The 70,759-nt window shown below is 46.7% G+C and overlaps 2 protein-coding genes and 1 pseudogene across 2 annotated transcripts; all 3 read right to left on the reverse strand.

Annotated features, from left to right (window-relative positions):
* Positions 1-9,237: 9,237 nt before the first annotated feature.
* Positions 9,238-31,456, reverse strand: Fuca1 (alpha-L-fucosidase 1). The gene is made up of 8 exons (XM_012948525.2): positions 31,068-31,456; positions 28,163-28,297; positions 25,778-25,915; positions 21,562-21,667; positions 18,539-18,739; positions 14,621-14,811; positions 10,575-10,674; positions 9,238-9,471 (listed from the first exon to the last, which is right to left on the reverse strand). The coding sequence occupies exons 1-8, from the start codon at positions 31,454-31,456 to the stop codon at positions 9,331-9,333; spliced, it is 1,401 nt and encodes a 466-aa protein (XP_012803979.2). The 3' UTR covers positions 9,238-9,330.
* A 14,725-nt stretch (positions 31,457-46,181) lies between these two features.
* On the reverse strand, positions 46,182-56,372 carry Cnr2 (cannabinoid receptor 2). The gene is made up of 2 exons (XM_004657324.2): positions 56,279-56,372; positions 46,182-48,468 (listed from the first exon to the last, which is right to left on the reverse strand). The coding sequence occupies exon 2, from the start codon at positions 48,420-48,422 to the stop codon at positions 47,349-47,351; it is 1,074 nt and encodes a 357-aa protein (XP_004657381.1). The 5' UTR covers positions 48,423-48,468; positions 56,279-56,372; the 3' UTR covers positions 46,182-47,348.
* LOC123461161 lies at positions 52,990-53,103 on the reverse strand (annotated as a pseudogene).
* Positions 56,373-70,759: the final 14,387 nt, after the last annotated feature.

The raw sequence follows: 70,759 nt of genomic DNA on the forward strand, positions 1-70,759 counted from the left end.
AGCAGAAGTAGGAGCATCACCATGAGTTCAAAGGCACCCTGAGACTACATAGTGAATTCCAGGTCAGCCTGGGCTACAGTGAGAACCTATCTCAAAACACCAAAAAGGAAAAAAAAAAAAAAACAAAAAAAACAAAAACAAACTCTCTCTCTCTCTCTCTCTATATATATATATAAATAATAATATAAATAATATAAATTATATATATATATATATATATAATTTATTTGAGAGAGAGAGAGAGAGAGAGAGAGACAGAATGATGAGTGCACCAGGCCTCCAGCCAGACACATGCGCCTCCTTGTGCATCTGTCTTATGTGGGTCCTGGGAATCGAAACCTCAAATCCAGGGTCCTTTGGTTTTGTAAACAAATGCCTTAACCACTAAGCGATCCTCTCCAGCCCCACACCTAGCTTTTAAAAAATATGTATTTATTTATTTAGTTTGGTTTTTTGAGGTAAGGTCTCACTCTAGTCCAGGCTGACCTGGAATTGACTATGTAGTTTCAGGGTGGCCTCAAACTCATGGTGATCCTCCTTCCTCTGACCTCTGAGTGCTAGGATTAAAGGTGTGTGCCACCGTACCTGGCACTACTTTTTGTGTCTGGCTTTAAGTGGATACTGGGGAATAGAACCCTGGCCAGAAGAAATTGCTTGCAAGTGTCTTTAATTTGCTGAGCCATAGCCCCTGTCCAGGAATTCCTTCTTCTACTTCTTTTTGTTTCCCCAAGGTAGGGTCTCACTCTAGCCCAAGCTGACCTGAAATTTACTATGTAGTCTCAGGGTAGCCTTGAACTTACGGTGTTCCTCCTACCTTTGCCTCCCAAGTGCTGGGATAGCAGGCATGTGCCACCACACCTGGCAATTTTATTTCTTCTTGTGGCTAAATAATATCCCATACATATGGGCATGCAACATCTGATTTGTTCATCAGCTGATGAACATTTGAATTTCTTGCATGTTTTGGCTATCATGAATACTGCTATTGTAACCTAACACAAAGAGTTCTTGGTGAATTCAAAGCCAAAATAAAGCACCATAAAGACATAAAAGAGTGGAGAAAGATTTATTACCTGCAGTAGGGAAGGAGAGCACAGGGGATGGCTTGTTTTTCAGAATGTTCAGTTAAGAAGTAATTCCTTGAGGGATGTGGTAGCGCATGCCTTTAATGCCAGCAGTTGGGGGTCCAAGGTAGGAGGATTTCTGTAAATTGGAGGCCACTTTAAGACTACAGAGTGAATTCCAGGTCAGCCTGGGCTAGAATGAGACCCTACCTTGAAAGACCAGGCATGGCATACATTTAATCCCAGCATTCTGGAGGTGGAAGTAGGAGGATTTGTAAATTCAAGGACAGCCTAGAACTACAGAGTAAGCTCCAGGTCATCCTGACCTAAAGTGAGACCCTACTTCAAAAATAAAAGCCCGGCGTGGTGGCGCACACTTTTAATCCCAGCACTCAGGAGGCAGAGGTAGGAGGATCAGGTTAAGTTTCAGGCCATCCTGAGACTACATAGTGAATTCCAAGTCAGCCTGGCATACAGCGAGACCCTACCTTGACAAACCAAAAAGAAAGAAAGAAAGAAAGAAAGAAAGAAAGAAAGAAAGAAAGAAAGAAAGAAAGAAAGAAAGGAAGGAAGGAAGGAAGGAAGGAAGGAAGGAAGGAAGAGAGAGAGAGAGAGAGAAAGAAAGAAGGGAAGGAGGGAGGGAGGGAGGGCGGGCTGGAGAGATGGTTTAGCAGTTTGCAAGTGTTTGCTTGCAAAGCCAAAGGATCCTGGTTCAACTCTCCAGGACCCAAGAAAGCCAGATGCACAAAGCGGTGCATGCATCTAGAGTTTGATTGTAGTGGCTGGATGCCCTGGTGTGGCCATTCTCTCTCTCTCTCTCTCAAGCAAATAAATAAATAAAAATATTTACAAAAAAAAAAAAGAGAAAGGAAAAACACAAAAATAGAAAGGAAGAAACACACCTGCCCCTCATGCCCAGCCATGTGATTTCATTCATATGACATGTCTAGAACAGGCATATTATAGATACAGTAGTAGGTCATAGGTTTCCAGAAGCTGGAGGGGGTGGAGGGGAGGAATGGTAAACCATTGCTTAATGACTTGAGTTTCGGTTTGAAGTAATAAAAAATTTACATTCACATAATGGGATAGTATTTGGCCGTAAAAAGAAATAAAGTACTGGCATATGTTACAACCTGGATGAAATTTAAGAAACATATGCACTTTATCTTGTATGATTCTGATGCAGGGCTGTTGGAGTCCAGGGAGGAATATCTGCAAAGATGCAGAAGACCCCCAGGCCCATGGACCCCTAACTTTGGATCCTTGTCCAATTATCAAAGAAGTAAAGCTGGCTGTGTGCACGCCTTTAATCCCACCCAGCACTTAGGAGGGAGAGGTAGGAGAATCACCTTGAGTACACAGTCAGCCTGAGACTACATAGAGAAATCCAGGTCAGCCTGGGCCAGAGTGAGACCCTACCTCCAAAAACCAAAAAAAAAAAAAAAAAAAAAAAAAGCAGATGAATTATGAGGGTTGGAGAGATGGCTTAGCAGTTAAGCGCTTGCCTATGAATCCTAAGTACGCTGGTTTGAGGCTCAATTTCCCAGAACCCAGGTAAGGCAGATGCACAAGGGGGCGCATGCATCTGGAGTTCGTTTGCAGTGGCTGAAGGCCCCGGTGTGCTCGCGTTCTCTCTCTCTCTCTCTCTCTCTCTCTCTCTCTCTCTCTCTCCATGACCCCCTCCCGTCTGTCTCTCTCAAATAAATAAATAAAAATAAATAAATAATTTTTTTAAAGTTTAAAAAATAATGAATTATGAGATTCATTTTAGGGAAAGTTAGGATCCAAAGGGAAAGCAAGCAGGAAAGCCCAAGCCAACAGAGGTGTCCCCTTTCCCAGCATGGCTGCTAAGTGGGAGGGGATGTAGAGAGAACCTGCCTCGCTGCGCTGAGGAAGGAGCCTGGGGCTAGGGGAGGGGGCTTTAGGTAAGCCGAGCAAAACAAAAACCGCCCTGGCAGAAAGAAAAGGAGGGGAGACTGGAGGAGAGCCCCCTCCCACAGAGAAAGAGCCAAGAGCACAGCAAAGGGCCTAAGAGAGGGACAAGAACTGAAAGGGCCAAAGGCCAAGGCTAAAGCGGCAGAAAGGGGCTTGCACAGGTGTGCGAGGCCGATCGCTATGGCTCAGACATCCAATCAGGATGAGCCTTCAGACGCAGGTGTGTAAGGGAGAGACATGATTGGTTAGTGGACTCTAGCGGCTCACCCAGGAAAAGCCGGCTCCCATCTCCCTCGCTCTGATTTGTACATTAAAAACAAAAATTAGGGCTCGAGAGATTGCTTAGTGGTTAAGGCACTTGCCTGAATAGCCAAAGGACACCGGTTTGATTCCCCAGGACACACATAAACCAGCTGTACAAAGTGGCTCTTATGTTTGGAGTTTGTAGGGTAAGAGGCCCTGGCATGCCCATTCTCTATCTGCTTCCTTCTCTCTCCTTCCCTTTCAAATAAATAAATAAGTAAAATATTTAAAAAACTTATTTATTAGGCCGGGCATGGTGGTGCATTCCCAAAACCCGGGAGGCCAAGGTAGGAAGATCTCTGTGAGTACAAGGCTGCCCTGACACAACATAGTGAATTCCAGGTCAGCCTGGGCTAGAGCAAGACCCTACTCAAAAAAACAAAGAAACAAAAAATTATTTCTTTGCAAGGAGAGAGAGTGAGAGAGAGAAATGAAGGAGAATGGGCCTCCTGCCATCAGAAATTAACTCCAGAAGCGGGCGTGGTGGCGCACTCCTTTTGAATTAGGTCAGCCTGGGCTAGAGCGAGATCCTACCTCAAAGAAACAAAAAAAAGAAAAGAAAAGGAATAAAGAAATTAACTCCAGATACATATACCACTAACTGGGGAATCACTCAGGCCTTTAGGCTTTGAAAGTAAATGCCTTAACCACTGAGCCCTCTCTCCAGCCCTGATCTCCTGATCTGTACATTTTCTTTTGTTTTTATTTTTTTATTTTATTTTTGTTTTTTAGAGGTAGGGTTCCACTCTAGTCCAGGCTGACCTGGAATTCACTATGTATTATCAGAGTGGCCTTGAACCCACACGATCCTCTTACCTCTGCCTCCCAAGTGCTGGGATTAAAGGCGTGTGCTACCAGGCTAAGCTTAAAATTGATTTTTTAAAAATTATTTATTTATTTATTTATTTGACAGACACAGAGAGAAAGACAGGTAGAGGGAGAGAGAGAGAACGGGCGCACCAGGGCTTCCAGCCTCTGCAAACGAACTCCAGATGCGTGCGCCCCCTTGTACATCTGGCTAACGTGGGACCTGGGGAACCAAGCCTCGAACCGGGATCCTTAGGCTTCATAGGCAAGCGCTTAACCGCTAAGCCATCTCTCCAGCCCTTAAAATTGATTTTTAATAAATGCAAAAACAAAAACAAAGCAAAACATAAAGGGCTGGGGATATTGCTCAGTGGTTAAAGGTGCTTGCTTGCAAAGCTTAATAGATTTGATTCCCCAGTACTCACCTGCAGAACACCATATACACAAAGTGATATATCTGGAGTTTTGTTTTTTTTTTTTCAAGGTAGGGTCTTACTTTAGGCCCAGGCTGACCTGGACTTCACTATGTAGTCTCAGAGTGGCCTTGAACTCATGGCGATCCTACCTCTGCTTCCCAAGTACTGGGAATAAAAATATGTGCCATGCCTGGCTGGAGTTCTTTTTTTTTTGAGGTAGGGTCTCACTGTAGCCCAGGCTGACCTGGAATTCACTATAGAGTCTCAGGGTGGCCTTGGACTCACGGCAATCCTCCTGCCTCTGCCTCCCAAGTGCTGGGATTAAGGGCATGCGCCACCACACCAGGCTTGGAGTTCTTTTTAACAGTGGCAGGGAGTCCCATCATGCCCATACTCTCTATCAAATAACTTTTTAAACTTTATTTTTATTTATTTATCTGAAAGAGAGAGATAGAAAGAGGCAGAGAGAGGGAGAGAGAGAATGGGCATGCCAGGGCCTCCAGCCACTGCAAATGAACTCCAGACGCATGCACCCCCTTGTGCATCTGGTTTACGTGGGTCCTGGGGAATTGAGCCGAGATCCTTTGGCTTTGCAGGCAAACGCCTTAACTGCTAAGCCATCCCTCTAGCCCTAACAAATAATTTAATTTATTTTATTCTTTTAGGGCTGGAGGGATGGCTTTGCGGTTAAGGCGCTTTCCTGAGAAGCCTAAGAACCCAGGTTCTATTCTCCAGGTTCCATGAAAGCCAGATGCACATTGTGATGCATGTGTCTGGAGTTCATTTGCAATGGCTGGAGGCCCTAGCACGCACATTTTCTTTCTTTCTCTGTCTCTAATAAATAAATAAAAATAAGTTTCAAAATATGAAACTGTTTCTTTAAAAACAATTTTTTACATAAAAAAGAAACACAAGTGCTGGAGAGATGGCTTAGCGGTTAAGGGGCCTGCCTGAAAAGCCTAAGGACCCATGTTTGACTCTCCAGATCCCATGTAAGCCAGATGCACAAAGGTGAGGTAAATGCAAGGTTGCACACGCCCACTAGGTGGCACAAGTGTCTGGAGTTTGATTGTAGTGGTTGAGGCCCTAGCATTCAGTGCTCTCTCTCCTGCTCTTTCTCTTGCTCTTTCTAAAAAAGAGAGAAAGGAAGAAAGACAGAAAGGCAGACAGACAGACAAGCCAGGTGTGGTGGTGCACACCTTTAATCCCAGCACTTGGGAGGCAGAGGTAGGAGGATTGCTGTGAGTTAACAACAACAACAAAAACCCCCACAAAAACACATTTAAGGGGCTGGAGAGATGGCTTAGCGGTTAAGGGGCTTGCCTGCAAAGCCTAAGGACCCAGGTTCAATTTCCCAGTCCCCATGTAAGTCAGACACACATGCGTCTGAAGTTCATTTTCAGTGGCTGGAGGCCCTGGTGTGCCAGTTCTCTCTCTCTCCCCCCCCCGTTACTACCTCGTTCTGTCTCTATAGATAGATAAAATGAAATTAAATTTAAAACACATCTAAATAAAGGAAGCGACAGTCCCAGAGATGACCAACAATGGAGTCTCTTGAGTTTGAAAGGCTGATTCATCTTTGAGTCTGCCTGAGGTCACCCATTTAGGTCTAGACCTCTGGGGAATTGTCCCCAAGTATAGGGTCTGGTGCTTGGACAATCTCCTTAGCTACATCAAATGAACCCAGGAGCCACACAGAGAAAATTTCAAGTCCATTAACGGACCTCAGAGTCACTTTGTTTCACACTAATCACAGGGCAAATAGTGGCCTTCCAGAGTCTCCAGCTGAAGAGTCAAGCAAGACAGGCCACAGCCCTTAATTCTGAAAGGAGCTCAATTCCTAACTCACTGCAAACCATCCTGACTGTCCTGGTAATCTATCTCTCTTGGTTTTTTCAAAGTAAGGTTTCACTTTAGTCCAGGCTGACCTGGAATTCACTATGTAGTCTCAGTGTGGCCTCGAACTCACAGCAATTCCACCTCTGCCTCCCTAGTACATGCTAGGATTAAAGGCGTGTGCCACCACGCCCAGCTTTATCACCCCCCCTTTTTTTTTGAGACAGATTTTTCTCACTGAACCTGGAGCTCACTAACAAAGCCAGCCGAAAGACCAGCAAGCCCTGAGATCCCGTCTCCCCCTCCCCAGAAGAATGCTGGGATTATAGGCAGGCACCATTGTGCCCAGAATTTTCTGTAAGTGATGGAAATCCAAATTCAGGTGCTCATTCAGGGCAAGCACTTTACCTATAATGACATCTCCCCTGCCCTGAGAGTCTTTTTGGTTTGTTTTGAGACATGGTCTCCTATATCCGTTGACTGTCCTTTAACTGGCTCCATCCCTGAAGATGACCTTGAGCTTCTTGATCCTCCTATCTGCACTTCCCAAATGCTAGAATTACAAGCATGTGCCACTACACTAGGCTTATGTAGTGCTAGGAATGGAATTCAGGACTCATGAGCCAGCTTTTTTTTTCTTTCCCCTAAGACAGGTACCCTAGGCTGGCCTCAGACTCACACACGTAGCCAGGATGACCTTTAACTCCTGATCCTCTGCCTCCACCTCTGAAGTGCTGGGATCATGGGTGTGCACCAGTACACCCAGCTTCATGTATTTTTTTTTATTTCTTTTGTTCATTTTATTTATTTGAGAGTGACAGAGAGAGAAAGAGGCAGATAGAGAGAGAGCGAGAGAGAGTGAGAATGGGCGCACCAGGGCTTCCAGCCACTGCAAATGAACTCCAGACGATTGCGCACCCTTGTGCATCTGGCTAACGTGGGTCCTGGAGAATCGATCCTCGAACCGGGGTCCTTAGGCTTCACAGGCAAGCGCTTAACTGCTAAGCCATCTCTCCAGCCCAGCTTCATGTATTTTTACATTTTTTTTATTTTTGAGGTAGGGTCTCACTGTAGCTCAGGATAACATGGAATTTAGTATGTATAGTATGTAGTCTCAGGGTAGCCTTGAACTCACAGCGATCCTCCTACCTCTGCCTCCCAAGTGCTGGGATTAAAGGTGTGTGTCACCACAGCCAGCGAGGTTTTGTGACTATTGTCTGGATTCAGTTTGCCAGTATTTTGCTTAGAACTTTTTTACATCATTGTTCATGAATGGCCAGGGCTATCATTTCACTTGTCTAATTGTGGTATTGAAATTATATTATGAATGAGTTGTTTGTTGCCTTTTCTTATTGCCTGAAAAACTAGCCAGGAGAATCCTGAAACTCCCAAGCAGCAGCAAGACTCCTTGTTTCAAAAGAAGGTAGGAGAGTGGCCAGGTGTGGTGCGCACGCCTCTAGTCCCAACACTTGGAAGGCAGAGAAGGATCACCAATGAGTTTGAGGCCAGCCTGAGATTACAGAGTGAATTCAGTGATCATCCTGGGCTAGAGTGAGACCCTACCTTGAGACCCCCCTCAAGAAAAAAAAAGAAGGGAGGAAAGGAGAAACACACAAAGATTGTTCTCTGACCTCCACATGCATGCCAAGGCACATGCACGCCCATATACACATACAACATACACAATCATACAAATAAATAATTAAAAGATAGGAAAAAAAACCCAAGTAAACAAAAAACTGATTAAAGTCAGAAGCAGTCCAAACTTAAACCAGGAAAAGAAAGCTACAACATGCTTTGGTGGTAGGAATCATTTGACTTACAAATTTAATTATTTAATCATATTTAAAAAGGTAAGGGCTGTAGAGATGGCTTAGCGGTTAAGCACTTGCCTGTGAAGCCTAAGGACCCCGGTTCGAGGCTCGGTTCCCCAGGTTCCACGTTAGCCAGATGCACAAGGGGGCGCACGCGTCTGGAGTTCGTTTGCAGAGGCTGGAAGCCCTGGCGCACCCATTCTCTCTCTCTCCCTCTATCTGTCTTTCTCTCTGTGTCTGTCGCTCTCAAATAAATAAATAAAAAATATTAAAAAAAAAAAAAGGTAAGGCCGAAGCTGGGCGTGGTGGCGCATGCCTTTAATCCCAGCACTCGGGAGGCAGAGGTAGGAGGATCGCTGTGAGTTCGAGGCCACCCTGAGACTCCATAGTGAATTCCAGGTCAGCCTGGGCCAGAAGTGAGACCCTACTTCAAAAAACTAAAAACAAAATAAAAATAAAAAGGTAAGGCCAAATCACATTTTTTTTTATTAGTATAGTGGAAAGCATTTACCATTAGAGCTCTTGGTTTGCTGTGAAACCTCCCAAAAGTTGACAATGTCAAGCCGTCCCTTGTGAGATGGGTTTGGTGACAACGGATGCTATGTAAGGAGCATGTGTGAGTTTACCAAACCTCTTCAACCTCCCTCCTCCCACAGGCAACAGAATGACCTGCCTCTTTCTTTCTCTCTCTTTCTCTTTCTTTCTTTTTCAGAGATAGGGTCTCACTCTAGCCCAGGCTGACCTGGAATTAGTCTCAAGCTGGCCCTGAACTCACAATGATCCTCCTACCTCAGCCTCCCAAGTGCTGGGATCAAAGGCATGCGCCACTGGCTCATTCTTCATCTAAAGTCACTAAGCAGGTAGGCTATTAAACAGAATGGTGTGGTGTGTCCATTGTAGACAATCCAATCTAAGAGTGTATAAACCCAGTTGAGCTGCTCACGGATTGTTGCTGACCACGGAAAAGATGCTAGCAACAGACCTCGGATCTTTCATCTGGTCACAGTGTCATGAATTCAGTCCCTTTGATTAAGGTATGTTGGGAAAGGTGTCACTGGGTAGGAAAGAGAAGTTACTTTATTGTCATAATGGTGCTGAGAGAAAAATCAATGCAGCACGCAGCAACAGGGTCCCTCTCTGGAAGCCTGGCCGTCACTTCACGTCGGTCAGCTTTACAGTCCAGGCGAACTTCACCGGGAGAGCAGAGGGCGGCAGCTGGGGCAGAGAGATGAGGAGCCCTACAGAGTACTCCGTGGTCCACTTCAACTCTCCTTCTATTCCCAGCATCGTTACCTGCAGAGAGCGAAAGGAAATGGAAAAACCAGGAATGTATTACTGAGTAAGGCTGAATATGGTGGGAAATGACCCTTGGTCCAGGGCAGGGCATACCACCAGGGGCATTGATAAGAGAGGTGCCTGGGGAAGGAAGGAGAGAAGGCCTGCCATTTGAAATTTTATTTATTTTACTTACTTGTTTTCCAGGTAGGGTCTTACTTGAGCCCAGGCTGACCTGGAACTTACTCTGTAGATCCAAACTGGCCTTGAATTTATGGTGATCCTCCTACGTCAGTCAGTCTCCTTAGTGTGGGGACTAAAGGCATGTACCACCATTCTATGCTCCTCCCGCTTAAAAAAAAAAGTTCATCTAGCCAGGTGTGGTGGTGCATGCCATTAATCCCAGCACTTGGGATGCAGAGGTAGGGGGATCACCATGAGTTTGAGGCCACCCTGAGACTACACAGTGAATTCAGGTTGCATGCATTTATCTAGACCTGGTGGAACAAACCTTCAGCCCCAGCACTAGGGAGTTAGAAGCAGGAGGGTCATGAGTCTGAGGCCAGTGGGCTATGCAGATGCAGCCTGAGCTATATCAGGAGACCCTGCCTCAAAAAAAAAAAAAAAAAAAAAAAAGCCGGGCGTGGTGGCACACACCTTTAATCCCAGCATTTGGGAGGCAGAGGTAGGAGGATCGCCGAGAGTTCGAGGCCACCCTGAGACTTCCCAGAGTGAATTTCAGGTCAGCCTGAGCCAGAGTGAGAACCTACCTTGAAAAACCAAAAAAAAAAAAAAAAAAAAAAAAAAAAAAAGTAAGAAAGAAAGAATAAAGGAAAGAAGAGAAAAAAGAAAAATAGCCAGGTATGGTAGCACACGCCTTTAATTCCAGCAGTCAGGAGGCAGAGTTAGGAGGATCACCATGAGTTCAAGGCCACCCTGAGACTATATAGTGAATTCCAGGTCAGCCTGGACTAGAGGGAAACCTACCTCGAAAAACAAAAACAAAAGCAAACAAAGGCTGGGTGTACAGCTATTTGTTAGAACACTTGTCTAAGCATGTACAGATCCTTAGCAAGAAAGGAAGGAAAGTTTTATTTTAGAAAGGTCTGACCAGACCTTACCTTTGTGGTTGAGGAAGTTATGGGGTATGTAAGGACTAAGACTCCATTGTCTGGCCAATGCAGAAAGATGGCATAAACAGCTGATTCTTTTGAGGTATACCTGGGAAAAGAAGAAATATAATTGTCCAAGATTCATCCCTTATTACCTTATAAATCACCTTAGGTATTTCCTTTTGAATTACCCACCAAACTGAAGACCTTGCTCCTTTTTCGTTTGTTTGTTTTGAGGTGGAGTCTCACTCTAGCCCGGGATGACCTGAAATTCACTATGTAGTTGCAGAGTGGCCTGAGCTCATGGCGATCCTCCTACCTCTGCATCCCCAGTGCTGGGATTAAAGGCATGCACCACCACGCCAAACTCATTCTTTTTTTGTTTGCTTGTTTTTCGAGGTAGGGTCTCACTCTGGTCCAGGCTGACCTGGAATTCACTATGTAGTCTCAGGGTGGCCTCGAACTCACGGCGATCCTCCTATCTCTGCCTCTTGTGTGCTGGGATTAAAGGTGTGTGCCACCATACCCGGCAAACAAACAAACAAAAAAACCACATTTATTTATTTGAGAGAGAAAAAGAGGCAGATAGAGAGATAATGGGCACACCAGGGCCTCCAGACACATGTGCCACCATGTGCATTTGCTTATGTGGGTGCGGGGGAACTGAACTTGTGTCCTTAGGCTTCCTAGGCAAGCACTTTTACAGCTAAGCCATCTCTACAGCCAACCCTCTTTTAAAAATATTTTTATTGCCGGGCATGGTAGCACATACCTTAATCCTAGCACTTGGGAGGCAGAGATAGGACTGCTGAATATTTCACTGTCATCTCTTCTCAGCAAAAAGGTGACTTCTGAGTCACCCCAGTGGTCATTGCCTCTGCTGGCCTCTATTATCCCCTTCACTGCAGTGTTTTCTTTAAAAAATATTTTGGGAGCTGGAGGGATGGCTTAGCAGTTATGGTGTTTGCCTGCAAAGTCAAAGGATCCAGGTTCATTTCCCCAGGACCCATGTTAGCCAGATGTACAAGGGGGCACAAACATCTAGAGTTCACTTGCTGTGGCTGGAGGTCCTGGTGCACCCCTTCCTTCCTTCCTTCCTTCCTTCCTTCCTTCCTTCCTTCCTTCCTTCCTTCCTTCCTTCCTTTCTCTATCAAATAAATAAAAGTAACTGGGCGGGGGGCTGGAAATATGTCTTAGCAGTTAATGTGTTTGCCTGCAAAGCCAAAAGACCTTGGTTCAATTCTCCAGGACCCACACAAGCCAGATGGACAAGGTGGCACATGTGTCTGGAGTTAGTTTGTAGTGGCTGAAGGCCCTGGCATGCTCATTCTCTCTCTCCTCTCTCTGTCTCTCCCTCTGTCTTTCTCTCTCATAAATAAATAAAGAATAAGATATTTTTAAAAAAGTAATCTGGGGCTGGAGAGATTACTCAGCAGGTAAGGTTCTTGCCTACAAAGCCTAAGGACCCAAGTTTTATCCCCTAGTATACACATAATGCTAGATGTATAAGGTAGTGCATACATGTGGCGTTTGTTTGCAGTGTGTCCGTTCTCTCTCTTTCTATCTGCCTTTTTCTCTTTCTCTAGCTCTCTCTCAAATAAATAAACAAATACTAATAAAAAGTAATTTGCTGAGCTGGGCATGGTGGCACACAACTTTAATCCCAGCACTCAGGAGGCAGAGGTAGGAGGATCACCATGAGTTCGAGGCCACCCTGAAACTCCATAGTGAATTCCAGGTCATCCTGAGCCAGAGTGAGACCCTACCTCGAAAAAACAAACAACAACAACAAAACCCCCCCCAAAAAAGCCAAAAGTAATTTGGCTGGGTGTGGTACCACATGCCTTTAATCCCAGAACTTGGGAGACAGAGGTAAGGCGATCACATGAGTTCGAGGCCACCCTGAGACTACATAGTGAATTCCTGGTCAGCCTGTGCTAGAGTGAGACCCTACCTCAGAAAACAAAAGCAACAATAAAAGGTAATTTGTGGTGATGGAGAGATGACTCAGTGGTTAAAGGTACTTGTTTGCAAAGCTGGATAGCTAGGGTTGAATTCTTCAGTACCCACATAAAGCCAGAGGCACAAGCTGGCACGTGTCTGGAGTTTGTTTGCAGTGGCAAGAGGCCCTGGTGTTCCCATTCACATTGTCTTTCTCTCAATCCTTACTTCTCTCTCGAATACTTTAAAAAATGGCTTAGTGGGCTGGAGAGATGGCTTAGGAGTTAAGGCATTTGCCTGCAAAAGCCTAAGGATCCGTATTTGACTCTCCAAGTCCCATGTAAGCCAGACGCACAAAAGGTAGAGCAAGTGTGCAAGGTCGCACGTGCACACCAGGTGGCACAGGTGTCTGGAGTTTGATGACAGTGGCTGAGTCCCTGGCCTGCCAATTCTTATTCTCTCTCTCTCATAAAAAAGAAAAGAAAAGGAAAGAAAAAGCTTAGTGGTTAAGGTGCTTGCCTGCAAGGCCAAGACTCAGCTAGCCAGGGCCCATGTAAGCCAGATGCACAAGGTGGCACATGTGTCTGGAGTTTGTTTGCAGTGGCTAGGGGCCCTGGCATACCCATTCTCTCTCTGTTTATTCCTCTATATCTCTCTCTCAAGTAAATTAATAAATATTAAAAAAATTAATAACTCATATAATCCCAGCTGAAGCAGGACTGCTTGAGCCCAAGAGTTCAGAGACAGCCTGGGCAACATGGCAAAGCCATGATTAGAACAACAGAAAACATTAACTGGGCTGGGGAGATGGTTCAGTGGTTAAAGGTGCTTGTTCCACAAGCCTGCTGACTAGAGTTCAAATCACCAGCACCCACGTAAAACCAGATGCAAAACTGGCCCGGTCTGTAATTCCAGTGTGCCTACAGTAAAGGGAGGCGAAGTCAGGAGAACCCCGCAGCTCGGAGGACAGCTCATGTGGCTTTCCTAGCGCGCACGGCAGAAGGAAATAAAACATCCCAAACACGGTGGAAGGCGAGGACGGACTAACAGCCCCAGGCTGCCCTCTGATCTCCAGTGGACTCATGGCATGCGCATTCACGCCTGCATCATCATTCAGCAGCAGCGGCAAAATACATACACTGGGGCTGGCGAGGGGGTTCTCCAGTTAAAGGCACTTGCTTCCAAAATGTACAAAATACATACATAAATAATAGATTTAAGAGAATTATTTTTAAAATTAACACGGCCTAGAGATATGGCTCAGTGGTGAAAGGTATTTTCTTGCAAAGCCTGACGGCCCTGGTTTGAGTCCTCAGTACCCACATAAGCCACATGCACAAGGTGGCACATGCCTCTAGAGTTCATTTGCAGTGGCGAGAGGCCCTAGTGCACCCGTTATCTCTCTACCTGCCTCTCTGTCTCTCTCAAATAAATAAATAAATAAATATTTTAAATTGAATCATGAGGATACGGATGAAAATCACTGCACAGATGGTTAACTACGGGGTCAGCGTGTCTCCCTAATTCAAGGACACGAGTTCTTTGGTACGACGCCACTAACTACCTTTTACTGAGCACTTGGCTCATGCCTGGCACTCAAGCAGATGCTGGCAAACGTTATGTCACTGGTCTTCAACTCTGTGAAGTTAAGTACCATCACCTCATTTTGTAGTTGGAAAAAAAAACAAAACAAAACAAGGCCCATAATCAAATAACTAGATTCCAAAATCCAGCAATTGACTGAAAGAATTTAGAATGGAATCCTGCACATGGTGGTATAAGACATAATCCACGTGGGATATAAATTTTACAGCAAGAGCAGTTTTTTTTTTTTTTGGTTTTTTTTTTCGAGGTAGGGTCTCACTCTGGCTCAGGCTGACCTGGAATTCACCATGGAGTCTCAGGGTGGCCTCGAACTCTCGGTGATCCTCCTACCTCTGCCTCCTGAGTGCTGGGATTAAAGGTGTGCAACACCACGCCCGGCAAGAGCAGTTTTTATATATTCCTTCAAAACGACTTTCAGAATGACTTATAACAGGCTGCAAGGACTCAAGAATGTTCCGGTAAGTAGGAACCGCAGTCCTGGGCCCACCCCCATCAATGGCAAGGCTCACCATACAGACGTCGTGTTCTTTTCGTACTGCTCCCTCCACGGTCTGGAGGCATAGATGGCCTCCCCATTGACTTGCAGCCAGCTGCCAACAGCAAGAAGCCTTTCTTGGAAGATAGGAACAATCAGTCCATCTTTAGTTGGTCCAATGTTGAGAAGATAGTTGCCTCCCAGACTTACTGTTTGAACCAGTTCCTAAAGAGGGCGAAAACAATGAAAGCCAAACTGTGAATGCCCAGCCTGGTGCTGTGCATAGACTACACAGAGAGTAAGAGAAGTGGAGCCAGGTGTGGTGGTGCACGCTGCAGAGTGAGTAAATTCCCGGTCAGCCTGAGCTAGAGAGAGACCCTACTTAAAAAAACAAACAAACAAACAAACAAAAAAACAAAAAAACAGGGCTGGAGCGATGGCTCAGCAGTTAAGGCACTTGCCTGCAAAGCCAAAGGACCCAAATTTAATTCCCCAGGACCCACGTAAGCCAGATGCACAAAGGGGAGCATGTGTCCCATGTGTCTGGAGTTCATTTGCAGTGGCTGGAGGCCTTGGCATACCCATTATCTCTCTCTTTCTCTGTCTCTCTCTCCCCCATCTCAAATAATTAAATAAATAAAAATATATTTTAAAAAGGTGTGCACCACCACACTCGGCTATTTTAAAAACAAAAACAAAATTATTTATTTGCAAGCAGAGGGGGAGGGGAGAGAATGTGTGTAATGGGGACTCCACCTGCTACAAAACAAACTCCAGATACATGTGCCACTTTGTGCATCTGGCTCTATGTGCGTACTGGGGAATTGAAGCCTGGTTGTTAGGCTTTGTAGGTAAGTGCCTTCACTGCTGAGCCAACCTTCCGGCCCTTCACTGGCATTTCTGTTAAACCAAAAAGCAGTAATACATGAATGAATCAACCACTGCATGGACAAAGGGCAAGACATTTTGGACTCCGGATAATTCTTAAGCAGTCGTTAAAGGGCTGTAGGGATCTGACCTGTTGGACTCTGCTGATCCAGAACATGCACACACTTCCCTCACAAATGAAATCAAAGCGAGCCACCTGCTGTCTTCAACAGAGCTGGGGCAGTACTGAGGTCAAGTCACTACAGACTGCACTGTCTCTGACGCCATGTCAGTATACATATGCATGCTTTTCTGGGTCAAGAGTCCAGCGAGGCCTCTGAGGAAGTATGGCAAAGAGCACAGCTTAAGATCAGTCAGCATCTCTCATCATTCCTGTCACTATTGGTGGTCATCTGTGCTCTTCAGGCCCAAGGTACACCAAGGCTGAGGAAACCTAGTCACAATGGTTTAAGAGGGTGGATTATAAAGTTGTAAGATCAGTTTTAGAGCTGGGTGTGGTGGTGCATTCCTTTAACCCCAGCACTTGGGAGGCAGAGGTAGGAGGAGTGTCATGAGTTCAAGGCCACCCTGAGACTACAGAGTGAATTCCAGGTCAGCCTGGGCTAGAGTAAAACCCTACCTCAAAATAAATAAATAAATAAATAAATAAATAAATAACTTCAGGACAATTTAAAAGTTAAGAACTTAGTAGAAAAAGCATCTCACAATCTCACAGCAATATCCTCCGAAAAGTTATTTGTAAGGTTCATAAGAAAAACTCCTATAGTTCTTTTCCATAGTTCATTTTTTTTTTAAATTTTTTATTTATTTATTTGAGAGCGACAGACACAGAGAGAAAGACAGATAGAGGGAGAGAGAAAGAATGGGCGCGCCAGGGCTTCCAGCCTCTGCAAACGAGCTCCAGACGCGTGCGCCCCCTTGTGCATCTGGCTAACGTGGGACCTGGGGAACCGAGCCTCGAACCAGGGTCCTTAGGCTTCACAGGCAAGCGCTTAACCGCTAAGCCATCTCTCCAGCCCCCATAGTTCATTTTTAAGTTTCTTTTCCCCTCACTTCCTCCCTCCCTCTCTTTCTTCCTTTCTTTCTTTTGGTGTTTCGAGGTAGGGTCTTACTCTGGCCCAGGCTGCCCTGGAATTCACTATGGAGTCTCAGGGTGGCATCAGACTCACAGCAATCCTCCTACCTCTGCCTCCTAAGTGCTGTGAATAAAGGTGTGCGCCACCATGCCCAGCTAAAGTTCATGTGTATACGTACGTACGTATGTATGTATGTATGTATGTGTATATATATATATATATATAATATATATATCACACACACACACACACACACACACATATATTTTTTATTTGTGAGAGAGAGATAGAAGGGGGAGGAGGGAGTGTGTGGGCCTGCCAGAGCCTCTAGCCACTGCAAACAAATTCCAGGCATATGTTGTGCCACCTTGTGCATCCGGCTTACGTGGGTTCTGGGGAGTCAAGCCTGGGTCCTTAGGCTTCGCAGGCAAGCACCTTAACCACTAAGCCATTACTCCATCCCCCATAGTTCATTCTTAAAGTTTATTTCCAGTTTGCTCTAATAGTTCATTCTGGCAGTAGAGCACTTGGTGAGCATGCCTGAGGCCCTGAGTTCAGTCCCCAGTGCTGCAAAGGAAAAAAATGGATGAGTTTTACTTCACAGCTGGGCATGGTGGCACCTGAAATCCCAACACTCAGGAGGCAGAGCAGGAGGATTGCAGTTTGAGACCAGGCTAGGAAACATTGTGAAACCCTGTCTCAAAATACAAGACGTCATCAAAGACGGACAATGAATACATATCTAAGACACATTCTTCCTTCAATGTGAGTACCTTTGCCATTTAAAGAAACACCATCTTTCCCTGGGCGGGGTGGTGCTTGAGGAGGGAGGCCGCAGCCTCCTGAGGGCTGGGGTTACAGGTGTGCGCTACCAAGCCCGCCTCACGCCATGAACTGTTTTTTTTTTTTTTTTTTAAGAGGTAGAGTGTCACTCTGGTCCAGGCTGACCTGGAATTAACTATAATTAACTATGTAATCTCAGGGTGGCCTCGAACTCACGGTGATCCTCCTATGTCTGCCTCCTGAGTGCTGGGATTAAAGGTGTGTGTCATCGCGCCCGGCTTTTTACCATTAACTTCTGATACTTCCTTCTAGTCTTTTCCCTACGTGTTAATTTTACATAGCTTTGACTATATCTAATGCTTTTTATTTTCTTTTTATTTATTTATTTTTAATATTTTATTTATTTGTCTATTTGACAGAGAAAGAGAGAGAGAGAAAGAGAGAGAATGGGCATGCCAGGGCCTCCAGCCACTGCAAACGAACTCCAGATGCATGTGCCCCCTTGTGCATCTGGCTAACGTTGGTCCTGGGGAATTAAACCTGGGTCCTTTGGCTTTGCAGTGAAATGCCTCAACGGCTAAGCCATCCCTCCAGCCCACCTAGTGCTTTTTCATTCAGTCCTCTAAGCATTAACCCCTACTGAATCATCCACATAATGGTTAAGGAAAATCCTCCAATCCACTCAATTATCCCTTTATGGTTGCAAGAAGTTGAAAACACTGAGAACATTCCTGGGAAGAACATCTCTGTGAATAAAACTTTCCCTGAATGGTGACAATGTCCTTAGGACAGTTTGGTGGTTTACAGTGTCAACTGACTGGAATGAGCATCACCTGTGAGGGAGAACCCTGATTAGGTTAACTGAGGTGGGAGGAGCCATCATCCCCCAGGCTTGGGTCCTGGACTGTTTCCTCACTGTGCTGACTGAGCAGCTCGGCATCAAGCTCCTGGCACCATGCCCTTTCTGCCGTGGACGGTAGCCATGACCCATATAGCTGAAATAAAGCCTTCTTCCCTCAATCTGATTTCTGTAAGGTACTTTGGGTCAGCAACGAGGTGACGGATACAGACAGGTTTCTATTTGTTCCTCAGGAGCCCTGGAGGGGTCTATCAACCACACTTTCATTTGGATGCTCTGGCCCTGGGGTTAGAAGGCTAGTTTGGGGTGGGTGGTTAAAAAACAACTAACACAGAGGTGCTCTTACTGAAATGATTTCAAACTCGCTTGCGATGGCAGACATGGTCATGTCGCGCCGATAGCCCCAGGACATCCTGTCGACGCTGGTGCACATCTCCCACTTGTGATCAGGCAAGCTGTGCGGTGAGTATTTATCCTGGCAGTTGTAGTATCCTCCATGGTGACAGGAGCAGTTCTGGCCCCATCGGTCGTTGACTACCACCTCATCCTAAAGGAGGAAGGAGGACAGGGTCATTGGAGCAGCACCATGTGGCTCCTTTGTGTAATGCAGTCCCCTGGGCTAACAGTCTGGAAGAAAAAGTTGATCTAAACCAGCGAGGGTTTCCACTGGGATAGTTCTGCCCTGGAAGGGGGACATGTGTCAGTCAGTTTAGTTTTGGTTGTCACAGCTGAGGTGGCACTACTGCTGTCCAGTGGGCAGAGGCCACGGGTGCTGATGCACATCTGATGGGGTAACAGACGGTCTCCATGGCAATGAGACATCCAACTGAGGAACCCAGTTGGGAGGTGCATCATGTTGGAGTTGGGGGGGGGCAGTTTGGAAGATCATCTAGATCTAGAAGAGAAAGCTGGTGGAAAGGCCATGGCCTTGGCCAAGCTGGGACAGAGAACCAGACACCAGAGCTCAGCCTGGGACAACAGTCGCTACATAACTCTGGCTTGCTTTACTTAAGCCAGCAAATATTGTCTTGGGGTTGAGGATGAGGCCCAGTGGCAGAACACATGCTTAACTTGTGAGAAGCCCTGGATTCGATCCCCAGCACAAAACCAGACAAGCAAAAGCCCCGTGAGTAGGGCATGGTGGTGTGCACCTATACTCCCCACACAGGGGAGGCTGCGACAGGAAGAGCTGGAGTTTGAGGTCAGCCTGGGCTATATAATGAGACGCTGCCTTGAAATAACACAGAAACTCCACAAAATCAGTTCCTTTTATTTTCCTTTTATTTTTATTTTTTATTTTTTTATTTTTTGGTTTTTCGAGGTAAGGTATCACTGTAGCCCAGGCTGACCTGGAATTCACTGTGGAGTCTCAGGGTAGCCTCGAACTCAAGGCAATCCTCCTACCTCTGCCTCCCGAGTGCTGGGATTAAAGGCATGCGCCACCACGCCCAGCTTATTTTTTAATAATATTTTTATTTATTTATTTGAGAGAGAGAGCGAGGCAGAGAAGGGAGGAGAGAGAAAGAATGGGTGTTCCAGGGCATCCAGACACATGTGCCACTTTGTGCATCTGGCTCATGTGGGTCCTGGGGAATTGAACCTAGCTCCTTTGGCTTTGTAGGCAAACACCTTAACCCTCAGGCCATCTCTCCAGCCCCCTTATTTTCCTTTTAAAAAGTATTTTACTTATTGATTTGAGAGAGATAGAGAAGGGGAAGGAGGAAGGGAGAGGGGGAAACAAGAGAAGAGAATGAGCATGTCAGGGCCGCCAGCCACTACAAACAAACTCCAGATGCATATGCCACTTTTTCTAGCCCCAGTTTCTGTTTTTTTCTTGGTGGGGGAGGTAGGGTCCTACTTTAGCCTAGGCTGATCTGGAACTCACTATGTAGTTCTAGGCTGGCCTCAAACTCACAGTGATCCTCCTACCTCTGCCTCCCGAGTGCTGGGATTAGAGGTATGCACTAGGGCTGGAGAGATGGCGTGCATATTCTCTCTCTCTCTACTTGCCTATTTCTGTATCTCTCTCTCAAATAAATAAATAAAAATAAAAAATAAAGGAATAGAGCCAGGTGTGGTGGTGCACGTCTTTAATCCCAGCACTCAGGAGGCAGAGGTAGGATCACCATGAGTTCGAGGCTACCCTGAGACTACATAGTGAATTCCAGGTCAGCCTGAGCTAGAGTGAGACCCTACCTCGAAAAATCAAAAATAAATAAATAAATAAAATAAAGTATTTCTTAAAAAAAACTTTAAAAAATTAATTTACAGGCCAGGTGTGGTGGTGCATGCCTTTAATTCCATACTTGGGAGGCAGAGGTAGGAGGCCAACCTGAAACTACACAGTGAATTCCAGGTCAGCCTGGGCCAGAGTGAGACCTACCTCGAAAAACAAAACACAACAATAACAACAACAAAAATTAATTTACAGTAGGGCGTGGTGGCATATGGCTTTAATCCCAGCGCTCCGGAGGCAGAGGTAGGAGGATTGCTGTGAGTATGAGGCCAGCTTGGGACTATAGGGCTAGTTCTGGGTCAGCATGGACTAGAGTGAGACCCTACCTCAACAACAAACAAACAAACAAAACCCAAATGCTTATTTATTTGACATGCATTTGTGTGCATGTGTGTTACGTGTAAGTGTGTATGGGTGCAACAGGGTCTCTTACCATTGCAAACAAATGCCTATTGGGCTTTACATGGTTGCTAGGGAATTAAACCTAGCTGGCAGCCTTTACAGGCAAGTGCTTTAAACTGTTGAGCAATCTCCCAGCCCAATATTTTTTGGCTTTAAAAATTTTTTAATTTATTTTTATTTTATTTATGAGAGAGAGAGAGAGGAGAGAGAAAGAGAATTGGTGCACCAGGATCTCTAGCCACTGTAATTGAACTCCAGACACGTGTGCCATCTTGTACACATGTGAGACCTTGTATGCATGTGACACCTTGTGCATCTGGCTTATGTGGGTTCTGGGGAATCAAACCAGATCCCTAGGTTTAGCAGGCAAGCACCCTAACCACACTAAGTCATCTCTCCAGCCCTATTTTTTTTTTTTTTTTTTTTTTTAGTTTTTCAAGGTAGGGCCTCGTACTAGCCCTGGATGATCTGGAATTCATTACGTAGTCTCAGGGTGGCCTTGAACTCATAGTGATCCTCCTACCTCTGCCTCCCGAATGCTAGGATTAAAGTCATGTGCCACCATACCTGGCCCCTTTTTGTTTTTGAAACAGGGTCTCATTATGTATTTCAGCATGGCCTTGAATTTGAGCTCTTCCCGCCTCAACCTCCCGAGAGCGGAGATTACTGCATGTACTGCCATGCCCGGCTGTGCTTTCTTTAAGAAAGAAAGAAGTTAGATAGTCACCTACCTTGACAGGGCTGTCATTGTAGAGCCAGGAGAGGAAAGATGTGGAGTTCCAGTAAGTGTCAGGACACTCCCACTCCCCATCAGACCAGATCAGATCAGGCTTGTAGCTGGAAAAGCCAACAGTGTTATCTGACCCTATACACAGTCTAGGCTCCTGGACCAATGTTTGCAACAAATATTTAAACAATTGGGATTGGTGGCTAGAGATGACTTCATGGTTAAAGGCACTTGCTTGCAAAGGCTACTGGTCTGGGCTCGATCCCCAGTCCCTTGTAAGCCAGATGCACATGGTGGAGCATTCACCTGGAGTCTGTCTGCAGTGGCTGGAGTGCCTATGCTCTCTCTCTTTTTCTGTGCTTGAAAATAAATAAATAAAAATATTTAAAGAAATAAAAATACAAAACAAAATCAAATGAAATTAGGATTGGGGGTTGTCTACAATGCATGTGACCATGGGTTCCATTGCCAGTACATAAAAAGCTTAGAAAAAAATGTCTTGTCAGGTGTGGTGGCACACACCTTTAATCACAGCACTGGGGAGGCAGAGGTAGGAGGATCTCTGTGAGTTTGAGGCCACCCTGAGACTACATAGTGAATTTTAGGTCAGCTTGGGCTAGAGTGAAACTCTACTTCAAAAAAACAAAAGCAAGCAAACAAAAAAAGTCTTGTTTTGAAAGTGTCATAAAATCATGGCAATGCAGAGGATGTGGACAAACAGCAGTAACAAACCACTGTGCTCACTTACCAGTGTTTAAAACAATGCAGTATATAACACTTCCATGTATTTCCTTCCTTGAGAAGGAGCTGAATTCTATGTATATAGTTTATTTCCCTTCCAGCAACTCCTACCAGTTAAGACTGGTTAGCTGGTACAGGCCTGTGGCCGCAGCACTCGGAAGGCAGAGACACGAGGTCACTGCCGGTCTACACGGTGCGCTCCACGTTAGCCAGGGCTACGAAACAAGCCCCGGTCTCAAAACAGTGCCTACAATCTCAGCACTCAGGAGGCTCACTTAGGAGGACTGAAAGTTAGAGGCCTGCGATACATAGTGAGACCCTATCTCCAAGGAGGGGCGGGGCAGGAATACTACAAGATTTTAAGGTTTCTGCTTTGAACATGCACTAAGCATTGAACTATGTCCCCAAACTTATTGTTCGTGACAACTGCCCAGTCTCGCTGTCTGTCTTTTGCTTATGTTTGGTGTGTGCACATTGGTGTGCTAGGGTAGAACCCATGTGCTTGCCTGCAGTGGCTGGAGCTGAACGTTAGGTGCCCCACCCCTCAATCCTTCACCCAGTCATACTTGAGCCAGGGTCTTTTACTGATCCTGGAGCTTGCTGGGCTTTTCTCTTCTCTCTCTCTCTCTTTTTTTCTCTTCTTTCCCTTTATCTTTCTTTCTTGCTTTTTCACAAGCCCCAGTGATTCTTGGGGTTCTATTCCCCAAGGGATCAGGGCTACAGATGCACATGGCCATGCCTAGCTGTTTATGTGGGTCCTGGGGATCGAACTCAAGGCTTTCTCAGGCCTTCACACTTGTGCAGGAAGTGCGCTTAACTGCTGAGCCATGGCTCCAGCCCCTGAGTTTCTACTGTAAAGGATCTACAGAACCCACATGAGCCCCAGTGAACCTTTCACATAGCCCATAATGTGGGGGGAAGCGCGTCTATCTAATGGCAAGACAGAGCATAGATGGTCCCTCATATTGGGCATGTAAGTGCACTAGGCAGCGTATTATCTACTTGATTCCTGTGGTCATGACAGATTAACCCGTCAGGGATAAAGAAACAGAGCTAGGGGGATGAAGCAGTTTGTTCAAAGCCACACAGCTCTTAAGAAAAAAGGACTGGGCTTGGGGTGCACACTTGTAATCCTAGCAATCAGAAGGCTAAGGCAGGAGGATTGCTGGGAGTGTGGGACAAGCCAGTGCTATAGAGTGAGATACTATCTCAAAAAGAAAAAAGAAAGGGAGGGAGAGAGGGAGAGAAGAAGGGAGGAGATAAAGAGAGAGTTTGTAAGTTTCCTACAACTGCACTGTCCTTAGCAGAGTCATCAGGATAGATTCCTATGGAAGGAGACCTGTTGCTCTAAAATGATGGTGGCTCATACCTGTGATCCCTTTACTCAGGAGGCTGAAGAAGGAGAGTCATTGTGAGTTCAAGGCTAGTTTGGACGACACAGTGAGTTCCCAGATAGCCTAGGCTATACACCCTGTCTCAACACGTGTACACCAAAGAAACAAAATAAATGAGGATGGAGGAGACAAAGACCTTAAACACCAAGGGCCCACTGTCCTATGGCAGCTCCCAGAGGTAATGAGGGCAAAAAAGACACAAAACATAGTAACGACTAGTCACAAATCCCAAAGTGAAAGCAGTCATTTAAAGAATAACAGGGCTGGAAAGATGGCTTAGCGGTTCAGCACTTGCCTGTGAAGCCTAAGGACCCTAGTTCGAGGCTCAGTTCCCCAGGACCCACATTAGCCAGATGCACAAGGGGGCGCACGCATCTGGAGTTGGTTTGCAGTGGCTGGAGGCCCTGGTGTGCCCATTCTCTCTCTCTCTCTCTTTTTCTCTCTCTCTCTCTCTCTGCCTCTTTTTCTGTCTGTTGCTCCCAAATAAAAAAAATGAACAACAACAAAAAAAAAAACGGGCGTGGTGGCGCACGCCTTTAATCCCAGCACTCGGGAGGCAGAGGTAGGATTACCATGAGCTCGAGGCCACCTTGAGACTCCATAGTGAATTCCAGGTCAGCCTGGGCTAGAGACCCTACCACGAAAAACAAAACAAAACAACAAAAAAAAATTAAGGAAAAGAGTAACAGTATTAGGGCCAGGCATGGTGGCACATGCCTTTAATCCTAGCACTTGGGAGTCAGAAATAGGATCACCATGAGTTCAAGGCCACCCAGAGACTACATAGTGAATTCCAGGTCAGCCTGGGCTAGAGTGAGACACTACCTTGGAAAAAAAAAAAAAAAAGAATAGCAATATTAGGACTGGAGAGATGGCTTAGTGGTTAAGGCACTTGCCTCCAAAGCCTAAGGACCCAAGTTTGATTTCCCAGTACTGATGTAAGCCAGATGCAGAAGGTGGTACATGCATCTGGAATTCATTTGCAGTGGCTAGAGGCCCTAGTATGACCATTCTTTCTCTCTTATCTGCCTCTTTTTCTCTCTCAAATAAATAAATGCTAGAAAAAAAAGAATAGCAATATTAATAACAATTGCACCCTTTTTCTGTTCCAAGCACTGTGACAGATATTTTCCACATATTATTTTTGAGCCCTACATAGAAGACATGATCATCCAACTTTTTTTTTTTTTTTTTTTTCAAGGTAAGGTCTCCCTCGAGCACAGTATTCTCAGGGTGGCCTCGAATTTACTGCGATCCTCTTACCACTGTCTCCTTAGTGCTGGGATTAAAGGTGTGTACCACCACGCCTGGCATCCCTCAAAACTTTTTAAAATGGAATCTGAGGGTGTTCTGTTAAAGGCCAGTGAGTCATCAGGATGCCCAATCCTACGCAGGGTCATTAAGTCATGCTAGCCCTTCTCCATGGTCTTGACCAGGGAAAATGGCACACAGGGAGAGAACTGAGTGTTTTTTTTTTGTTGTTTTTTTTTTTTTGTTTTTTTTTTTTGGTGGGGGTTGTTTCGTTTCGAGGTGGGATTACACTCTAGCCCAAGATGCCTTGGAACTCTCTCTATACAGTCTTAGTCTGGCCTCAAACTCATGGCACTCTTCTGCCTCTGCCTCCCAAGTACTGGGATTAAAGACGTATGTCACCATGGCCAGTGCAAATGAAGTTTTGACTCACTTTGATCCTGGGTTTTGTGTGATTGTTATATTTTATAAAATCAGTATGATCATGTTCAAAAGTTTTGAATAGGAAGAAAAAAAACCTGTTTTGCCTGAATATAACCACCGTTTTTTTTTTTCTTCAAGGTAGCATCTTGCTCTAGCCCAGGCTGATCTGGAATTCACTATGTAGTCTCAGGGTGGCTTTGAAATCATGGCAATCATCCTACCTCTGCCTCCCAAGTTCTGGAATTAAAGGTGTGTGCCACTATGCTGGGCTCAACCACCACTTTTATTATTATAATGTCTTCTAGATATTTTTTCATGCCTGCCCGTGACTCTCCCACCTCTTTTAGCATCCTACAGAAAACTCTAATTTCATTGTCAAAAGTCATCAGGCCAAAACTATTTCTGTCTTACCTGTTAACCAGGTCGTACAGCTCTGGCATTGTTTTTGCGCTGACAAAATGCTGAGTTTTGAAGCCATTTTTCTTGTCAAGTAGGTAGAGTGGATGGAACCACTCTAAGAGTGAGTGGTAGAGGCCATAGCGTATGTTCCTTAAACAGAAAAACACAGCATCCATGGTCATTAGGCAGAAAACAAGTAATTTGCTTTTACAAAAATCAGGCCATAGAGGTGTGGTGGCACACACCTTTAATCCCAGCACTTGGGAGGCAGCAGTATGAGGATCATCGTGATTCGAGGCCACCCTGAGACTACATAGTGAATTCCAGGTCAGCCTGGACCAGAGTGAAACCCTACCTCAAAAAAACTAAGAAAAAATTCAGGCCAGTCATTGCGGTACATGCTGTAATATAACACCTGGGAAGTAGAGGCAAGAGTTCAACAACAGCCTTGTCGGCGCACGCGTCTGGAGTTCGTTTGCAGTGGCTAGAGGCCCTGGTGCACATTCTCCCTGTCTGCCTCTTTCTCTCTCTCCCAAATAAATAAATAAAATGTTCTTTTAAAAACCAGCCTTAGGGCTGGAGAGATGGCTTAGCGGTTAAGCGCTTGCCTGTGAAGCTTAAGGACCCCGGTTCGAGGCTCGATTCCCCAGTACCCACATTAGCCAGATGCACAAGGGGGTGCACACGTCTGGAGTTCATTTGCAGTGGCTGGAAGCCCTGGCGTGCCCATTCTCACTCACTCTCTCTCTCTATCTGCCTCTTTCTCTCTCTGTCACTCTCAAATAAATAAAAATGAACAAAAAAATTAAAAAAAAAAAAAGACCAGCCTGAGCTGGGTGTGGTGGCACACACCTTTAATCTTAGCACTTGGGAGGCAGAGGTAAAAGGATCATTGTGAGTTTGAGGCCACCCCGAGATTACATAGTGAATTCCAGGGCAGCCTGGACTAGAGAGTAAGACTGTACCTCAAAAAACAGAAAGAAAGAGGCAGATAAGAGAATGTGCATGCTAGGGCCTTCAGCTATTGCGAACCAACTCCAGACACATGTGCCCCCTTGTGTATCTGGCTTATGTGGGTCCTGGGGAATCAAACCTGGGACCTTTCGCTTTGCAGGCAAGTGCCTTAACTGCTAAGCCATCTTTCCAGCCCCTAATTTATTTATTTATTTTTTTTAATTTGTGAGCAGAGAGAGACAGTGGGTGCACCAGGGCCTCTTGCTGCTGCAAATAAACTCCAGATGCATGTGCCACTTTGTGCATCTGGCTTTACGTGGGTCCTGGAGAATCTAACCAAGGTCACAGACTTTGCAAGCAAGCACTTTCACCACTTAATGCATCTTCCCAGCCTCACTTTACTTCTGTTGCTGCTGTTGTTGTTTTTGGTTTTACGAGGTAGGGTCTCGCTCTAGCCCAGGCTGACCTTGAACTTGCTATATAGCAGAGGATGCCCTTGAGCTCCTGGATCCTCCAACCTGTGCCTCCTAAACATTGAGATTAGAGGGTTGTGCAACCACGCCCAGCTTGTTCCTTCCTGCTAAGTGACAAATGCTGGAAAGCATAAATTAGAGCAACCGTGTTCTTCCTTCCCTCCTAAGTGCTGCTTTCTCAGTGCTCAGCTTGATCTACCATTACGCAGACGTGTCTGAGGGCCTGTAAAGCTCTGTGTGGACAGTTAAGGAGGACGAAGATGAGACTCCGTCCCTAGCCCCTATCACACACTGGCAATGGCCCTGCACTGGAAGGCTTCTCAGAAGGAACTCTTCACAGGCTGCAGACGGGCCATGATGGGATGGGACATCTAGCTGGGTGTCTTTCACCTGACCTGATAGCCATGAACTTCTCTCAGGTGTCACCTTTGGTCATACAAGAACTCCTAGGGCCAGAGAGATTGCTTAGTGGTTAAGGAGCTCACCTGTAAAGCCCAAGGACCCAGGTTTGATTCCCTGGTACCCATGTAAGCCAAATGCACAAGGTGGCACATACATCTGGAGTTTGTTAGTAGTGGCTAGAGGTCCTGGAGCACCCATCCTCTCTCTATCTTACCCCCCCAAATAAAAATAAATAAATAGTCAGGTATGGTAGTGCATGCTTTTAATCCCAGCACTTGGGAGGCATAGATAGGATCATGGTGAGTTCGAGGCCACCCTGAGACTACAAAGTGAATTCCAGGTCAGCCTGGGCTAGAGCGAGACCCTACCTTGAAAAACCAATAAATAAATAAATAAAATATTAAGAATTCCTAAGCTTCAAACACTCCTAATTCAAAGGTCAGGAACCACTCTGGTCACTGGCTAAGCTCAAACTTGGAAAACAGAGGAGAAGAGAAGCTACAGATAGATCTCTAGAGAGCTGGATCTGAAACGATGGCAGGGTAGTGGTCCACATACATGCACACACCTCTTCCGGACAGCTGCTCCCAACTCACCCACCAAATCACGGTGGGGCCCCACATCCTTCGAATTCCAGTTCCAGGACACAGGGCTGGGCCAGTTTGTGAAGCCTTCATGATGCTTTGTGGTCAGGACCACATACCTGTAGATGTCCAAAACAAATGATTAAAGGAAGTGAGCAGTACACAACAGGAACTGCAGATGTCAAAGGCAATGATTAATGGAAGTGAGCACTACACAGCATGAACTTGCCCAGCCTGCCTGTGGCTTTAACATGGTTGGGAGAACTTGACTAAGGAAAATGTGCAGAGGTGAGTCTCTATCTTAGTCACACCTAGGATGTTTCAGCAGCCACAACACCCTGTGGGTATTACACCAGAGATAAAAGCAAATTTCAACAAGCCATATATCCACCCTTGGTCTCTAGCCAAAGAGGTATGGGAGGCCCAGAGGGAAGGAAGGAATGGGCAAGGGAAAAGAATTGCACCTGAGCTCTAGAGTCAACCCTTCTGGGTATAAATAATTAACTTCATTCCTCCCTTTGTCCTAAGGAGGAAATTCTCTGTTGGCAGAAATGGGCAGTGTTTGACTTACCAACCCTACAGAATTTCCTCTTATTGACAGAAGACCCAAATGTCTGGGAGAAAAGACAACTGCTGCTGGGCGTGGTGGCGCATGCCTTTAATCCCAGCACTTAAGAGGCAGAGGTAGGAAGATCGCCATGAATTTGAGGCCACCCTGAGACTATATAGTGAATTCCAGATCAGCCTGAGCTAGAGTGAAACCCTACCTCGAAAAAAACAAAACGAACAAACAAAAAAAAGACAACTGTTAAAATAACCAAATCATAGCTGGGTGTGGTGGCACATGCCTTTAATCCCAGTACTCAGGAGACAGAGGTACAAGGATCACCATGAGTTCAAGGCCACCCTGAGAATACATTGAATTCCAGGTCAGCCTGGACTACAGTGAGACCCTACGTGGGCGGGGGGGGGGGGAAGAGTCACTAACTGGGCATGGTGGCACAAACCTTTAATCCCAGCACTTGGGAGGCAGAGGTAGGAGGATCGCCATGAGTTCAAGGTCACCCTGAGACTACAGAGTTAATTCCAGGTCAGCCTGGACCAGAGTGAGACCCTACCTCAAAAAACCAAAAAAAAAAAAAAAAACAACCCCCCAACAAAAAGCCACTGAATATGTTACATATTTTTATGACAGAAAAATAGATAAAAGTGAACATGTGACAATCTCATCACTGGCTGCTCTGGAGACACCTGCACTCTAGGACCAGAGAGTATTTTATGCTCATGGGCACATTCCTTTTTTTAGCAATCCTTTTTTTTTTTTGTGTGTGTGTGGGGGTGCTCAAGTAGGGTCTTACTCTAGACCAGGCTGACCTGGAATTCATTATTTAGTCTCAGGATGGCCTCAAACTCACTGCGATCCTCCTACCTCTGCTTCCCGAGTGCTGGAATTAAAGGTGTGCGCCACCATGCCTGGCCACCCTTCTTTTAAAAATATTTTTAATTGCAAGAGCGGGAGAGAGGGAGAGAGAATATGTGCTTGCCTCTGCAAATGAGCACCAGATGCACCACTTTTTGTGACTGCCTTATATGGATGGCTTGAGAATTGAACCTGGGCTGTCAGGCTTTGCAAGCAAGCACCTTTAACTGCTGAGAAATCGTCCCAGGCCCAAGCACATCATTTTTCCCCCCTCCATGGAAGGGTCTCACTCTAGCCCAGTTGGACCTGAAACTCCACTCTGTAGTCCCAGACTGGCCTGACACTCAAGGTGATCCTCCTAAGACTCCTGAGTGTTAGGATTAAAGGCTCGTGCCACCACATCTGGCCACACCTTCTAATAATCCTTCAAAATGTTAGAAACCTGCCCATGTCAGGCAAATAACCAGCCTCCCTGAGCATGGTTTGCAGACCTGTGTGTAGTAGAAGGAGCCCTTACCTTGTAGTCACAAGATTCACAGTCTTGGACATGAGGTCCCCTCTCTCTGGGCCACTCACCTCATTCACACAGTAATGGTTTACTGGAAAGAAACTACCTCCCAGGTGTTAGCTTTTTTTTTCACCTGTAAATTATGGATCTTTAAGATGGCTATAGACAGGTAACATTTCCTGTTTACTCAAGCCTTTTATTCCCATACAGGTAATGGCAAAACATTGATGTGGGTAGGAATTTCCTAGGTCCAAGGAAACCAAAACCTGGAAGATGGCTAAGGAATCAAAGTGAGGAAGGAAAACTGCTGTAAGCCAGGAGCAGGGGGCTCCCTGCCTACACATCTTCTCCCGCCCATGGCCCGTCCAGTGGCCATATCCTCCAATTGGCTGAAGGACGCAGCGCTCTTAGGGCTTGTTCCTGGAAGGCTCTGCTCTTTGACAACCTGGTCCCTCTTCCCTTCCCACTCCAGAGCAGCTGAAGAGGAATCGGTACTACAGCCCTAATACGCCCACACCAGGGCTCCCTTCTCTTTCCGTTTGGACACAGGAGGGCTGCAAGCAACTTGTGCAATGATTAGATTCTCCAGGGGGCATTAAATAAAGTGCCTAGTTCAGGTCTATAGCTGGACTTGGACCAGACCACGGATTTGGAAACCTCCTGGTCTTGCCTGTTTGGATGGGATACTGGTTATGATCTTGCTCACTCTCCGTATAGAGGTGTAAGGTTTTCTGGGCCATGGCGACACTGAAACTTTTTTTGGGGAGGAAGGATTAGGGTTTCATTCTAGCCCAGACTGGTCTCAGGGTGGCCTGGATCTCACAGCGATCCTCCTACCTCGGCCTCCACCACGCCCAACCTTGAAACCTTCATTTTCGGCTATGTTCCTAACTCTTCTCTGTACGGTGGGGTGCAGTGGCCCGTTCTGTGGTTTGGGGTGCGTGGCCCGGCCCACACTCACTTGGCCCCCGCGGCGAGGAAGAGGTCGGCCCACCGGTCCGGGTCGAAGAAGCGCGCGGTGAACTGCGGCCCGAAGTCGGCGTAGCTGAAGCCGGGCGGGTAGTTGTCGCGCATGAAGCGCTGGTACTGTGGCAGCCGCTCGCCTTGCCAGTGCCACCAGAACCACTCGCTGCCCCAGGCGGGCACCGAGAACACGCCCCAGTGTACGAACACCCCGAACTTGGCCTCATCGAACCAGCCAGGGAGCGGCCGAGAGTCCAGGCTCGGCCAGTCCGGAGTGTAGCGGCGCGGAATCCCGGCTGCAGACTCGGCGGCCACCGCGGCCAACGCCAGCAACAGCCGCACCAGGCGGGCGCCCACCGCTCGCCTCCCGCCCTCTCGCTGCCACATTCCTGCTTCCGCGCTAGCGCCGCCCCCTCTTAACGCGCAGGCGGGCGAGTGGCCCCGCCCCGCTGAGTAACGATTGGCTCAAAAAGGAAGAGGGGGCGTGTCAACCCAGAAGACTCGTGGAGACGGCCCTGGAGCGCCCTCTGGCGCGCAAAAGAGAGAAATACACCAGGAGGTACTGACTTTGATCCCCTGGTTGGATAAAAGCTTTTTCTAAGACTTTTAACTGCGGGGTTAAATCCTGGCAGTGGGGAGGGCCCGGAGGATGCGGAGAACTGGGAGTAGACTACTTTGCAGCAGCAATCCTGCAGCAGGAGGAGGCTGAAGCCCGATGGGCTTATTTAGTGACTAACTGGAAGCCTTTAAGCTGTATAGAAACCTGGAAGTGGGTTTAGCAGTACGGCAGAAACAACAAAATAGATGATCAGTAAGAAGCAGCTTTATGAGTGCAGAAGGAGAAAAATGACTGCTGAAGGGGGAAGAGCAAATACCATTTTTGCCAAATGCTTGTTGACCTTGCTGTGGAATTCTGATGCATTTTCAGAGATCTTAGCGTCAAACTGAAACAAACAAACCAAAAAAAAAAAAAAAAGGTGTTGCTTGCAAAGCCTGCTGGTGAGAGTTCAGTTCTCCAGTACCCACATAAAGCCAGATGCACAAAGTGGTGCATGTTTCTGGAGCTCATTTGTAAAGACAAAAGGCATTGGCACACCCATACTCTCTTAAATAAATATTTAAAAAAAGAAAGAAAGAAAGAAATGAGGGCTAGAGAGATGGCTTAGTGGTTAAGATGCTTGCCTGTGAAGCCTAAGGACCCAGGTTCAATTCCCTAGAACCCATGTAAGCCAGATGCACAAGGTGGTGTATGCATCTGGAGTTTGTTTGCAGTGGCTAGAGGCCCTGGCTCACCCATTCTCTCCCTCCTCTCTCATAAATAAATAAAAATAAAATTAATTTAAAAACAAAATGAGCCGGGCATGGTGGCAATGGCCTTTAATCATAGCACTTGGGAGACAGAGGAAGGAGGATCTCTGTGAGTTCAAAGCCAGCCTGAGACTACATAGTGAATCCCAGGTCAGCCTGGGCTACAGTAAGACCTTACCTCAAAAAAAAAAAAAAAAGAAAAAAGAAAAAAGAAAAGAGGGGGGGCTGCAGAGATGGCTTAGTGGTTAAAGCACTTGCCTGCAAAGCATAAGGACCCAATGCTCGACTCTCCAGATCCCATGTTAGCCAATTGCACAATGGTGAGGCAAGAGCAAGGTCACCAGGTGGCATAAGTGTCTGGAGTTCGATTGCAGTGGCTGAGGCCCTGGTTGCCAATTCTCTCTGTCTCCAGTGTGCTCTCTATAAGAAAATTTTTAAAAAGACAGAAGTCTATTAAAAAAAGGAAGAAAGAAAAAAGAAATGAGTCTAGGGCTTGAGAATGACCACCCGATCCAAAGCATACTGACAAAGCAATGCTTGTTTCTGCAGAATGGTGCATAGTTTTTTAAAGAGTTCAGGCCAGCGTACTGGCAGGAGTTCTGCTGCCTTATTATTATTAATTTTTTTTTTTTTTTTTTTTTGGTTTTTCAAGGTAGGGTTTCACTCTAGCCCAGGCTGACCTGGAATTTACTGTGTAGTCTCAGGGTGGCCTCGAACTCACAATGACCCCCCTACCTCTGCCTCCCGAGTGCTCAGATTAAAGGTGTGCGCCATCACGCCCAGCTCTCTGCCGGTATTTTTATATTCTTTAACTCACGCAAGGTCCTGGGTGTTACTGTGGGTCAGAGTCTGACCTCAAGATCACCCGATTGGCTAAAATATAAAAATGACGCAGTTTGTAGGGCAAAAGAAGGGAAGATTAGGAATCTTTTACTGCATGCAGAAGTAGAAGCTTTGCTTGAGATTGAGGCGGCTGCCCCTAGTCTCAAGAAAGGCTGACGCAGGAAGGGGGCTTCCCACAGAATGGTGTCCTTTCGGAAGTGAGTTTATCTTCCTCACCGCTTGCCAGAAAAGACAGCACATCTATCTATTTCTCACACCTGGCATGTGTAGAGTCGAAGTACGATCGGTCCTCAGTACCCCCAAACACACACACACCCCTGACTCACACACAGGTCACCAACTGACCCAACACCTTTAGAATACAAGGGCCAGATATTTGAGAGTCCTGCCCCGGTGAGATCAGTGAACTCGCCCGGCAGGGGTGTGCCATGGCTTCGGGAGGGAAGTATGCAAGTCAGAAGTCACATGACATGACCCTAGTCCCCAAGATGAGAGCAGCATGATTGAGATTGTGCAGACTGGGCAAAGGTGATCCAGAATCCAGGTCTCCAAAGCTCTGGGAGCTGTGCCTCTCTCCACCTACTCTGTCTGACATCTTTATTGACAGAACCAAGCACTTCCTCATTCTGGGTGTAATAAAGAAACACAAGGGTATTTCTTTTGCTTTCTGTGTTTCTTCCTCCACAAGCTTCTGTCAAAACACTGTCTAAAACGGTAAGCATAGATGACTTAAAAAAAAAAAAAAAAAACAGCAACTTGGGCTGGAGAAATGTCTTAGTGGTTAAGGTACTTGCCTGCAAAGCCAAAGGACCTAGGTTCAATTCTCCAGGACCCATGTAAAGCCAGATGCACAAAGTGGTGCATGCAGCATATGGAGGCCCTAGCACACCCATTCTCTCTCTCTCCCTATGTCTACCTCTATCTCTCTCAAATAAATGAATAAATAAAATAATTTTAAGAAAAACTTAAAAAAAAATCCACAAACGGGATGTGGTGGTGCATGCCTTTAATCCCAGCACCCAGCACTCTGGAGGCAGAAGTAGGAGGATCGCTGTGAGTTTGAGGCCACCCTGAGACTACATAGTGAATTCCAGGTCAGCCTGGGATACAGCAAGATTATACCTCAGAAAACAAAGCAAAAACAAAAACAAACAAACAAACAAACAAAAAACCCCAGCACAATTTAGGACTGAAGAAATGGCTCAGCAGTTAAGGCTCTACCTGTCTGCAAAACCTGACAACCAAACTTCAATTCTCAATTCTCCTCTCTCTCTTTCTCTCTCTGTTAGCAAACAAATAAACAAAAACCAGCAACTTGGGCCTGGAGAGATGGCTCTGTGGTAACAGGTGTTTGCTTGCAAAGCCCAGTGGCCAGGGGTTCAAATTTCCAGTACCCACTTAAAGCCAGATGCACAAAGTGGTATATGCATCGGAAGCTCATTTGTAGTCGCAGGAGGCCCTGGTACATCCATTCCCTCTCTCATTATCTCTCCTCTTTCTGTTTGCAAATAAATAAAATAAAATAATAAAAAACTAAAAACCAGCAACTCACTCATACAAGTAGTGGTCAGAATATGCAATGGCCTTTGATGCCCCAAACAGGACATCGTGACCTCTATTTGATCTTTTATTCACTTTTTTTTGGAGGCAAGCCCAACAGACTGACCTTTCTTATCTGCAAGAGAGAGAGAGACAGGAAGAGAGAGAGAGAGAGAATTGGCACACCAGGGCCTCCAGCCATTGCAATCGAACTCCAGATGTGTACGCCATCTTGTGCGCATCTGCCACCTTGCCCATGAGTCACCTTGTGCGTCTGGCTTACGTGGGATCTGGAGAGTTGAACATGGGTCCTTTGGCTTCACAGGCAAGTGCCTTAACCACTAAGCCATCTCTCCAGCCCTACTTTTTTTTTTTCAAGGTAAGGTCTCACTCTAACCCAGGTTGACCTGGAATTCACTCTGTCTCAGGTTGGCCTTGAACTCACAGGTATCCCCCTACCTCTGCCTCCTGAGTGCTGGGATTAAAGGTATGCGCCACCACATGTGACTTCATTTGCTTTTATGTGTGTGATGCATGCACATGTATGTGCACATGAGACGCCCCATGAGCTCATCTTTGGTGATGTCCTGCTCCATCACTTTTCAAGCTGTTCTTCTTTCCAGAGCTTGCCATCCTTTCATATGTTTGTGACCATGCCCAGCTATGTATGTGGGTCCTGGGGATCAACCGGTGTCTCTGACCTCCTTAGCACAGAAAGTGCTCTTTAACCATTAGCCTATCTCTAGCTCCTTAATTTGTCCTCATCCACACAGCCAAAGTGTCAGTCTGCAGGGGCACACGGGGAAGTTTCCAGTAGAGTAGACAGAACTGGACACTAGGGAACTTGGCTTTCTTGCACTGGACGCTACCTTGTTTCTCTGGGTAAGTCATTATCCAAGTAATGAGGCTCTTTTTCAGTGGTGTCCAGGGTTCTGCTGGACTTTGCCTCTCCATAAACTGCCTCTTGACTTACGAGAAGGCAGAGGATGACTGAAGACTAGACGCAGAGGTGCTGGGCGCGCACTCAGCCCTGCTAACCTGAGCAGGGCAGGCGCTGAAGGGGCAAACTCCGTTATCAACAATGCACCTTCAGATGGCCCTTTACTGCTTTCAGCTAAACTTTTATGATGCAAGCTGAGCATGCCCAGATGCATTCCTGCCTGCCCACTACTTTAACCTCTTTTTCCTCTCTCAAAACAAAATTTTAGTTCTTGCTCGCACACACAAGTAAATCAATTAACATTTTAAAAACATTTTATGGGGGCTGGAGAGATGGCTCAGCAGTTAAGGACACTTGCTTGCAAAGCCTGCTGGTTGGGGTTCAATTCACCGGTACCTACATAAGCCAGTTACACAAAGCAGAACATGCATTTGGAGTTCCTTTGCAGTGACAAGAGATCCTGGCATGCCTATAACCCCCCTCTCAAATAAGTAAATAAAAATATTTTAAAAGCATTTTAAGCGAGAATGGTGGTGCACGCCTTTAATCCCAGCATTTGGGGGACAGAGGTAGGAGGATTGCTCTGAGTTCAAGGCCACCCTGAGACTACATAGTTAATTCTAGGTCAGCCTGGGTCAGAGTGAGACCCTACTTCGAAACCCTGAAAAAAGAAAAAAAAATGTATTTAGAGTTGAAAAGATGGCATAGAGATTAAGGAACTTGCCTGCAAAACCTAAGGACCCACGTTCAATTTTCTAGATCCCATGTAAGCCAGACCCACAAGGTGACGCAAGTGTGGCACACACATCTGGAGTTCAGTAGCAGTGGCTGGAGGCCCTGGTGCACCAATTCTCTCTTGTGCTCATTGAAAAAATACCAAAAAAAAAAAAAAAAGAACCAACAACCAAACAAATAAAAAGGGAGTTTAGCAGTTAAAGCACTTGCCTATGAAGCCTCAGGCCATAGGTTTGATTCCCCAATACCCATGTAAACCAGATGAACAAGGTGGCTTATGTGTCTAGAGTTCTTTTGTCTTTTGTAGTGACTAAAGGCCCTAGTGAATCCATTCTATCTGCCTCTCCCTCCCCCTCTCAAATAAATAAATAAATTCCTTCTCTTTATCTCTTCCTCTTAAATAAATAAATGAAATATATATTTTTAATTAATTTATTTTTATTTATTTATTTTTATTTATTTATTTTGACAGTGACAGAGAGAGAAAGAGGCCGAGAAAGAATGGGCGCGCCAGGGCCTCCAGCCACTGCAAACGAACTCCAGACACGTGCGCCCCCTTGTGCATCTGGCTAACGTGGGTCCTGGGGAATTGAGCCTAGAACCAGGGTTCTTAGGCTTCACAGGCAAACACTTAACCACTGAGCCATCTCTCCAGCCCATAAATGAAATATTTGAAGGGCTGAAGAGATGGCTTAGCAGTTAAGATGTTTGCTTGCAAAGCCAAAGGACCTCGGTTTGGTTCTCCAGGACCCACATAAGCCAGATGCACAAGGTGGTGCATGTATCTGGAATTTGTTTGTAGTGGCTAGAGACCCTGGTGCTCCCATTCTCTCTCTCTCCCCTTCTTGCTCTCTCTCAAATAAGTAAATAATATTTTTTTAATTATTTATTTATTTATTTGAGAGCGAAAGAGACAGAGAGAAAGACAGATAGAGGGAGAGAGAGAGAGAATGGGCGCGCCAGGGCTTCCAGCCTCTGCAAACGAACTCCAGATGCGTGCGCCCCCCTTGTGCATCTGGCTAACGTGGGTCCTGGGAACCGAGCCTCGAACCGGGGTCCTTAGGCTTCACAGGCAAGTGCTTAACCGCTAAGCCATCTCTCCAGCCCATAAATAATATTTTTAAAGGAGGTCTGGAGAGATGGCTGAGCAGTTAAAGGTGCCTGCTTGCAAACCTACCATGCTAGGTTCAATTCCCCAGCCACCCAAGTAATGCAGTGGCAAGAGACTCTGGTGCACCCAAACACATACACACATGCAAAATAAACAACAAAAGAAAAATCTAAAAAAAAAAAAGAAGAAAAAGCAAAAACTAGAATGATTGGCATATACCTTTAATCCCAGCACTTGGGAGGCTGAGGCAGGAGGATCATGAGAGCGAATTCACGTTAGTGAATTTCAGGTCAGCCTAGGCTAAAGTAAGAAGAGAGAGAGAGACAGAGAAAGGAGAAAAACCAACCAACCAAACAAACAAAAACCAAACAAACTCGTATGATGCTTGGGGTAGTGGCTGCAGTTTGAGTGTAAAATATTGGTTTTTGATAAAGTCTCCTACTTAGTTCCCAGCAGGTGAAGCCCTGCTGGGGAAGCTCAGCCTCCCAGGGGTTCAGAGCCAGCTCATTCTTGCTGCTTTCCCTGTGCCCTGATGTATGAAGAGGTGAGGCAGCTGCCTGCTCAAGCCATGCTTCTCTCCCCCACAATGATCCCTTGGAAACTGGAAGCTTGAAATAAACCCTTTCGGGCTGGAGAGACTGCTCAGCAGTTAAAGGCACTTGCTTACAAAGACTGATGGGCCCCACTTTGATTCTCCAGTACCTACATAAAGCTAGATGCACAGAGTGGTGCATATATCTGGAGTTTGTTTGCAGTGACAGAAGGCCCTGGCACACCCATACTCACTCTCTTTCTCTCTCTCTGCTTTTTTATTTTTTTCGAGGTAGGGTCTCACTCTAGCCCAGGCTGACCTGGAATTCACTATGGAGTCTCAGGGTGGCCTCAAACTCACGGCAATCCTCCTATCTCCGCCTCCAGAGAACTGGGATTAAAGATGTGTACTACCACACCTGGCTCTTTCTGCCTTTCTTTGTCTCTCTCACTCATAAAAAAAAAAAAAAAAAATAGTAAGCTGGGTGTGGTGGCCTAGGTTCAATTCCCTAGCAAAAAGTGGCTTAAGGGCTGGACAGATGGCTTAGCTGTTGCTTAGCGCTTGCCTGTGAAGTCTAAGGACCCCAGTTTGAGGCTCAATTCCCCAGGGTCCTCATAAACCAGATGCACAAGGGGGTGCATGCATCTGGAGTTCATTTACAGTGGCTGGAGGCTCTGGCACACCCATTCCCTCTCTTTCTCTCTCTCTTTCTCTCTCTCTCTCTCTCTCTCTCTCTGCCTCTTCCTCTCTCTGTCACTCTCAAACAAATAGATAAAATAAACCATATCTCAAGGCGCAGCTGGAGCTGGGTTGGCCTCTGCTGAGGCTGGTGCTTGTGCCCACGGGACACCCTACTGGGTGCCCCTCCCCATGATCACCCTAGGCCTGATCAAGCCTGGAGAAAGTGCATTCTTATGCTGGGAAGGCCCTCAAGAGAAGGCACTGAGGGAGGAAGCTGAAACCCAATGCACCCTGGCCAGGAGACCTGTATTAGCAGGGGCAGTGGCTGGCTGCAGGCTCCGTGGCTGGGAGAACAGAGCAGACTTCCCAAGATGGTCCTTGATTTTTTTTTTTTTTTTTTTGATGTAGGGTCTTGCTCCCGCCCAGACTGACCTGGAATTCACTATGTAGTCTCAGGGTGGCCTTGAACTCATGGCAGTCCTCCTACCCTTGCCTCTCAAGTACTGGGGTTAAAGGAGAGCACCACCATGCCCAGCTTAGCCTTTTTTTTTTTAATGGGAGAGAGAGAGAGAATTGGTATGTGAGGACTTCCAGCCACGGCAGTGGAACTCCAGATGAGTGCACCCCCTTGTGCGCATGCGTGTCCTTGTGTGTTGCGTCACGTTGCGCGTCTGGCTTACATGGGACCTGGAGAGTCGAACATGAGTCCTTAGGCTTAGCAGGCAAACACCTTCACCGCTAAACCATCTCTCCAGCCCTGATTTTTAATTTTTTATTATTTATTTATTTGAGAGAGTGAGAAAGAGAATGAGCACACCAGGGCCACCAGCCACTGCAAACATACTCCAGATGCATGCGCCACCTTGTGCATCTAGCCTACGTGGGTCCTGGAGAGTCAAGCCAAGGTCCTTTGGCTTTGCTGGCAAACGCCTTAAGTACTAAGCCATCTCTCCAGCCCTGATTTATTTTATTTTATTTTATTTTTTGAGAAGGGGTTCACTCTAGCCCAGGCTGACCTAGCATTCACTATTTAGTCTTCCACCCTGGCTCTCCACCTGCCGGCCCTCCCCTGTACCTCCCTGAGCCTGCTTCACCATTCATCTTTAAAGAGGCCTAGGAAATCACTAGGCTCTTCCATGCTGGTCCAGTTCCATTCTAGCACTTGAGCCATTGCGTGAATCTTTTTTTTTTTTTTTTTTTTTTTACTTTTTTGTTTTTTTCGAAGTAGGGTCTCACTTTAACCCAGGCTGACCTGGAATACAATATTTCGTCTCAGGGTGAACTTGAACTCATGGTGATCCCCCTATCCGTGCCTCCCAAGTGCTGGGATTAAAGACGTGTACCACCACGCCTGGCACAACTTGAATCTTTTGAACATGTGCTCCAGGGTCTCGGGAGAGGGCTCAGCATTTAAAAGCACTTGCTCGCAAAGCCTGCTGGCCCAGGTTCAATTCCTCAGCACCCACGTAAAGTCAGATGTACAAAGTGGCGCATGCGCCTGGAGATCACTTGCAGCGGCAAGAGACCCTGGCACACGCATACTCTTTCCTTTGTCCCTCTTCCTTCTTGCAAATAAATTAAAAAAAATTAAAAAACAAAACAAAAATCCCATGTGCTCTAGGATCTTAAACTAAGCATGTCCAGGAATACTCTCCTTAACTGAGCATGCTCAGGAATGGGCCAGCCCCTATGTGAGTATGCATAGGCTCCCTAAATAACACCCCCACATTGTCTTTGTTGGAGGAGGAAATTGCTTTGGAAATAGCTCCCCCACCCCTGCTCTCTCTACCTCCCGTAAGGTAGGAAATCTTTCTCCACTCTTAAGTCTCAGGTATGCTGATTTTGGCTTTGCGCTCACCAAGACGCAAACCGTTGGCACATCCTGAGGTAGGAGGATTCCCTGAGCCCGGGTATTTCAGGTCAGCCTGGGCAACAATGTAGAGAGATCCTGTTTCTCAGGAGTAGGAGAAAGAAAAAATGAGCAATAAGGTTTGACTGTAAAAGGGGAGAGAAGTAAAGTCTTGAAGTGCACTTAATTAAATGATTTTGTTGTTGTTGTTTACTTTTATTTTTGGTGTTTCGAGGTAGGGTCTCGCTCTAGCCCAGGCTGACCTGGAATTCACTATGGAGTCTCCAGGTGGCCTCGAACTCACGGCAATCCTCCTGCCTCTGCCTCCCAAGTGCTGGGATTACACACACCCTGCCTTGTTGTTTATTTTTATTTACTTATTTGAGAATGACAGAGAAAGAGGCAGAAAGAGAGAGAAAGAATGGGTGCATCAGGGCCTCCAGCCACTGCAAACGAACTCCAGACGTATGTACCACCTTGTGCATCTGGTTTATGTGTGTCCTGGAGAATCAAGCCTTGAACCAGGATCCTTAAGCTTCACAGGCAAGCGTTTAACTGCTAAGCCATCTCTCCAGCCCCAAATAATTTTTTTTTTTAATCTTGTTTTAAAGCTGGACATGGTAACTCACATCTATAATCCCAGCACTTAGTAGGCTGTGGTAGGAGGATTTCTATGAGGTTGAGGCCAGCCTGGGCTACTGGGTCAGTTCTAGGTCAGCCTGGGGGAGAGTAACAGAGTAAGACCCAGCCTCAGAAACAGAACAAGAGCTGGAGAGATGGCTCAGTGGTTAAGGCACTTCCTACAAAGCCTAATGACTAGAGTTTGATTCCCCAGTAACCACGTAAGCCAGATATACAAAATGGCACATGCATCTGAAGTTTGTTTTCAGGGGTTAGAGGCCCTGGCACACATATTCTCTGTCTGTCTCTCTTCTCTCTGTATCTCTGCTTGCAAATAAATAATTAAAAAATATTTTTTAAAATAAGGGCTGAGGGCTGGAGAGATGGCTTAGCGGTTAAGCGCTTGCCTGTGAAGCCTAAGGACCCTGGTTCGAGGCTTGGTTCCCCAGGTCCCATGTTAGCCAGATGCACAAGGGGGCGCACACGTCTGGAGTTCGTTTGCAGAGGCTGGAAGCCCTGGTGCGCCCATTCTCTCTCTCTCTCTCTCTATCTGTCTTTCCCTCTGTGTCTGTCGCTCTCAAATAAATAAATAAATAAATAAATAAAGTAAAATAAGGACTGAGCCGGGTATGAAGGCACACACCTTTAATCCCAGCACTTGGGAGGCAGAGGTAAGAGATACCTTGAGTTCGAAGCCACCCTGAGACTACACAGTGAATTCCAGGTCAGCCTGAGCTAGAGCAAGGCTCTACCTCAGAAAACCAATAAATAAATAAATAAATAAATAAATAAATAAATAAATAAATAGGGCTGGAGGGCTGGAGAGATGGCTTAGCGGTTAAGACATTTGCCAGCAAAGCCAAAGGACCTCGGTTCAATGCCCTAGGATCCATGTAAACCAGATGCATAACGTGGCATGTGCGTCTAAGAGTTCGTTTGCAGTGGCTGGAAGCCCTGGTGTGCCCATTCTCTCTCTGACCCTTACTAAGCAAAAACCAAGAAGGCTTTGCCTGAGCCAGGCTGAGAGGTGAGAAGCCAAGAGGAGGCTTTGAACTCCACTAGACTGTACTAGAGAGCTAGGTGAGACCCTCCTCCCATGTCTGGAGCTTGGTGTGGCTGAGCACACTTGCAATCCCAACATTTGAGAGGTGGAGGAAGGAGGATCAGGAGGTCATGGCCACCCTTGGCTAATAGTGAGTTTGAGACTAGCTTGATGTACGTGAGACCATCATAAACAAACATAACAGAAAACAACCTCCCAAACAAAGAAACCCCAGCTGTGGCCCAATCAGCATGTGTCCCCTGGAATCTACTATCTACTTTAATTTTTTTAATTTACTTATGAGAGAGAGAAATGAATGGGCTTTCCAAAGCCCCTTGCTGATATAAGCAAACTCCAGACGCATGCACTACTTTATACACCTGGCTTTAGGTGGGTACTGGGGAACTGAACCTAGGCTGGCAGGGTTTGCAAGCAAGTGCCTTTAACTGCTGAACCATCTCTCCAGTCCCTAAAGCTATACATACACACACACACACACACACATATACATATACATATACATATACATATACATATACATATACATATACATATACATATACATATACATATACATATACATATATATATATGTATATACACACACACACATAGTTGTTGTTTGTTTCTTTTTTTGACATAGGGTCTCACTGTAGCCCAGGCTGATCTGGTCTCAGGCTGGCCTGGAACTCATGGTGATCCTCCTACTGCTTCCCAAGTGCTGGGATTAAAGGCATGCGCCACCACATCTAGTTTAGTTTTTTTCTTTTTGAAACAAGGCCTCATTCTAACCTAGGCAGATTTAGAAGTCACTCTGTACTTGAGGACCGCCTCAAACTCACAGGAATCCTCCAAGTGCTGGGATTATAGGTCATTATGCCTGGCTTGTGATATATATATATATATATGTTAAATTATTTTTATTTATTTATTTGAGAGAGTGAGAAAGGCGTACGAGGTGGGGGGGAATGGGCATGCCTGGTGGATACACCACCTTGTGAATCTGGCTTACATGAGTTTAAGTAGCTCACAATACTTAAAAAAATTCTTTTTGTTTATTTTTATTTATTTGAAAACGACAGACACAGAGAGAAAGAGGCAGACAGAGAAAATATGTGCGTGCCAGGGCCTCCAGCCACTGCAAATGAACTCCAGATGCGTGTGTCCCTTTGTACCTCTGGCTAATGTGGTTCCTGGGGAATTGGGCCTGGAACCAGGGTCCTCAGGCTTCACAGGCAAGTGCTTAACCACTAAGCCATCTCTCCAGCCCTCACAACACTTTTTAGAAAGCACATAATGACATTCAACTAAGGCGCCATCGAAACTTTGATAAAGCACAAGATAGTCACTGTAGTTCTTTTAAAAAGGCTCAGTCTGTTTTGAAAGATCAACAATGGACTTTTGCAAAGCAAAACGAAAAGTCCCTCCACTATCCCCAAATACATAAGAACCCACTTGCTGGCATTTGTACTTTAAATGTCTGGACTCTTATGGGACAAAATTTCAAGGGCAGTAACAGCTTGAACAAGGGCTTGAATCATCTGATTGAGCCCCACGTAAAATGTCCATCGTCCCACTTCTGCCGAGCCGCAATACATCCATGTGCTCACACCGGCTGTGGCGGCGCACACCTGTCATTTCAGCACTCGGGAGGCTGAGGCAGGCAAATCATGACTTTTGAGGCCAGCCTGGGCTACATAGTAATTTCAAGGCCAGCCTGAACTACATAGCAAGACTTTAGGGCTGGGTTAGGAGCTTGCCTAGCATGCTCAAGGCTCTGAGGTGCCCCTCGCTGCACATAGGGCAGGGGGCGGGTATGCCACTTAGATGTTTAGATGACCCCAGTGTTCTTCGCCTGTAAGAGATGGTGGTGCCCACCTCTAGCTCTCTCAGCACGCCCGGGATACTGCGGGGGAGGGGAGGGCAGTGGAGGGAAGGGCGATGCAAGGCCTCAATCCAGAGAGAAGATTTCCTTTAGGGAACTCAGCTGCTCTCATGTTCTTTTACCTCCCTTCCCCCACCGCCCTTCCAGGTGGGGTCTCACTTTAGTCCAGGCTGACCTATAATTCACTATGTAGTCTCAGAATGGCCTCAAACTCATGGTGATCCTATCTCTGCCTCCTGAGGGCTGGGATTAAAGGCACGCCCAACTGGTAATTTTTTTTTCAAGGTAGGGTCTCACTCTAGCTCAGGCTGACCTGGAATTCACTCTGTAGTCTCAGGGCGGCCTTGAACTCACGGCGATTCTCCTATCTCTGCCTCCCAGGTGCTGGGATTAAAGGCGTGCGCCATCACACCCGGCTGTAATTTTTTTTTTTTTAACTTTTCCAGAAAAATATGAAAATTTTATCAACCACTGTCTTTAAACTAAAAGCTAGATTACTATCAACAGCTCTTTTAAAAGCTTTACTGTGAGTTTTTTAAGGTTTCAACAGCTGTGATGTCTACGAATGATCCTCCCACAGGCGACAACTGAATACCCACACTGGGTGATCTGGAAGTTCAGCCTCCGCATCCGACTCATTTGGCACCTCGTTAGTAACATGGGGAAAAGTCAGTAAGAATCAATCACACTTGCAAAGCAGTCAAACATGCTGCGGGCCCCTGTCATTAGGGGGTCACCAAGGCTTTCTGTTCCAGAGAATGTTTCCATTACCCCATATTCCCCCGCCCCTTTTTTTTCTGGTAATCTTCCAGGACTGGCTCTGTTTGGGCTTCTTAAGCCTTCAGCCCCTTGATCACTGTCTCTGGTCTGTCTTCCTCCCGCTGAGTCAGAGGCTCTCGGATCAAGTCATCAATGCCCACAGTTCTGGGAGGGTTGAAGTCAATGTTATACACTTGGTCCCCCGCTGGATGAATCCAACTGCACAGTGAGGTGTTTCTTCTTCTTTTTTTTTCTTTTGGTTTTTCAAGGTAGGGTTTCGCTAACCTGGAATTCACTATGTAGTCTCAGGATGGCCTCAAATTCACGGTGATCCTCCTACCTCTGTCTCCTGAGGGCTGGGATTAAATGCATCTGGCTCGGTGAGGCGTTTCTTAATGACCTCCAAGGGCACATTCAGGCTTATATGACACTGTGTGCATCTGACAAGCTCTATCCAATGCTTCCGCCTGTGGAAGCGTCCTTGGGAAATTCCAACACCCAGCTACACTGGGTGAGATTTTTCAGTTCGAGAAGGGTCAGCCAGTCAGGACATCATCTGGGATGAGTTTGTGGCCCTGAACCCCTGGCTGGTAGTGCCCCCACTTCCTTTTCTTCTTTTTGGTTTAGCAAGGTAGGGTCTCACTCTAGACCAGGCTGACCTGGAATTCACCATGTAGTCTCAGGCTGGCCTTGAACTCACTGTGATCTTCCTACTTCTGCCTCCCATGTACTGGGATTAAAAGCGTGTGCCACCACACCTGGCTCCACCGCTTCCTTTTTAAAACAGGAATCTCACTATGTAGCCAGAAGTGGTATTGAACTTGTGACAATCCTCCTGCCTCAGCTTCCTGAATGTTGGGATTATAGGCCTGCATCACCAGGCTCTCTTCTCATCAGAAGCCCCAAGAGATAAGGCAGTCTCATTCATGGCTGGATATCCAGGACCAAGCACAGAGCATGGCATGTGTTTATGAGCTGGATGGAAGAGTGAATGGGCAGGGGACACCTGTCTTGTCATTATTGAATGAAGCCATGTTTAATAATTAGCCCTCCTTTTACTGATTTGTGGTCCCCAAAGATTCTATTAGAATTCCTCAACAATCCTTCCTGTCACCAACAGTTTCTCTTCCCTCTGTTTTTTTTTTTAATATTGAGAGGGATGGGGATCAGGGAGTAGAAAATGGGTGCACCAGGGCTTTCAGCCATTGCAAACAAACTCCAGATGGGTGTTCCCTCTGTGCGTCTGGCTTATGTGGGACCTGAAGATTTGAAAATGAGTTCTTAGGCTTTGCAGACAAGCACCTTAACTAAGCCATCTCTCCAGCCCTTGCCTCCAGTTTTAAGCTCCACTGATTGGTAAAACCCAGGCACCCTGGGATCTTCCAAAGCGAGGGGCTGTGTTCTTACAGGGCCTATGGATTTAGGAATGTCAGACTTGTTCTTTGTTCATTGCTCTAGCTCACGGCAGGGAATCTCCCCTCCCCCAGTCACTTTACTCATCCTTCAAGATGAAAAAAGGGGCTTCATGAACAAAGAGGCTCTGTTGAGAAGGTGCTGGAAACAACCTGGGACCTAGAGGATCTCGATGAGTATCTTTTTTTGATCCTGGAGCTGGGTTAGACCCGGGGCACTCCTTGCTCTTGGTAGCATCACATAGAGGGATGGACACACAGGCGGACACCGTGCTCTGAAGAGTCTCAGTGTCTAGTAAACCCAGGCTCCTTTGGGTCTCCCAGGGTCCTATGCCATCACAGTGGCTCACGGGGGTCATGAGAAGTCAGGAGGGCCTTATCCAACAAACTAGCCTGAGCTGATGGCTTGGCATTCTCTCTAAAAGAAGGCAGCCCATACCCTTCCTCAGCACATCATTACACTTGTTCCTGGGTGGGGGTGACCTGAAGGTGGGCCTCAGATGCCTCTAGAAGCAAAGAGGTCCTGATCATGAAGCAGGAACAAGAGCTTGCGGGTCACAGTCACACTGAGATTCTTCAACAGGAAGACGACCTTGGAGTCCACACTGTGAGAGACCTGAGCATTGACAACGTTGCAGGCCGTGACCCCACTGACCAGGATACCCTGAGCTCCCCGAAGAACACATCCTCCTCCCCCTTCCTCTTTTTCTCAGACGTCCTCTGAGTCTGTCATCACTGTTCCCCTTTGGCTTTTGGGGCCTCTAGAGGAAGGCACCAAGCCACTTTCCCAGGAGGGTTTCTGATGTTTACAGAGCCTGGCCCAAGCCCTCAGCCTCAGGCTCCCCCAGCCACTCCCACAGAGCACCCTCCGCAGACCGCACAGGTTGGCATGGCCAGGCTGCCCTCCAGAAACAAACCCCAGCACTACTCAGCTGGGAGTGGCCAGAGCTACCTTCTCCTCCAGGAAGCACACAGATCTCTGACTTGGGTGGTTTCCAGCTGAGAAAGAGGCACTGCTACGCTCAGCAGCTCGGGCCTCTAGTATCCAGACCTGTGGTCGTTCTGATGTCGGCCTCTGTCTCTGTGATTGAGGACCTCAGGCCTTCCTCCTTCCCCTCAGACCCGAGGCCCTGGACGTATTTCTTCCAGGTACCCAGGCAGTGACGGGCAGAGGAGCGGATCTCAGCGCTCCTCAGGGCGTAGATGACAGGGTTGACCATGGAGTTGAGGAGGCACAGCATGGAGCAGAAGGCGAAGACTTTCTTGACCTGGTCACTCAGCGTGCTGACCAGGCTGTGGCCCATGAGCACTAGTGCAGGAAACCAGCATACGAACAGCACGGCCAGCACCAGCCCCAGGGTCTTGGCCAACCTCACGTCCAGCCTCATCCTGCTCATCCCTGGCACCTGCCTGTTATGGTGCTCCGCCAAGTTAGCTGCATGCTGATGGGCTTTCCAGAGGACGTGCCCATAGGTGTAGATGATGCCAGAGAAGAGGGTGGCAATGAAAATGAGCCAGCCCAGCAGGTAGTCGTTGGGGATCAGTGGGAAAAGCTCAGAGCAGGGACTGGGACAACAAGTCCATCCCATGAGAGGCAGGTAGGAGACCAATGCCGAGAGAGCCCACATGATGCCCAGTGCCATCAGCGCCCTCCCACGGGTGAGGAGGGCTTTGTACATAGGTGGGTAGCACAGACAGAGGTAGCGGTCAACAGCGGTCAGCAGCAGGCTCCCCACAGACGCTGTGAAGGTCATGGTCACGCTGCCAATCTTCAGCAGGAAGACAGCCTTGGAATCCACACCATGGAAGACATGAAAATTGACAAAATTACAGGCAAAGATCACACTGGCCAAGAAGTCCGCTCCAGCTAAGCTGCCAATGAACAGATAGGAAGGCTTCCTGCGGAGCCGGTGGGAGGACAAGATGAGACAGAGGACGGCCGCGTTCTCCACGGCGCTCAGCAGCCCCAGCAGGGTGCACAGCACCGCGACGGCTATCTGCTGCGCACGGCTCAGGACCATGTAGTCCTTCATGGGGTTGAAATCCACGTCACCCTCAGAGCTGTTGGCTGCCTCCATCGCCTGGCATCCCTCCATGGGGTAGTAACCCGTGGCTTCCACTGGGCTGGCCCAGAAAGCTGCGCTGCATGTAAGAAAAAAAAGAGTGTTTCAATTGGCTCAGTGGTGACCTCACGAATCCAACTTTTACCTGTGTGGATGGTCATGTGTTAAAAAGTCCATTTAGGAAAACCGGCGTGGTGACGCACGTCTTCAATCCCTGCACTTGGAAGGCAGAGGTAGGAGGATTGCTGTGATTTTGAAGCCACTCTGAGACTACATAGTAAATTCCAGGTCAGCCTGGGCTAGCACGAGACCCTACCTCGAAAAAAAAAAGAAAAGTCAATTTAGGGCTGGAGAGATGGCTCAGCTGTTAAGGCGCTTGCCTGCAGAGCCTAGCATACTGGGTATGATTTCCCAGTAGCCACATAAAACCAGGTGCACAAAGTAAGTGGTGATGTTATCTGGAGTTCGTTTGCAGCAGCTGGAAGCCCTAGTACACCCATATTCTCTCTCTTCTTTTAATTTAATTTATTTGAGAGTGAGAGAGAAAGAGGCAGAGAGAGAGAGAGAGAGAGAGAGAGAGAGAGAGAGAGAGAGAGAGAGAGAGAATGGGCACAACAGGGCCTCCAGCCACTGCAAACGAACCCCAGATGCATGCACCACCTTATGCGTGTCCTGGGCAATAAAATCTGGGTCTTTAGGCTTCACAGGCAAATACCTTAACCAGTACAGCTTCTCTCTAGCCCCTCTTCTCTTTCTCTCTCCTCTCTATCTGCAAATAAATATATTTTATTTTCTCAAGGTAAGGTTTCACTCTAGCCTAGGTTGACCTTGAATCCACTAAGTAGTCTCAGGGTGGCTTCAAACTCACTGTTATCCTCCTATCTCTGCCTCCTGGTGCTGGGATTAAAGGCATGTGCCACCATTCCCAGCTTAAATAAAAATACTTTTAAACCAGGCAAGGTGGCACACATCTTTAATCCCAACACTCAGGAGGAAGATGTAGGTGGATTGCCGTGAGTTCAAGGCCACCCTGAGACTATATAGTGAATTCCAGGTCAGACCCTACCTTGAACACCCCGTCCCCCAAAAAAGTATGTGTGTGTCTATCTACCTCACTGGAGATGTTGTAGTTACCTTCATGTTGCTGGGACAACCCACCCGACAAAAAGCAGCTGATGAGAGGAAAGAGTGCGTTTTGGTTTATAGTTTCCAAAGGAAGGGTCTTCATGTCAGGAAAACATAATTGAGCAGAGGCTGGACGTTGCTCCTTGCCGCAGGAGCTGGCCAAAACCAGCAAGGGAGTGAGCTCAACTCCAGCACGAGAGAAGCTGGACTGCAACACCCCAAAGCCCATTCCCAGAAACACATCTCTTCCAGCAAGTCTCCATCTCCCAAAACTGCAGCCAGCTGGGGACCAAGTTTCCCAAAATCATGAGGCTGTGGGGAACATTTCACATTCAGAACACCACAGGGACATAGCTCAGTTGACAGTGTGCTCACCTAACATGCACGAGGCCCCAGGGTCAAACCAGAAACCCATAAGCCAGGGGGATGGTGCACACCTGTAATCCCAGCACTCAGGAGGGAGAGACAGAAGGCTCAAAAATTCAAGGTTGTCTCAGGACATAAAAAAAGTGATCTTATATTAAACCGTATGTAGCCTCCTGTGAATTTTGCCTTATTAAACATTTGTGCCTTACTTTATTAAATTGTTTTATTGGAATCCAATTCTGTATTTTGAAAAGTAGCATTTTATTTCTAAGCAAGCATTTACTTTTTAAGAAAAGTCTAAAATCTTTACAATGCCTGTAATTGTTATATCATTGTTTATCTGTTGAATTTATATGATATACAAATCCATAAATTAAAAAAAAAATTCAAGGTTGTCCATCATCCTTGGCTATATAGTGAATTTGAAGCCAGCCTGGGGTACACGAGACTCTGTCTCAAAACAACAGTAACAGAGACTGGAATGATGATTTAGCAGTTAAGGTACTTGTCAGCAAAGCCAAAGGATCCAGGTTCAACTCCCTGGTACTCACATAAAGCCAGATGCACAAGGTGGCACATGCGTCTGGTGTTTGTTTGCAGTGGTTAGAGGCCCTGGCACGCCCAATTCTTTCTTTCTTCCTCTCTCTCTCCCTCCCTTTTCTGTCTATCTCTTTCTGCTTGTGAATAAATCAGTATAAAAAGCAACAACAAATGTTTGGGCTGGGGAGATGGCCCAGTAGATAAGGCTCTTGCTGCTCAAGCCAAGGTACCCAAATCGCAGCATGCTGACAGCGAGATGGGAGGCACAGCAGAAATTCCCACAAACTCATGACTACAGCAGAAAAGAACAATAGCAGAGAGAGATTCACTGAGGAAAACCCTGCCTCAGATAGGTGGAACAGTCTTTTTTGTTTTGTTTTGCTTTTTGGAGGTATGGTCTTGCTCTAGGTCACACGGTCTGCAATTCACGACTATTCTCAGGGTGGCTTCAAACTCACAGAGATCCTTCTCCTCAGCCTCCTACCTTATCTCGTTCAAACCACTGCAACATGTAAACGTTGTATGAGAATATTAAACACCATTGGAAAACAAACTAAAAAGTCTCTAGGAAGGCAAGTTTTCTAACTTGGTCACACAAGAGTGTCTATACGAATAATAAGCCCATGGAACTGGAGCTCACAAGACAAAATTTCCAAATACCTCAGGAAACAGGAACAAGAGTTAGCTGAAGTGAGGGCTGGAGAGATGGCTTAGAGGTTAAGGCGCTTTCCTGCAAAGCCAAAGGACCCAGGTTCAATTCCCCAGTACTCATGTAAACTCACAAAGTGGCACATGCATCTGGAGTTTGTTTCCAGCTGCTGAAGGCCATGGCATAACTATTTTCTCCCCCATTCTCTCTCTCTCTCTCTACCTACCTACCTGTTTCTCTCTCTCAAATAAGTAAACATAAAAATACTTTTTAAAAAAAAGAGCAGAAGTGACAAAGAGGGTCACATTGCATGGGATTTTATATAATCCTTGAGTACACCTTATAAAAGAAGTTAAACATAATTAAGCAATAAAGAGTGACACAGACCTGTAATTCTAGCTACTCAGGAGGCTGAGGCAGGAGGATCATAAGTTTGAGGATTGCCTGGACTCCAGTGAGAATTCTAGGCAAGCATGGGTATTTTTTTTTTTTTTTTTGAGTTCTTTTTCTGTTTGTTTGTTTGTGGGAGAGAGAGAGAATTGGCACCAGGGCCTCCAGCCGCTGCAATTGAACTCCAGATGCATGCACCATCTTGTGTACACGTGCAGCCTTGCACACTTGCCTCAGCTTGTGAATATGGGTTGAATATGGGTCCTTAGGCTTCACAGGCAAGCACCTTTACTGCTAAGCTATTTCTTAGCCCAGGATTTTTTTTTTTTTTTCAAGGCAGGGTTTCACTCTAGCCCAGGCTGACCTGGAATTCACTATGTCGTCTCAGGGTGGCCTCGAACTCATGGCAATCCCCCTACTTCTGCCTCCCGAGTGTTGGGATTAAAGGCGTGCGCCACCACACATGGCCAGCCCAAGTATTTTTTATTTTAATTCTTTTGGTTTTCCAAAGTAGGGTCTCACTCTAGCTCAGGCTGACCTGGAATTCACTACATAGTCTCAGGGTGGCCTCGAACTCACGGTGATCCTCTTACCTCTGCCTCCTGAGTGCTGGGAATAAAGGTGAGAGCCACCACACCTGGCCACAGCCCAGGTAATTTTAATGAAGGTTAAACTTTCTGTTTAAGTCTCCAGCAGTCAAGAGACGTCACTAGGGGCTCTGAATTTCAGCCTGAAGGTGTGGACAGAGCAGTCTGAGCTCTGGCAGTGTGTGTTCACTGGTGGAAGCGTGAGCTGCTGCAGCTGCCTCTGCTGGGATCTATGTGAGTGAGCAGCTTCCTCCAGCACCGATGGAACTGCCCCGGATTTAAAAGCTGAAATAATCCCGTTTCTCCCATAAACTGTCTGGTTGGATGTTTGTTCCAGCAACTTGGAGCTGACTACAACAGTGACCTAGTGAGATCTTGGCTCAGAAAGGAATGAATGGGACTGGAGAGATGGCTCAGCAGTGTAAGCACTTGCCTGCAAAGCCTGCCCGACAAGGTTCAATTTCTCAGTGCTCATGAAAAGCCAGATGCACAAAGTGGTACATAATCTGGAGTTTGTCTGCAGCAGCAAGAGGCCCTGGTGTGCCCATAATCTCTCTCACTTGCTCAAATAAATAAAAATATTTAAAAAAATGGACTGGAGGCCAGGTGCATCTTTAATCCCAGCACTTGGGAGGCAGAGGTAGGAGGATCACCGTGAGTTCGAGCCACTCTGAGACTACTTAGTGAATTCCAGGTCAGCCTAAGCTAGAATGAGACCCTACCTCAAAAAAAGAAATGGCTAGAGAGATGGCTCAGTCATTAAGGTGCTTGCCTGCAAAGCCTAACAACCTGGGTTCAATTCCCCAGTGCCCACATAAAACCACATGCACAAAATGGCTCATGTGTCTGGAGTTCATTTATAGCAATTAGAGGCCCTGGAGTGCCCATTCTCTGTCTCTTTTCTATCTCTTTCTGCTTGCAAATAAATAAATAAAAATAAAATAAATATTTTTTTTCTAGAATGCTTCAAGAATTTGCGTGTCATCCTTGCATAGGGGACATGCTAATCTTCTGTGTATCATTCCAATTTTAGTTTATGTGCTGCCAAAGCAGGCACAAAATAGATATTTTAAAAAATGAATGAATAAGAGCTGGAGAGATGTTCAACGGTTAAGGTGCTTGCCTGCAAAGCGTAAGGAACCAGGTTCAGTTCCCCAGTTCCCATATAAAGCCAGATGCATAAAGTGGTGCATGCACTAGGTGTTTTGTTTGCAGCAGCTGGAGGCCCTGGCACACCCATTCTCTCTGTTTGTCTGTGTTCTCTTAATCTCTCTCTGTTTGCAAATAAATAAATAAATAAATAAATAAATAAATAAGTAAATAAAAAAAATAAATAAAATATACTAAAAATGAATGAAGAAATGAATAAAATGACAATTAAGGGCTAGGACATCATGATGCATGCCTGTAATCCCAGCATTTGGAAAGCTGAGGCAGGAAAGGCACCACGAGTTTGAGGCCAGCTTCAGCTACGTGGCAAGTTCCAGGCCAGGCAGAATTACTACATAGTGAACCCTGTCTGAAATGAACAAACAAAACCAAAAGCCAACTGTTTCTAATAAGAGACCTTTACTGGAGGAACATCATTTCTGATTTGTTGTCATTGTTGTTGTTTTGCTTTTCCAGGTAGGGTCTCTCTCTAGTCCAGGCTGACCTGAAATTCACTATTCAGTCTCAGGGTGGCCTTGAACTCATGGCGACCCTCCTATTTCTGCCTTCTGAGTGCTGAGATTAAAGCCGTGCACCACCGCGCCTGGCTCATTTCTGCTTTTGAGCAGAAAGAAATTCAACCTAGAAGGAAGAAAAGGAAGGCAGGAAGGAACTGTGAGCAGATAAAACTTGTGAGTTATGTTTTTTTAAAAAAATTTTTCATATTTACTTATTCCTACATTGTTGGGGAATTAAATCCAGGGCCTTGTACATGGACAAGCACTGTACCACTGAGTATTTCCATCCCTCTTTCTTTTTTAATGTGGTCAACTTTGTGGGGCAGCATAGCCCCTTGCCCTCTGCAATGCCAGGCTGCTTGTAGTTGTCTAAAACTTACTCCTCAGCCGCTGCCCTCCTGCCCTCCAGGCAGCCCCAGCTCTGCCTTCTGGCCTCTAGGCCTGTGCTTCAGGTTCTCCAGGCTCACCTCCTTCTTCATTTTCCTTGTGTGTTCATCCATCCAGGGGTGCCTTCCATGCCCACAGCCCCCTGAGAGCCTCCCAGACTTACGCTACACAAAGGGTAACCAGTTATACAGCAATCTTTCCCTCAGCTGCATCAATAGCCAAGAATATTGTTTGTAGCCATAATCTAATTTTTTTTTTTACTTTGTATTTTTAAATTTGTTTATTGGAGAGAGAGAGAGGAAGAGGAGAATGGGCCTTCAGCCACTGCAAACAAATTCCACCTTGTGCGTCTGGCTTATGTGGGTACTGGAGAATTGAACCTGGGTCCTTAGGCTTCTCAGGCAAGTGCCTTAACTGCTAAACCATCTCTCCAGCTCCATAATCTGATTTTTTATTCATGTGATTCTATGATACAAGAATTCGCTTGGGAGCTGGGGGAGATGGTTCAGTGGATAAAGTGCTTTCTGCACAAGCGTGAAGATCAACACACACACTCCACATACGGCGACACATGCAAAACAAGAGAGAGAATTCTGCCAGAATCTTAGTTAGAGTTGCCATGCCTGCAATCCCAGCCTTCAGGAGGCTGAGGCTAGAGCACTGCTGTGAGTTTGAGGCCAGCCTAGGCTACATAGTGAGCCTAAGGCCAGCCAGCAAAGATGTGGTCAGTGGCGGAGCACTTGCCTGGCATGATTTAGGCCTAGGCTCTAGTCCTGGGCCCATTGGAGAGACATTTCATAAAGGAGCCCAACACACTGTGGGGGCTTGTTTGAAATCTCAGAAGACTGAAGGCAACTGAAGGCGGATTGGTGAGTTTGAGGCCAGCCTGGACTATGTAGCTAGTTTCAGTTCAGCCAGAGACATATAGGAAGACCCTGTCTTACAAACAAACAAAACATAAACAAGGGCTCAGTGAGTGGCAATTCTCCCCCTCTCCCAAGGCAGGGTCTCACTCTAGCTCGGACTACCTGGAACTCACTCTGTAGGCCCAGATTGGCCTCAAACTCCCTGCGATCCTCCTGCTCTCAGCCTAGGATTAAAAGTGTGCACCACCATAGCTGTCTGAGTGGCAATTCTTTTTTTTTTTTTTTTCAAGGTAGGGTCTCACTCTAGCCCAGGCTGGCCTGGAATTCACTCTGTATCCTCAGGGTGGCCTCGAACTCATGACGATCCTCCTACCTCTGCCTCCAGAGTGCTGGGATTGCCCAGCTGAGTGGCAATTCTTATTCAGCACTTTTTCGAGTCTTAAGAGAGTAGAAGCACTGCAGAGATAGCTCAGCAGTTAAAAGGCATTTGCTTGTAAGGCCTGTCAACCTGGGTTTGATTCCCCACTACCCATGTAAACCCAGAGGCACAAAGTGGCACATGAATCTGGACTTCATTTGCAAGAGGCCCTGACATACTCATTCTCTCTCTCTCTCTCTTTCTCTCTCTCTCTCTGCCTCTTTCTCACTCTGTCTGTTGCTCTCAAATAAGTAAATAAAAATAAACAAAAATAAATTTTAAAAATTAACAGGGCATCCCAGATTTGTTCACGGAGCCCGCAGTCTGTGAGGAGCAGATAGATAGAAAACCTCTCGCCCAGTTCTGTAACTTTACCTTTGAGCTGGTACCAAGGGTGGTTTATACCCTGGCTAGAGTCACCCAATAAGTTATTGACAGAGGCTGCGCGTCGTGGTGCACTCCTTTAATCCCAGCACTCGGGAGGCAGAGGTAGGAGATCGTCCTGAGTTCGATGCCACCCTGAGACCCCTACCTCAAAAAAAAAAACAACAAAAACTAGTGACAGAGTCAGATCTGGAGTCCCATTTCGGAGTCACAAGCCAAAACCCTTGTTGGGCAGGCAAGGAGGGCTCCACCCAGGAAAGCTAGAAGGGGTCGGTCCCCTGGGGCAGTGGTCACAGCTGAGCTGAGAATCCAGCGAGGGCCCAGTTCACCGAGAGCCATGGAGCACAGAGAAGCGCCTCTCATGTCCCCACACTGGCACTTCTGGAAGCCAGAGGGGAGTGAGATAAGATGCCCCTGTACCCCATCCGTTCCCAGCAAGGTCTCTCTGCTGCTGTTTCCCTTGGGAAACTGCCCCCCACCAACACACACACATAGTCGGGGAATGCTTACCCCTGCAGTCAGCCTAGAAGTGGGGGCCCCGGGTGGCCGCGGCTGGTACTTTTGTCTCGCTCGCGCCAGTGTGGTCACTGATGTGTGCTTACTGTCCAAAGCCAGGACAGGAAATGCAGGCATTGATGGGGTCCTAACAAGACAACATCCGATAACAACAGGATGCGCAGAGCAACAGGAAGCCCGCTCCCGGCCCGGGCTGCGTGCAGATAGGAATGCCCCGCGGAGGCCTGTTTCCTGGGCCAGGGCAGGTCTGAACGCCCCGTGCAAGACTCGGTTGGTTATCACAGGAGGGGTTGTTCTTATCACACCTCTGCCACCCCTCAAGAAGGGACAACAAAACTAAATGTGTGTGCCCCAAGGCTCTTGTTGTTGCAACGAATGCAGATGCTTGTGCCACTTTTGGCATCAGGGTTTTATATTGGTGGCTGGGGAATTGAACCTAGGCCAGCAGGCTTTGCAAGCAAGCATCTTTAACAACTGAACCATCTCCCTAGCCCCCTTTTCACTTTTGGTTATTCATTTTAGGATGTGAAAAATACAATTAGGCAGGTGTGAGGGCACATGTCTTTAATCAGAGGTAGGATTGGCATAAGTTCAAGGCCATCCTGAGACTACAGAGTGAATTCCAAGTCAGCCTGGGCTAGAGCAAGACCCTACCTTGAAAAACCAAAATTTATTTGCACATGTGTTTGTGTGCACATGAATATGTGTGTGGGTGGTGGTGGGGTGCACCAGGGTGTCTAGCCACTGTAAACCAATATCAGATGCCTCTGCCATTTTGTGTGTCTGATTTACATGTGTGTCTTGGGAATTGAATCCTGGGCAGGCAGGCTTTGCAAGCAAGTACTTTTAACAACTGAGTCATCTTCCCAGCTCCTACTTTTCCTTCTTTCTTTCTTCTTTCTTTCTTTCTTTCCTTCTTTCTTCCTTTCTTTCTTTCTTTCTTTCTTTCTTTCTTTCTTTCTCTCTCTCTTTCCCTCTCTCTCTTTCTTTTTTCTTTCTCTCTTTCTTTCTTTTTGTTGTTGTTTGTTTGTTTTTTCTTCCTTTGAGGTAGGGTTTTGCTGTAGCCCAGGCTGATCTGGAACTCACTCTGTAGTCTCAGGGTGACCTTGAACTCACTTGATCCTCCTACCTCTGCTGGGAATAAAGGTGTGTGCCACCATGCCCAGCTAGTTTTCTTTTTCTTTCTTTTCAAGGTAGGGTCTTTCTCTAGCTCAAGTTGATGTGAAATTCACTATGTAGTCTCAGGCTGGTCTCAAACTCATGGCAATCCTCCTGCCTCTGCTTCCTGAGTGCTGGGATTAAAGGCATGCAACATCACACCTCACGTAGTAGTCTTTTTTCTTTCTGAGTAAGAGTCACAGGTAGCTCAAGCTGGCCTTGAACTCCTGATCTGCCTGCCTCAGCCTTGTGAATGCTGGCATTATAAGCATGACTCATTCTGATCACTGTTGCAGATATGCATACAGAAATATGTGATCTGCTGTTATGCAAATGATAGGTCAAAAGAGAATGAGCCGGCTCATGCTTCCCTGCCTCAGGGAAATGTGGAAGCCCAGGACCTCCGACCCTTGTTCCTGAGAAGGGTCCTGAGAAGAGGTGGTGTCTAGGCTACAGCTGGGACCATGGCTCAGGCCCCTGTCTGGGAAGGAACCTGACCTGGAGGCCTGGGAAACCCTCAGGAAGAGGTGTGAAAGGGACTTTTTGGACTCTTTGAAGTGAAAGTGTGAAGTGAAAGAGGGTCACAGTGGCAGCTGGCACCCCTGGCGCACTAGGTAAAGTCATCTCTGGAGCTGGAGGTGACAAGGGGGACCCTGTGCCTGCGGCTATTGCACCCACAGTGGGAAGCTGAGATCTGATGCCAGCAGGGCATCTTGGGGTGGGGTGGGGTGCTGGGGATGGAACCCAAGGTTTTCTCACATACTAAGCACATGTTATATTACTGAGCCACACCCCTGGCATCAAAGTCATAAAAAAATAGAATAAAGAACAAGGGGCTGGAGATTCCCCAGAACCCACTTAAGCCAGATGCACAAGGTGTCGCATGCGTCTGGGGTTCATTTGTAGTGGCTGGAGGTTCTGGTGCGCCTGTTCTCTGTGTGTGTGTGTGTCTCTCTCTCTCTCTCTGCCTCTTTCTCTCTCTGTCTGTTGCTCTCAAATAAATAAATAAATAAAAATAAATTTTAAAAAAAGAGAACAAAAAGGAAAGAGTGAAAAGAAGCCAGTTGGTAGAGAGAAACACTTTCTTTCTTTGGGAAAAAGGTTTATTAGAGGAGGGTTAGCATGCCATGAAAGAGTATGGTGGGCTCATCGAAGCCAGGGTGGAGATTTAGCTTCAAGGGGACAAAGGACACTGGAGAGATAGCTTCATAGTTAAAAGCACTTGCTTGCCAAGCTTGCCAGCTCAAGTTCGATTCCCCAGTACTCACATAAATACAGATGCACAAAGTGGCTCCTGCATCTGGAGTTTGTTTGCAGTGGAAAGAGTCTCTGGAGCCATATGTTCTCTCCCCCCACCCCCCTTTTAAAGAAATAAATTTAAAAGATAAAATGAGGGCTGGAGGGATGGTTTAGTGGTTAAGGTGTTAGCCTGCAAAGCTAAAGGACTCAGGTTTGATTCCCCAGGACCCACATAAGGCAGATGCACAAGGTGGAGCATGCTTCTGGAATTTGTTGCTAAAGGCTCTGGTGTGCCCATTCTCTTTCTCTCTCTCTCTCTCTCTCTCTCTCTCTCTCTCTCTCTATATATATATATATATATATATATATATATATATATGCCTGTTTCTCTCTGTGTCTTTATCTCGATCAAATATAAATTAAAATATTAAAATAAATAAAATAAAATAAAGGGCTGAGGAGGTGGCTTAAAGGTTAAAGGTGCTTGCTTGCAAAGCCTGAGTGCCCAGATTCAATTCCCCAGCACCCATGTAAAGCCAAATGCACAAAGTGGTGCAAGTGTTTGGAGTTTGTTTGCAGTGGCTAGAGGCCCTGGGGCGCCTATATTCACTCTCTCTCTCTGTGTCTGCCTTTTTCTATCTCTCTCTCAAATAATAAAAAAAGAAACTCTGTTGGGCGTGGTGGCGCACGCCTTTAATCCCAGCACTCGGGAGGCAGAGGTAGGAGGATCACTGTGAGCTTGAAACCTCCCAAGACTACATAGTGAATCCCAGGTCAGCCGAGCTAGAGTGAGAGTCTACCTCAAAAATAAATAAATAAATAAATTAGGTGGTTTAAGGTTTCCCTGGCAATGAGCCTGTTCTGATGCAGCAGGGTGGAAGCTGGGGTGAGGCAGGAAGCACATTGATAATATAGTTTTTTTTTCTTTCTTTGAGGTAAGGTCTCACTGTAGCCCAGGTTGATCTGGAATTCATTCTGGAGTCTCAGGGTGGCCTTAAACTCACAACAATCCTGGGATTAAAGGAGTGTGCCACCATGCCCAACTCTTTTTTTTTTTTTTTTTAATAAGCATGGGAGGGCTAGAGAGATGGTTTAGCAGTCAAGGCACTTGCCTGCAAAGCCTAAGAATGCATGTTCTAATTTCCAGATCCCATATATCCACATGCACACTGACACAAGCATGTAATGTTGCACATGTACACAAGACTGTACACGCATCTAGAGTTTGTTTACAACGGCTGAAAGGCCCTAGTGTGCCCATTCTCTCTCTTGCTCTCTGTGCCTCTCTCTCTGTGTCTCTCTCTCAAAAACAAAATAAATAATAAAATAAAAACATAGGATTCTTTTAAATATTTATTTATCTGAGAGAGACAAAGAGGCAGAGAGAGAGAAAGGGTATGCCAGTGTCTGTAGCTACTGTAAACAAACTCCATATGCATGTGCCGCCTTGTGCATCTGGCTTATGTGGGTCCTTTGGCTTTGCAGGCAAGTCATCTCTCCATCCCAGTACAGTCCTTTTAAAAAAATTATTATAATTATTATTAGAGAGAGAGAAAGAGAGAGAGGAAGTGAAAGAGAGCAGGAGAGAGAGAAAGAGAATTGGTGCACCAGGGCCTCCAACCACTGCAATTGAACTCCAGATATATGTGCCATCTGTGGGCATGGGTGACCTTGCGTGCTTGCATCACCTTGTGCATTTGGCTTTGTGGGACCTAGAGAATCCAACACTGTTGTATGAATTACTGCCAGTAGTGTACTAAGCTCATGTGGCACACTAGGTGCTTAATGGAAGGCCGAAAGAGATTGACAGTCTGCAGATTCTTTCAGGTTTCTGTTTATGGAGTCAGGCCTGACCTAGCAGCTGGAAGGTCTCGGCTGAGATGCTTTATTCCCACAGAGATCAAACTTCTTTATTCCCTTTTGTTTTTTCAAGGTAGGGTCTCACTCTAGCCCAGGCTTTCTGGAATTCACTCCGTAGTCTCAGGGTGGTCTCAAGCTCACAGTGATCCTCCTCCCTCTGCCTCTCATGTGCGCCACCACACCCAGCTCCAAATCATCACTTCTCTAAAAAGCTATCGAACTGCAAGAATGACTTAGTGAAGCCGGGCATGGTGGCACACACCTTTAATCCCAGCACTGGGGATGCAGAGGTAGGAGGATTGCTTAAATTCGAGGCTAGCCTGAGACTACATAGTGAATTCTAGTTCAGCCTGAGCTAGAGCAAAACCCTACCTTAAAAAAAGAAACAAAAAGAATGACCCAGTGAAGGGTCCTTAGGCTCCGCAGGCCAATGCCTTTACCACTGAGCCATCTCTCCAGCCCCAGTGGGTTCTTGGTGGAGATCTCTTGATGGAGCCAGAGCTAAGCCAAGCAACCCTATGGGGATGAAGTGTGCTCATGACTGTCATTGCTCCTGAGTCACTGTCCTCTTTCCTTAAACCTCACCACCCTTCCCATCACAGTGTTCCTGGCCTGAGAGGACTTGCTGAAAGAGGCAGGAACTCTAGAACAGGATGTGAACTTGAAGGCTGACAACTGTCCAGGTTCCTTGGCCTTGGACAACCAGGATAGTCATTTGTCAACTGGGTATGGCAGAAAGGTGGGGCGGCCCTGTGGGGGAAGGACTGCAGCCTGCTTATCAATGGCAAGTCCCAGAAGTTCACTGCTGAAAGCAAAATGCAGGTGCTCTCCCAGGGAAGAGATGAAGGGCTTGTTTTTCTCTAGCCTGGGCTAGAGTAAAACCCTACCTAAAAAGAGAGAGAGAGAGAGAAGAAAAAGAAAAAGAAAGAAAGAAAGAAAGAAAGAAAGAAAGAAAGAAAGAAAGAAAGAAAGAAAGAAAGAGAAGAAAAGAAGAAAGAAAAGAAAGTGGGTCATGGTGGTGCACACTTTTTTTTTTTTTTTTTTTGGTGCACACTTTTAATCCCAGGTCTTGGAAGGCAGAGGTAGGAGGATCTCCAAGAGTTCAAGGCATACCTCAAAAAAGCAATACCCCCCAAAACAAAGAAAGAAAAGGAAGAGGACAAAAGAAAGAAAGGGAGGGAGAAAAGGCAAATGTCTAGGAAGAAAAACAACAAGCTTTTTTTTAAAAAATTTTTTATTTATTTATTTATTTGAGAGCGACAGACACAGAGAGAAAGACAGATAGAGGGAGAGAGAGAGAATGGGCGCGCCAGGGCTTCCAGCCTCTGCAAACGAACTCCAGACGCGTGCGCCCCCTTGTGCATCTGGCTAACGTGGGACCTGGGGAACCGAGCCTCGAACAGGGGTCCTTAGGCTTCACAGGCAAGCGCTTAACCGCTAAGCCATCTCTCCAGCCCTCTTTTATCTATCTATCTATCTATCTATCTATCTATCTATCTATCTATCTATCTATCTATTTATTTGAGAGTGACAGACACAGAGAGAAAGACAGATAGAGGGAAAGAGAGAGAATGGGCGCGCCAGGGCTTCCAGCCTCTGCAAACGAGCTCCAGACGCGTGCGCCCCTACAACAAGCTTTTTTACATTCGCTTTCTTCTATTCTTTTTCTTGAGGCAGGGTCTTGCTCCAGCCCAGGCTGACCTGGAGGAATTCACTATGGAGTCTCAGGCTGCTCTCAAACTCACAGCAATCCTCCTACCTCTGCCTCCCAAGTGCTGGGATTAAAGGCGTGCACCACCATATCTGGATCTTTTTTTAATTTTCTATTTTAAAATATTTTTATTTTTATTTCTTTATTTGAGAGAGATAGAGCCAGACAGAAGGAGAAAGAAGGAGAGAGAGCGAGAGAGAGAATGGGTGAGCCAGGGCCTCCAGCCACTGCAAACCAAATGAAATCCAGATGCATGCACCATCTTGTGCATCTGGTTTAGGAAATCAAACCTAGGTCCTTTGGCTTTGCAGGCTAGTGCCTTAACTGCTAAGCCATCTCTCCAGCCCCTGGATCTTGTTCTTTCTTTAAAAATTATTTATTTATTTGCAAGCAGAGAAATAGAGAGAAGAGAGGCAGACAGAAAGAATGGGCATGTCAGGACCTCTAGCCACTGCAAATGAACTCCAGATGCATGTACCACTTTGCACATCTGACTTTATATGGGCACTGGGGAATCGAACCTGGGTTGTTAGGCTTTGTAGGCAAGCACTTTAACAGCTGAGGCATCTCTTCAGCCCCTCTTTTTTGTTTATTTTATCTTTATTGGAGACAGAGGTAGGGGGAAAGAGAAAGAGACAGAGAGAGAAAGAGAGAGAGAGAGAGAGAGAGCTTGCCAGGGCCTCCAGCCACTGCAAACAAACTCTAGATGCATGCGTCACCTGGTGCATCTGGCTTACACGGGACCTGGAGAATTGAATCTGGGCCTTAGGCTTCACAGGCAAGAGTCTTAACCACTAAGCCATCTCTCCAACCTTTTTTTTTTGTTGTTGTTTTTGTTTTCTGATACAGTCTGGCTATATAGTTCAGGTTGGTCTTGAACTCACAGCCCTCCTGCACTGGCCTTAGAAATGCTTAGATTAATTTAGTGCTTCTGCCTGCAAGCACAGGGCCAAATGCCATGCAGCTCTGCAGCTCTGGGCCATCCAGGGCTGGTTTCTGGTTCAGCTATTGTTCCTTCCTGTGAGTTCTAATGTTTTGCTTTTGATTTAACTGCACTGATTCCTTTTTTTTTTTTTTTTTCATCCCAGGTAGGGTCTCATTCTGGACACCACACCTGGCCGTTTTTTCTTTTTTTTAAAGTTATTTTATTGCCAGGAGTGGTGGTGCGTGCCTTTAATCCCAGCACTTGGGAAGCAGAGGTAGGAGGATTGCTATGAGTTCGAGGCCACCCTGAGAATACAGAGTGAATTCCAGGTCAGCCTGAGCTAGAGTGAGACCCTACCTCAAAGAAGCAAAAACAACAAAAAATAAAAACAAAAATAAATAAAATAAAAATAAAAATAATATTAATTAATTAATTAAAAATATTTATTTTATTTCAGAGAGAGAGAAAGAGTCAGAGAGAATGGGCTCACCAGGGCCTTCAGCCACTGTAAACAAACTCCAGATGCATGTACCACCTTGTGCATCTGATTTATATGGGTCCTGGGGAATCAAACCTGGGTCCTTTGGCTTTACAGGCAAAGGCCTTAACCACTAGCCATCTCTCCAGCTCTGATTTTTGGTTTTTCAAGGTAGGGTTTTGTTTTGGTTTGATTTTTTTTGAGGTAGGGTTTCACTCTGGTCCAGGCTGTCCTGGAATTCACTCTGTAGTCTCAGGGTGGCCTTGAACTCATGGCAAGCCTCCCACCTCTGCCTCCTGAGTGCTGGGATTAAAGGCGTGCGCCACCACAGTGGCAAATATATATGTTAAGGGAGAGAGACAGAGACAGAGAATTGGCATGTTGGTATGCCAGGGCCTCTAGCCATTGCAACTGAACTCCAGAAGCTGTGATTCTCAAAGAGGAACCATAGGGTGGCCGCAATCCCCAGGGAGACCGGGGAACCACCCAAAGAAGGGCAACAGGAGTTTCTGGGAGAGGCTTGCGGCTCCAAGGCCTCCCCTCGGGGCTTTGGGAGGGAGAGGCGGAGCCATGAAGCTCAGAGGACATTCAAACCACTTCTGTGCAATGTCTCCCCAAAATGCTCCTCTATGCCATCCCAACCCAGGGTGGGCTGCCTGCTCCCATCTACCCCACCTTCCTGCCCTGTCCGTCCTTTCTCATTGGCATCTGGGGCCTTTGGCACTTGGGAGCAGACAGGCTTTGTGGACCCTTTTTCTCTCCAAGAGACGGAGGAAGCGGGGACAGCTTTCTCCTCTCCCGGGCTCTGCTGGTGAAGGGGTTGGGGGGCAGATGTTGGAAGGCCCCCACTCCCAGCAGCAAAGGTGCAGGCCAAGGGCGGGGGTTCCGCCGGGGCTCCCGCTGCCCTCCAGCTCTGCGGCCTTGGAGAGGCAGCCACTTTCTAGACCTCGGTTTCCTCTTTTCTATCTTGGGACCAGAAGAAAGGTTTTCACAGGACCATGATGACATAAGATAATGCCGGTGAGGGAAGTTCTGTCAGAGATAAGCGTGGAAGAGGAGTCCCTGGGACCAGGGCGGACCTCAGAGCCTGGCATAGAGCCAACAAGACAAAATGACTCATGAATTCCATTTTCTAGTTTGCGAAGGGGGCTGAAGCCAGCCACATTCATAAAACATACTCCGTGTGTGTGTCTGTATATTTGAGAGAGAGTTAGAGAGACAGAGAGGCAGACAGAGAGCAAGAGAGTGCATGGGCACCCTAGGGCCTCTAGCCACTTGGAAACGATGCATGTGCCACCTTGTGCATCTGGCTTACTTGGGTACTGGGTAATCGAACCTGAATTCTTAGGCTTTGCAGGCAAGCACCTTAACCGGTAAGCCATCTCTGCACCCCTATTTTTTTAATTGACAAATTCTACACTTAAAAATAATAAAACATGATATTTCCCTCCTCTCCCTCACTTTCCCCTTACAATTCTGCTCTCCATCATATCCCCTCCCTCTCTCCATTAGTCTGGGGGTTTTGTTTGTTTGCTTGATCTTAAATATTTTATTTATCTGCAAACAGAGAGGGGGGATGCATGTGCCACTTTGTACGTTGGCTTTGCGTGGGTACTGGGGAATCAAATCCAGGCTGTCAGGCTTTGCAAGAAAGCTCCTTTAACTTTTTTTCTTTTTTTGAAAATTTATTTTTTATTTTTATTTATTTATCTGAGAGACAGAAAGACACAGAGAGGAAGAGGTAGAGACAGAATGGGTGTGCCAGGGCCTCCAGCCACTGCAAACAAACTCCAGACGCATGCTCCACCTTGTGCATCTGGCTTACATGGGTCCTGGGAAATCAAGCCTTGAACCAGGATCCTTAGGCTTCACAGGCAAGTGCTTAACAGCTAAGCCATCTCTCCAGCCCCATTTATTTCACTATTCATTTATTTGAGAGAGAAAGAGGCAGATAGAGAGAATGGGAATGCCAGGCCACTAGCCACCACAAATGAACCCAGATGCATGCACCACCTTGTGCATCTGACTTATGTGGGTACTGGGGAATCAAACCTGGGTCCTTACACTTAGCAGGCAAGTGCCTTAACCACTAGGCCATATCTCTAGCCCCCCTCCCCCTTTTTTTTAAGAGATACAGACAGAAAGAATGGGCACACTAGGGCCTCTAGCTACTGCAGATGAACTCTAGATGCACGCACCACTTTGTGTATTTGGCTTTACGTGGGTACTGGGAAATCAACCCAAATCGTTAGACTTTGCTGGCAAGCACCTTAACTGCCAAGCATTCTCTCCTGTTTTTTTTTTTGTTTTGTTTTTTGGTTTTTTTTGTGTTTGTTTTTTGTCACTGGAACTCGTGGTGATCCTTCTACCTCTGCCTCCGAGTGCTGGGATGGATTAAAAGAGTGAGCCACCATGCCCAGCTCTATTTTTCAGTATTTATTTATTTGCAAGCAGGGAGAGAGAGAATGGGCACACCAGAGCTTCTGGCTGCTACAAACGAACTCCAGACACATGTGCCACTGTGTATCTGGCTTAACATGGGTACTGAGGGATCAAACCTGGGTTGTTAGACATAGCAGGCAAGCGCCTTAACCACAGAGCCATTTCTCCAGCACCTGGCTGTTTGTTTGAGTCAGGGTCTCACGTAGCCCAGGCTGGCCTTGAACGATGTAGCCCGGAAAGACCTTGAACATCTGACCCCTGCCTCTGCTTCCTGACTTCTGGGATTACAGGTGTGCACCATCACACCCTCTTCAAGTGGGGCTGGAAATGGCACCCAGGAAGCCTGAGTGTCAGCAGCAGCTTTGCCATGCTCTGTGACCTTGGGTGGTTTCTAAGCCTGGGTGAGCTTCAGTTTTGCCCCTTGCAGGTGTGGACAGTGATCGGCTGCTGTGAACACTGAGCTGGGGCGGTTACAGAGCGTCAACATGGAGTCAATGCCCCATCTATGGGTTTAAGGGAATTGCAGGCAGCTGTCCGAGGCAGACTGGGAATCCCATCACGACTTCATTTACAGAAGCAGACACAGGTTCAGAATGTGATGCAACTAGCCCCAGGTCACATGACTCATCAAGGAGGGTGACTGACTTCTTCCATGTGATTTGTTGATGGCAGGGCAAGCTCCTGAAACCTATGGATCTGCCCCTGGCTCCCCTCTGCCGTGGCTGTGTGACGCTGTATAAGTCTCTACTGTTGAGCCGTGGGTTCCTTATCTGCAAGATCGGGCTGCCTGTGCCCCTTCAGATGTCCTCTGTGCCTCGGGGACTTTTGGAAGCCTTGGGGGAAAAGCAGAAGCCGCTTGAACACACCCCTCCTTCCTGTCCTTCATGAGAACCTGCGCCCCGTGAGGCTGGGTGCCCACGTGGGCAGGGAACGGAGGAGAGACTGGGTATGCAGGGGAAGTGGCAAGGCTTAACTTGCGGGGATTACATTACACATATTAGGACAGGGGGCACCGTTTGAAGGGAGCCAGGCTATTCCAAAGGCCAGGGGCTACTCTCAGTGTGGGGCTCTGTATATGATGCAGGTCAGGGCTGGATGCTGGAAGCACGGAGGGGAAGAAGGAAGCTATGCCGAGTCCCGGTTTCCACTGATTAGTAGGATGAAGGCTCAGAGTCCTCCTGAATGAGGTTCCACCGGAATGAAGGGTTTCTGCAGCCGAGGGCATACAGCACAAGGAACCAGAGCAGAAAGATGAGGAGGGGCCCAAGGTGGTGGCGCATGCCCCAGCACTTGGGAGGCAGAGGTAGGAGGATGACTGTGAGTTCAAGGCCACCCTGAGACTACATAGTGAATTCCAGGTCAGCCTGGGCTAGAGTGAGACCCTACCTCAAAGAATAACAACAAAATAAAAAAAGTGAGGAGGGAAGGGGAGAGAATGGGCTTTGCTGGGCCAAAGCAGGCCACTATTTTGCCAGCTGTAACTGACCAAAAGGTAAGAAGGCCTCATGGGTGGAGAGCCAGGCTGAGATTCTGGATGACCTGGGGAGCCATCTCCTCTGTACCACAGTGCTTACAAACTGATGTCTTGGTCTGGAGAGATGGCTCAGCAGTTAAGGTGCTTGCCTGCAAAGCCTAACAACCCGAGTTTGATTCCCCAGTACCTAAGTAAGCCAGATCACAAGGTGGCACATGTGTCTATAGTTCATTTGCAGTGGCATGTCCATCCTCTCTTTCTGACTCTCTCTCCTCTCAAATAAATTAAAATATTTTTTGATATTACAAAAACTGCACAAGACCATCATAAGAGGAGGAGAAGATCATGACATCAAAATAAAAGAAAGACTGATTGAGATGGGGAGGGGATGTGATGGAGAATGGAATTTCCAAGGGGAAAGTTGGGGGAGGGAGGGTATTACCATGGGATATTTTTTATAATCATAGAGAATGTTAATAAAAATTGAGAAAAGGGCTGGAGAGATGGCTTAGTGGTTAAGCGCTTGCCTGTGAAGCCTAAGGACCCCGGTTCGAGGCTCGGTTCCCCAAGTCCCACGTTAGCCAGATGCACAAGGGGGTACACACGTCTGGAGTTCGTTTGCAGTGGCTGGAAGCCCTGGCGCGCCCATTCTCTCTTTCTCCCTCTATCTGTCTTTCTCTCTATGTCTGTCGCTCTCAAATAAATAAAATAAAATAAAATAAAATAAAATAAAATAATTAAGAAAAAAAAAAACCAAAACAAAACTGGAGCCTCTCCCAGTTCCCTGAATCCCTCACTTGTCCTTCCTCTACTCCAGTTCTGGCTTTCAAGACCTATTCTAGGGGAAAACAGCCAGGGATCCACTTTCTAATTGCTAGCCCACAGCAAGAACAAAAGGGGTGAAGAAGCTGGGGAGAAGGCTCAGTGGTTAGAGGTACTTGCTTGCAAAATCTATTGGCCTAGGTTTAATTCCCCAGTACCCATGTAAATCCCATGCAAATCTGGATGCAAGGTGGCCTAGGTGTCTGGAGTTGTTTGTAGCAGCAAGAGACACACGTGCACACATACAAGTGAAAATACTTTTTTTTTTTTTTTAAATAAGGAGGCTGAGATGCACAAGGGGGCGCACGCGTCTGGAGTTCGTTTGCAGAGGCTGGAAGCCCTGGCGTGCCCATTCTCTCTCTCTTCCTCTATCTGTCTTTCTCTCTGTGTCTGTCGCTCTCAAATAAACAAATAAATAATTAAAAAATGTTAAATAAGGAGGCTGGGAGTGGTGGTGGTGTACACCTTTGATCCCAGCTCTTGGGAGGCGGAAATAGGAGGATTGTGGTTAGTTTGAGGCCAACCTGAGACTACATAGTGAATTCCAGGTCAGTCAGCCTGGGCTAGAGTGAGACCCTACCTCAAAACAAACAAACAACAACAACAAAAAAACGTGGGGCGGGGAGAGTGAAGGTCAAGATCTCTGTCACAGCCATTCACTGAGGCCAGTACAAGTGCCCAGCGTCACCTAGCTAAGCCCTACCATAGCCTGAGGGTGATGTTCTCAGGCTGGTGCCCAGAAGGGAGAACTAAGCAGGAAAGAAGTGGAATTACTTGTCAAAGGCCATAGAGGGTTAGTTAGGGTTCAACATGGGCCCTGACCCCAGGGCCCACACTTCAACACCACTCTTCCCTGAGCTTAACCTGCACAGGAGAGAGCTCTGGCTCCTGGGTCCAGTGTGCCTCTCCTACTACCTGGCAGCCCATTGTCTCGTCATATCTCGATTCTCCGTCTAGTGTTTGGAGGACCTCTTCTACCCCCCCTCCTGTGATGAAAGCCTGTGTCTGGTAAGACAGGGTAGCCAGGAGGTCAAAAGATGGGCTGGAGTGGTGGTGGAGGAGGGACGGCAGGCGGGGAGTTCTGGGAAGATGGCTTAGTGGTTAAAGGTGCTTGCTTACAAAGCCTGCCAGGCACAGTTCAGTTCCCACGCCACCCACATAAAGCCACATGCAAAAAATGACACAAAAGCCGGGCGTGGTGGCGCACACCTTCAATGCCAGCGGCAGGAAGACTGAGGGAGGAGGATCGCTGTGAGTTTGAGGCCAGCCTGGAACTACAGAGTGAGTTCCAGGTCAGCCAAAGCTAGAGGAGACTCTACCTCAAACAAACAAACAAACAAACAGACAAACAAACAAGCAAGTGTCTCAAGTCTGGGCATGGTGGCACATGCCTTTAATCCTAGTACTAGAAAGGCTGAGGTAGGAGAATCACTATGAGTTCAAGGCCAGCCTGAGATTACATAGTGCATTCCAGGTCAGCCTGGGCTAGAGCAAGGCCTACCTCAAAAAAAAAAAAAAGTGACTCAAGCACTGGTGTTTGTTTGCAGTGGCAGAAGGCTCTGGAATGTTTACACACACACACACACACACACACACATACACACACACACACACACACACACACACACACACACACACCATGCAAGTAAGAAAAAAAAATAGAAAGTAATTTCTTTTTATTGGGAAAAAAAAAGGTGAGCTGGAAAGTCAGGTGCCTGTGCTCAAGACAACATTTAGCCAGGCATGGTGGCGCATGCCTTTAATTCCAGCACTTGGGAGGCAGAGGTAGGAGGATCACTGTGAGCTCGAGGCCACCCTGAGACTCCATAGTGAATTCCAGGTCAGCCTGGGCTAGAGTGAGACCCTACCTGGAAAAAAAAAAAAAAAGGTAGCATTGGAGTGATGCCCACAAGGCTTCAGGAAAGTCACACCCCCTCCCCTGTAAAGCAAGCAATATGAGAGCTCTTACTATAGAGACGGAGTATTTGAGTTGTGAGCATTAAGTAAATGAAATCCCCAATGACTGTTACAGCACAGCCCAGCTCACAGTGAAGTCGTGTGTGTGTGTGTGTGTGTGTGTGTGTGTTGTGGAATTCTCTCCTCTGGACGTGATATTTTATTTTATTTCACTTATTAGAGACAGGGGAGAGAGAGAGAGAGCGAGCACCAGAACCTCTAGCCCCTGAAAATGAAGTCCAGATGCATGCACTACCTTGTGCACCTGGCTTACATGGAAACTGGAGAATCAAACCTGGGTCCTTTGGCTTTGCAGGCAAGTGCCTTTAACTGCTAAGCCATCTCTCCAGCCCTGTTTTGCTCTCTTGAAATTGGGACAACTGTGATTACCTACACAAGATCAAAAGATG

This window comes from Jaculus jaculus, chromosome 5, assembly GCF_020740685.1.
Source record: "Jaculus jaculus isolate mJacJac1 chromosome 5, mJacJac1.mat.Y.cur, whole genome shotgun sequence".
NCBI lineage: Eukaryota > Metazoa > Chordata > Mammalia > Rodentia > Dipodidae > Jaculus > Jaculus jaculus.

Bases quoted from the DNA above. Each gene is read 5' to 3' on its own strand.
- Fuca1 (XM_012948525.2), bottom strand. From the start codon at position 31,456: ATGTGGCAGCGAGAGGGCGGGAGGCGAGCGGTGGGCGCCCGCCTGGTG. The intron at 28,298-31,067 runs GTGAGTGTGGGC...GGACATCTACAG, and splicing joins TTCCTCGCCGCGGGGGCCAA to GTATGTGGTCCTGACCACAA. The intron at 21,668-25,777 runs GTAAGACAGAAA...TGGCTTTTCCAG, and splicing joins CTGTACGACCTGGTTAACAG to CTACAAGCCTGATCTGATCT.
- Cnr2 (XM_004657324.2), bottom strand. From the start codon at position 48,422: ATGGAGGGATGCCAGGCGATGGAGGCAGCCAACAGCTCTGAGGGTGAC.